The sequence below is a fragment of the Andrographis paniculata genome, unplaced genomic scaffold (genome assembly GCF_009805555.1).
Source record: "Andrographis paniculata isolate CXL003 unplaced genomic scaffold, ASM980555v1 Contig59END, whole genome shotgun sequence".
NCBI classification, from domain to species: Eukaryota; Viridiplantae; Streptophyta; class Magnoliopsida; order Lamiales; family Acanthaceae; genus Andrographis; species Andrographis paniculata.
Genome location: NW_026137594.1, coordinates 5,769,856 through 5,841,944, shown reverse-complemented (window position 1 = coordinate 5,841,944; position 72,089 = coordinate 5,769,856). Strand labels below are relative to the sequence as shown.

At 36.0% G+C, this 72,089-nt stretch overlaps 4 protein-coding genes and 1 long non-coding RNA gene across 9 annotated transcripts; 2 read left to right on the top strand and 3 right to left on the bottom strand.

The window, feature by feature from the left end:
* The first annotated feature begins 7,808 nt into the window (after nt 1-7,808).
* On the top strand, nt 7,809-12,137 carry LOC127258012 (sialyltransferase-like protein 1). 3 transcript variants are annotated; one of them, XM_051284647.1, is made up of 12 exons: nt 7,809-8,131; nt 8,248-8,327; nt 8,678-8,756; nt 8,856-8,933; nt 9,106-9,197; nt 9,321-9,522; nt 9,804-9,894; nt 10,625-10,683; nt 10,843-10,991; nt 11,071-11,152; nt 11,251-11,658; nt 11,767-12,137. In XM_051284647.1, exons 2-11 carry the CDS (start codon nt 8,296-8,298, stop codon nt 11,641-11,643), a joined length of 1,257 nt encoding a protein of 418 aa, XP_051140604.1. In that variant the 5' UTR covers nt 7,809-8,131; nt 8,248-8,295; the 3' UTR covers nt 11,644-11,658; nt 11,767-12,137. The 3 variants fall into 3 exon arrangements, with proteins under 3 accessions (XP_051140604.1, XP_051140603.1, XP_051140605.1); XM_051284646.1 differs by having other exon boundaries at nt 8,670-8,756; XM_051284648.1 differs by having other exon boundaries at nt 7,995-8,135.
* A 64-nt stretch (nt 12,138-12,201) lies between these two features.
* Nucleotides 12,202-16,770, bottom strand: LOC127258011 (aspartokinase 2, chloroplastic-like). Of its 3 annotated transcripts, XM_051284644.1 has the most exons (13): nt 16,656-16,770; nt 16,013-16,479; nt 15,832-15,914; nt 15,708-15,748; nt 14,978-15,132; nt 14,164-14,313; nt 13,941-14,036; nt 13,682-13,798; nt 13,420-13,539; nt 13,228-13,320; nt 12,981-13,103; nt 12,785-12,901; nt 12,202-12,676 (listed from the first exon to the last, which is right to left on the bottom strand). In XM_051284644.1, the coding sequence occupies exons 2-13, from the start codon at nt 16,388-16,390 to the stop codon at nt 12,452-12,454; spliced, it is 1,698 nt and encodes a 565-aa protein (XP_051140601.1). In that variant the 5' UTR covers nt 16,391-16,479; nt 16,656-16,770; the 3' UTR covers nt 12,202-12,451. The 3 variants fall into 3 exon arrangements, with proteins under 3 accessions (XP_051140601.1, XP_051140600.1, XP_051140602.1); XM_051284643.1 differs by having other exon boundaries at nt 16,013-16,764; XM_051284645.1 differs by having other exon boundaries at nt 12,987-13,103; nt 16,013-16,764.
* Nucleotides 16,771-25,133: 8,363 nt separating this feature from the next.
* Nucleotides 25,134-27,449, top strand: LOC127258485 (uncharacterized). The gene is made up of 6 exons (XM_051285335.1): nt 25,134-25,329; nt 25,723-26,290; nt 26,382-26,763; nt 26,820-27,019; nt 27,066-27,288; nt 27,435-27,449. The coding sequence occupies exons 1-6, from the start codon at nt 25,134-25,136 to the stop codon at nt 27,447-27,449; spliced, it is 1,584 nt and encodes a 527-aa protein (XP_051141292.1).
* Nucleotides 27,450-47,749: 20,300 nt separating this feature from the next.
* LOC127257778 (transcription factor SCREAM2-like) lies at nt 47,750-51,243 on the bottom strand. The gene is made up of 4 exons (XM_051284241.1): nt 50,058-51,243; nt 49,454-49,675; nt 48,745-48,909; nt 47,750-48,164 (listed from the first exon to the last, which is right to left on the bottom strand). The coding sequence occupies exons 1-4, from the start codon at nt 51,237-51,239 to the stop codon at nt 48,012-48,014; spliced, it is 1,722 nt and encodes a 573-aa protein (XP_051140198.1). The 5' UTR covers nt 51,240-51,243; the 3' UTR covers nt 47,750-48,011.
* An 11,683-nt stretch (nt 51,244-62,926) lies between these two features.
* On the bottom strand, nt 62,927-66,123 carry LOC127258424 (uncharacterized). The gene is made up of 5 exons (XR_007840309.1): nt 65,891-66,123; nt 64,517-64,594; nt 64,162-64,206; nt 63,298-63,436; nt 62,927-63,208 (listed from the first exon to the last, which is right to left on the bottom strand). It is a non-coding gene; the product is annotated as an uncharacterized LOC127258424 (long non-coding RNA).
* Nucleotides 66,124-72,089: the final 5,966 nt, after the last annotated feature.

Below are 72,089 nucleotides of genomic sequence, written 5' to 3'. Positions count from 1 at the left end.
AATAAAAAAAAAATGAGTATGATGTTTAGGTGAAAAAATAAAATTGAATGCAATATATTAAATAAAAAATAAGGTGGTTGTTAGGGTCCATGCTGATTTTGACAAGTCATTAGGAAATTGTCACAGAGCATAAAACATATTATCTAGGTAACACATTAACTTAAAACAATTAGCAAATTATTACAAATAAAATATCACATGTTAGTGTTATATAGAAACATTTATTGTGAATTATATTTTATGTTGAAATCAGCATATGTTGTGCTACGTACAATTATATAATGTTTATGCTATATATTGTATTAACATTTGTTTTGATGGATAAAATGACGATGAGATAAATACAAAATAATAATGACAAATCGATTAAATAATTGATAAAAAAAAGTGATGAAATAAATAGAAAAAATAATAAATAATTAATTATTATTTGCTAAGTAAATATAAAAAAAATTATAAATGAATAAAATTATTTATTATAAATATAGAAATTTAATAGAAAATTAAAAAAATAATAACATAAATTTGATAAACGGATAGAATATTATTTAGCAGTCGTTCATGTATAACACGGGATCTCCACTAGTATATTATAATTAATATAATTTAAAATATTTAATTAAAAATATTTTAAAATATAAAATTATACCACTTTCGTCCCGCTCTAAGGGGTCTCATTTACTTTTTGCGTGTTGATATTTGAATATTAATTATTATATCAAAACGTAGTACAAATTAAGAAAAAATTACAAAAATACTTCAATTAGTGTCTTATAATACTAATAGAAGGACATTTGTACAAAAAAAATTATACAAATATATAAAGATATTTTTAATGTTAAGTACAATGACACAAAATATAAATGTGACCCTTAGAGGCGGACGGAAAGAATAAAATTTAGATATATGTACAATATATAAATTAATATTCTAATTTTAATATTCGATATAATAAAAACTAAGATAAATAAATATTTAAAAATTTGAAGGATATAATATAATATAAGGGTACATAGATAATTAAATAAACAATATTTTTTTTAAAAAAAAATTCATTCCCTCCAAATTTCTCTAAATTGAAAAGAAAGAAAAAATTAATACAATTTTCCTCCCCTCCCTTATTCTTAAGGTATGTTTGGTTTGAGGGTTTAAGGAGAAGAGGGGAACAGAGGAGAGGAGATTATAAAATTTTATAGAAAATTGAACCAAATACACAAAAAATAAATAAATAAAATAGAATTATTTATGTTTCTTCCCCTCTTCTCCTAATCTCTCGAATCAAACAAACCTAAAATTTTGATTTACTTTGTTAATTAATGTCATTTTGATGATTAATTTTAGAATTAGCATTATATTGTAATTTCAACTCAAATGATATGATGTAGGAATTGAATTTTAAATATACAGAAACTAAAATTGAACTTTAAATGAAATGAAGTATTGAAGATTTTTTTTTTTATTTTTCCATTATTATTACTTTACTGCAAAAATGATTTTTTTGTTATTGTTGAACCCTAATATCAAGCCCTAGGTTTCAGCCCAGACCTTGAAATATCACGATAGAAATTAAGGCTAGGCCCAGTATAAGAGTGGCCGTGGTTGGTTGATCGGCCCATCTTCGGTTCGGCTTATACAGTCAATCTAAGAGGCCAAGTTAAGAGAAATTCAGATCATTATATTCGGGGCAGTGATATTCGACCCACAGTGGCCGAATCCAAGTGAATTCTGTCTGTTTCGGAATGGTTGATCAAAGGGTATCCGAACATTAGTGGTTTGGAGCTTGTGTTGTCCACGGTAACTACCTCTTCAAACTTATGGGCCACGAAGTGAGAATTTCCAGCAGTTGGCACACAATCTGTCTAACCAACCGGTGGAGGTTGAAAATAGTTCTAGGAATGTACAAATATGTAGATCACCAGTGATGGAAAAACATATTCAATCAGACATAAATTTCAAAGGCAATTCATTGGGTATCACCACTTATACTTTTCTTGTGTATTTTTTCTTGTTTGTCTCGTTACTAATAATGCATTTTTGAAATGCTTGGTACCAATAATGATACTACAATTTTGGATTATTCACCGTTGTTCAACAAGTACATAGACGGAACGGTGCCACCGATCGAATATGAGGTGAATGGGAGGAAATATAGCCTCATATACTATTTGATGGATTGTATATATCCAAAGTATGCAGTTTTCATGTAGGCAGTAGGAAATCCAGGTACTGCAAGAGAACGAACGTTTACTACATTGCAAGAAGCCTACTGCAAAGACATCGAAAGAGCATTCGGCGTACTCTAATAAAAATAGCGTATTTTGTCCATGCCCACTCGAATGCAACAAACAAGTGATCTTCTATGTGTAATAACTTGTGTATTATTTTGCACAATATGATTATCGTAGATGAGAATGGGCACAATCTTCCCATTCAGATACCGCCAACTGAAGAATATCAAAATCTACCTGAGCAGTAACAGTCAATTGAAGATGTTCATCTTTTATATCGTATTAGGATGGGTAGAGATTATAATCCTGAAACTAATGAAAGACTACATGATGATCTCATCAATCACCAGTGGATGAGATCGGGCGGCGAAAACATCTAGTGGTAGTGTGTTGTGACTTGTTCCTTTAGTTTTCCGGATCTCAATAATGAGAGAATTCTTATAAATATATATGTTACATATATTGCATTGAAAGACACCATGCATTGTATCTTTTTTTATGACTTCTATTTCAAAAGCAAACATTGTGTGGAGCTTGTATAGTAAGCTTGACCGTTGAAAATAAAGATTTAAAACTCTTCAAAATTTATATATTTACTATATAAACAATATACACTAATTAAATCCCAACTTTATAATTATATGTCTTCAAAAAAAAAATTAAAAAAATCTAGCATATTATATATAATCATATGCATAAACAAAACTATCCAGTGGCTTATTACTCATCATTTCTACTCTAATATATATACTTGATACACTATATATATATATCCAAATAGAGATCCCAATTTCATAATTAATTTTCTTGCCAAATCCCATACGATCAAAGATAAATTCACCATATTTGTACAACCATATTGGCTTTTGTGCAATGAAACATTGCATTAGTAAAAAAGTAGATAAAACCTTGATACCTTATTTCCTGAGTTAAATACAAGGCAAAAATATAAAATGGCATGCATATAGGAAGAATATGTGCGTTCTATTTTTAAGAGAACATTCCAATTCACTCATGTTGCTGAAAAATCGCTTCATACTAGCACTGTATCTACTACTTGTATTGGGCATGTGTGCTCTTGTAGAATTTATTTCGTCGATGAATTGAAGCGTTGCTCTCAACCCTGGGAAAGACAAGAATTGAGCAATGAAGAAATTCACAGTTTTTTGGAAATAAATTTAATCCATACATACTCGTGAGTGCATGCGTGTAATGTTTCATTTGTTTTTTCCACATTTCATATTGTCTCTGTTTAAAGAAGTATCCAAATTTTACTTATTCAGTTCCTCTAACTTTGCTTCAACCTCCATTAACCGCTCACTAATGTCAAAAACCTCTTTACAATATTTGTGTATTTATTGTTAATCTTTATTGAATGCTGAAGAGCTTATGAGACACAAATAGAGCAAATGTTAGTGTCACACCAATAAAGTTATTATTATATTAAAAATAGTATATTTTAAAATCACCTCTATTTTGTATAATTCAGATATGACCTTATACTCCTCTTCTCTTTTCAAATATCTTTTATGGTCTCCCTTCTCAAATTTTGACTATCTTTCATTGGTTGCATAATTGATCTTCACTAAACTGACAGTAATTGATCGAGCAATCGATCCCTGGGACTTCTCATGTTGTTATATGCATTGTTGCAATAAGAAAAGTTGAAAGGAAACCTAAAAAATATGATGGGCTCCAACCGCTCCCATAGTGTGACTGCGTCTGAAATCAGATGGCTAACCATTTAGTATATTGTGATCTAATTTTCATCTACAGATTCCCATGTCCTCCCGTGTTCTCTTATTTTCTAATTTACTAACTTCATAATTTTCTTCCATGAGTACAATTCGCAGATACGCTCCCATAACCATTGCTTCTTTTGCCCAACTCCAACTCGAGCATCCGTCGCCATGTTACACCATGTAGTTGTCAACTCTACATCCTGAGTCGGGCTCCAATTCTTAATTGCACATTGGTTTGCTTCAGTGGCCCTTTGATAACCAGCCTTTTTTTTATTTAAATATGGGGAATTAATTATGCAAATAGAGTAAAGTGTGCAATATTGTGTATGGTTAGATATCGATGAAAAAAATGAAGTTGTAGACCCTGAATCGCTTATTACAATTATTTATGCTCTTTTACCAGTGAATTTTCAGGTCAAATATAAGGATTTTAAGTCGCGAAATTTAATCAAGAAACTGAACTAGTGATATGCATCGGAAAAGATGTAAAGAGGCTCGCTTGCGCGCGAGCCGAAGAAAAAAATCACACTAAGGCAAAATTAAAGAAACGAGTAAAAGTGAGTGGCTGGGTGAGCGAAAGTGGAGGCGGTAAACGATGGAGGCAGCGAGAGCGGTAGATGAGCGGAAGTGAGCGGGTGAAAGGAGAGTGGTATACGTATACTAAGTGAGTAGTAGGGGGCGACCAGATAGTGTTGTGTGTGATCTGTGCGTTCCTTAATGACTAGAAGTTCATGGATGAAATGAGCGAATGACATTAGTGAATAAACGAAATTTATACATATATACACGTAAACGATAGAAGATGTGAATGCAATCAGTCAAACAGATTTACACAGAACTTGAATCACTGATACTTGACCTTAAGGGATCTACTACAAGACTTCAATGGTTCCCATAATTAAAACATTATAAGAAAGAAATGCTACTGTCACTAGACATTTCTATGACCTGATAGACAAGCGCCTATGCCCTTTTAATTATTCTAATTTCTGTCCCATTAGTAGCTTTACACTTTTGTTACCTCTCTTTAATAAGAATCGAATTCAGAGCAGTAGCTAAGCAGCTCGACAAGGCTCCCACGTACTTAACTACATTGAACTACCCAGAATCTGTTAATGAATATGACGTGAAACTAGGCTCGGATAATCAATTTTTCTCTGTTCTTTCTCAGCGACACAGAATTCCAAATTAATCATGCCAATACAAATATGAATAGAGGAAAAAATGAATATGAAGAAATCTTGATATTTCATTACTTACTACAGAAGACAGTAAAAATATACATAAAGAAAATAGTATGAAAGTAGTAAACAAAGCTGTAAACTTAAACTACAAACCAATAAAGTTCCCCATCTGGCCATTCCTACTGGAGAACTCTCTTATAGGGTTGGAGCTCCCGGAAAGCAGGAAGGCAAAAAGTATGAACACCTGTAGTTTTCGAAGTGTATACTCTGATATGATTTAATTTTTAAAAAGTTTTGTTAAGCGAAGAATATGCTATTATTTGGAGTTATCAAACCTCCTCAAACTAAACCTTTATTCATCCTTGAACAAACTCAATCGCGCGAATAAGGAGTTAACCCGTTCAAGGCAGTCTAGTATTGCATAAGATCAGTACAATGGTTGTGAACAGAGTGAATCTCAAATATGAGCAATTGATCCTTAAGCATTCCAAACTTGTCAATCTGATTTAACATGAGCGGAGTCGTCCAGGCATAATCAACTTTGTTCGCTCAGCGGGGACTATTTTTTTTTAATAGAGTAACCTTAAGCTGAAGGGTGTGGAAAATCATTTTTTTTTTCATCGCTCATTATATTTCGCGATGGGTCACAGAGTTTCAAACAAACATTGTGTCTGCTCGTGACCTTATTTGATTTTCAACGCACCTAGGCCTTTTCAGTCTCCTTGATAATAATAGGTCCTTTCCGTTTCGCTTACATTGCTTCTCAAACTATATTTAAGAACTTCCATTTTTAGTGTTTCATTTGAGCAAAGTCGATAGACAAAAGTTTGCTTGCCCTACTAAGTATGGAGAATTTGAAACGAAGGGGGCACTAACCTTTTCAAGTCATATCAACGGGTACTTGGTTTAACTCAATATTCACATTATTGAATAAGGTAAAGGAAAAATTACTAAGTTCGGCGCTCGCAAGTTGTCTAACCCTACTCTAAAACATATAATAGGTCTAACGCAATGATTATTAAAAGAATTTCAAACAACAACACATACTTGCAGTTAAAATAGGCACACAATATTGAAAGATTCGACTTGTTACCAAAAATTCATCGTGTCATTGATTAACAAAATTGTCTATACATGTCTTTCCATTCCTTTCCAAAATTATGTTCAAGATAGGACAAGGATCCTGAATCATTTCTCGTTGGGCTCCGAGGATCCACTTTCTATCTGAAGAAGATGCTTGACAAGTTGCCGCACTAGTTTCTCCAGTCGCTGCTGGCTTCAGGCTGAGTCAAGCTGTTGTTCCATTAGAATCACATTCTACTGGGTGGCAGCTGCAAAAGCCTTTAATATGTCGCTTTGTCCTTTTTCTAGGCTCTCTAGCGCCCTACCCAGGTTTGTAGCCTAGTCTTCTAGCCTTCCAACACGCAACTCTAGTGAGGCTAGCACTTAGCTCTCGGAAGCCAAGTGGCTGGCCAGGTTCTTGGCATGGTTATCGATCATTGATTGCGTTAGGACATACTGGCTCAGCAGTGCTGCATCGAGGTCATCCAATCATCTTTCAATTGATTTGAACTCCGCGCGAAGGCAGATGCGCTTGCCAGAAAAAATGAGCAGAATGAAAAAAATACACAAGCATTAGGATTAGGACATAAATCAGGTGCATAAATTCAATTTTCAGCACCATGTTGAAATTAATTCCAACCCTTTGATTTTGGCGATGATAATTGGATGAAGATGAGATGATTCATTGTGTTAGTGGCGGCGATGATGGTGGTGCAATTGGTCTGGTAGTTGTGTGGCAGAAGTGAATTGGGTGGGGGTGGATGTGGTGATGGAACAACAAGATCCGGTGGTGATGCAATTGGTCTGGTAGTTGTATGGTAACAACGAAGTGAATTGGGTAGGGGTGGTTGTGGCGGATGTGGTGGCGAAACAACAAGGTCTGGTGATGGTGGGAGCGACATGAGTTGAAGTGTGGAGATAAAGGTCAGTGGGGTAGAGGTGGAGTGGAGTTAAAGATGGTGGTGGGGGCCTGGGGAGGGAGTGGTGGTAGTGAAGACAGAGGTGACGACATAAATTTCAGAATTTGAGAAGACATCAACATGTGCTGAAAATTGAATTTTAGCCCCTGATCCATGTCCTTAGGATTTATGACAGAGAAACAGAGGTTTGGAAAGAGAAGGGAGGTGAATTGTCTGAAAATTTTTTATTTATTTATTTTTATATATGATATAAAATTATTTTTCTCAATAAAACTATTAAAAGTAATTTCATCCCAAGTATATTCCGACCTTGATGGCGTATCAGCATCGGCAACGGTGAAATCTCCTCCCTCTTCCACATGACCGTCATGTAAACAAAAATTAAAAAAATCTTTTAGGAGAGATGCCCGGTGCATTTTTCTATTTCTTTTTTTAATTTTTAATTTTTATATATTTATTATAAGATATTTTATATTTATATATTATAAAATTTTATTCTATATATATTAATATATTTATTCATAAAATTTAATCTTAAAAATAAATAATTTTGCTATAAATATAAATATATAGACATCTTTTTGTTGAGTCCAAGGGAAAAATATATATGAGATTAGAAAAGAGAGTATAGAATAAAATATGAAGATATATTTGATGATGTTGGAAATGGCCACACACTTGAGCTGCACGAACGGGTCTATTTTCTTTCCCCGTTGCAATTGCTCTTAGCAGCAGCAGCAGCCACTCCATAATTATTTTTCTTGATTTCATTCATTCGTACACACATATTTCGCTGTGGAAAGCAAGCAAGCAAGCTAATTTAGCTTGATCGCGGCAGTTATCGGGTGGAACTGATCCCACAAGCCTCGTCATGAGAACCCTCAGAAAGACGCCCCCGTCCTTGAGGAGACCCGCCCTCCTCCACCTCCTCTGCGCCGCCGCCATTTTATCCCTCTTCTTTTTCGCCTTCCAGTCGTCTTTCCCCGCCGGCACCGGTAGGTTGTATCCTTGCTTCTCCGATTTCACGCCCTAGCCCTCGTCCTCGCCGTCCTATCATTCTATTGTTTCTTGTATTATATATTATTAACGCGATTCCCGATCTCTTTATCAGGCTACCAGCGCACAGGAAAATTTAACCGGCTGGATCTTCGAACTCTTTATGATTTCCAGTCAACTCTTCAAAAATGCGTGGTCAGTTCGCATATTGCCTTCTACTAAATTCATCTCCGTTGTCTACTTAAGATCCGCATTGGCTGCCCGCGCTCCTCCTTAATTTTCGCGTCTCCTCCTGTTTAGGCATGCTTTTTATTATCTAGCCTTTATGGCAGTTTATAAATTTGTTCGATATATCTTAGGAATGTTGATCCCGAAAAGCATTGTATTTTCCCTTTTTTTTCTCTTCTGGTTTTCGCTTTGTTTACTACTACCGATATTTTTACGAGATTTGGATCCATGAATCCGCATTGAGGTTTTCTTTGCTTTTGTTTCTGTTGTTATTGCCAGTGCTAACTGAGGCAGCGATGTTGCTTGTAGGCAAGCAGGGGCCTTGGGCTCTCTGCTGACATTATAGATCACTGTAACTTGGTCCTCAAGTTTCCAGAAGGGACTAACAGCACCTGGGTTGGTCTTTCTGTACACTAAATTAGTTTCAAGGAAGTCATTTTTAAGCCCTTGATGCCTTGAATGCTATTTACTGATGTTCTGGATATCTGTTTGCAGTACAATGAACAATTTAAAATCTTCGAGCCTCTGGAATACAAGTATGATGTCTGTGAAGCAATATTATTATGGGAACAGGTTCTATAGCTGTACTTTTATGCCTTCTTTATTCCCAAGGATAAATTAATTTTCATGTTATAATTTGCACTTGAAGATTAGTTTATCCTTAATAGTAAAGAAGGCCTTAAAGTAGTCTTTCTTTTTTTTTTTTGCTTGTGCATTAATTAATGAGAAATTATCTGAAATGCAGTACCGCAATATGACTACAGTCTTGACTAGAGAGTATTTAGATGCACGGCCAGATGGGTGGCTGGATTATGCAGCAAAGAGGATAGCACAGTTGTGAGTTTGCAGCCTTATTTTTGGTGCATGCTGTATGCTGTCTTCGGGTGTTCAATTTAAAAAATTAACTGCAGTTTGAAATTTTATCTAAGTCTATTTCCTCTTATTCTCTTATCGTTGTAGAGGAGCAGATAAATGCTACAACAGGACTCTTTGTGAGGAACATCTTAATGTGCTCCTACCTGCAAAGCCACCCTTTCATCCTCGCATGTTTCAAACTTGTGCTGTTGTTGGAAATTCGGGGGATCTTCTGAAGACAGAATTTGGAAAGGAAATCGACGGGCATGATGCAGTTATAAGAGACAATGAGGCTCCTGTTAATGAGGTAAAAAGCAACTTGTTGGACATTCATCTTCCTAGAATTTTCTTATTATATTTGCTTTGTATCACTGGCTTGATGCCTAATGGAGGAGCTTTGGTTTGAGAAGTTCAATGTTGATATATATATATATTGTTATTTGAAAAATTGTTTTAAAGTGCAATTTGAAGTTTTTTATACCAATTATAATTATATCTGTAGTCTCATCATCTTGATGTAGATTCTGAAATTTGGGCTCTCATTTATTATTAGTTATTATTATTATTATTTATTTTCTTCTTGTATAGAAATATGCCAAGTATGTTGGTTTGAAGAGAGACTTTCGCCTTGTGGTTAGGGGTGCTGCTCGTAACATGATCAAGATTCTCAATGGATCAGGTAACTCAACAATTTTTTTTTTTGTTAAATCACAGGAATTATTTGTACTACTGATCGATTTCATATCTACTTACATATGGTTTTTCCTTTTTGTTCCATGAGCATCCTCCATCAAACCTGATATTAGTGCTAGATGTATGGAGATTCACAGCTCTATCAACTTGGCTAGAATGCGTTTTGACATACCAGTTTCTGAACAGTTAGTCTTATTCTATATGCTAGTGAAAACTTTTAGGCATCTGTGTATATACATGTCAATTTTGATATCTATTTTATCTAGATTTTCTCAATCAACAGAGATCCTTCTTGGAGGAAGTCAGAAGAGCTAAAATTATGGTTAACTTTTTAGTAAGATTATATCCCCCAAAATGCAGTTCTATCAAACAGAACAATTTCGTCTAATATCTCATCTTTCATAGATATTATACAGGTGAAGATATTAAATTCTTTATCTGCCTTTGAATTTAGTGTCAAATATATATATATATATATCTAATGTGTTCACTTGAAAAAATAAAAGTTTTGTGTATCCTATTATGTAGATGTTTGTAGCAATGAAATAATCAGATGGAATACACACAAGTATTTGCTTACGCATAAGATATTTAACTAAATAAAAGAATACCATATACACATCCGAATCATAAACAGACATTTTGAAAGAATCTAGTTTTCTCGGCATCATTAGTTGAAAAACCTACCTATTCTTATTTTAGTTATTTTATTGCAGATGATGAAGTGCTTATTATCAAAAGTCTCACCCACAGGGATTTCAATGCAATGATAGAGGTAAAATTGCGGGGCAATTATTAACTATAGTATTCTTGTTTTGTTTGTTGAATAATTTTAGCCTTGAGTTTTAAATGTCAAATTGAGGAATTTTAAATATGTATTTTGTTATTTCTCCTGGAATTAAATTCTTAATGAGTTCTCATCCAACAAATGCAGAGGATTCCAAATCCAGTTTATCTCTTTCAAGGTATCGTACTTCGTAGGGGGGCCAAAGGCACTGGAATGAAATCAATAGAGCTGGCACTTTCCATGTGTGAGAATATTGACATCTATGGTTTCACTGTTGATCCTGGATATACTGAGTGGTTTGTTCAAAACACTTCTAAATTTAAGTGTCTTAATTAGAGGTCTTCTATGTTATTTCACGACTTACCGTTGATTCAGGACCCGTTACTTCTCAACACCTAGGAAAGGACACAATCCACTTCAAGGAAGGGCATACTACCAGCTTTTAGAATGCCTTGGTGTACGTATGCACTTTTGTTGTTCTTTGGTTTGGTGTCAGTTGTCTAATGTTACTAGGGAGTTTGTGGCTTATTGTTTAAAATGAAATCACCTCACCAGGTTATTAGGATACATTCTCCAATGAGAGCTGAAAGAAAGCAAGATTGGTCAGATATTCCAAGTCGAGAAACAATAAGCAGAGCTCACTCTGCTGCTGTACGCTTGAAAAACAATGCTTCTGGGGAAGAGGGTGATTTGGGACAATTCCGTAACTGCAAGGTATGGGGACAATCAGGACCATATGGAAGTGGGCCAATATCAGGTTCACCCCGAATGAGCAATGTTAGGAAGCATTCAAACTACAGCAAATGGGAAGTTGTGCCTTTTGAGAAATTAAGAAAAGAAGCACAGGATCATTATGTTCAGATGGAGGGTGTGGCATTATACAAAATGGACGGCAATAGATTGGATGATCTGGTCTGTGTGAGGCATTCAGAAAAATCTCAAATGTGATGATATGAAACCTGAGTGAGTTAAAATCGTGCCTTGCTATTTGGTAAATACTGTATGCATGTTGTCACGTCCCATACCATCGACATATTTTACACGATGTTGTTGGTGTTACTTGGAAAACAGATTGTGATGGTGTGAAGAAGAGAAGAGGTCGAGGTAGATGGCATTGGCAGCAGAAGACACATCACACATTATGAATGTTGAGGGGAAACTTGTTTACTGTACAGACTGGACTCGATTGTGCGGCCCTGGTCCTGATCATAAATACAATGAATGAACGATGCAGGGGAGGCGAGCTTGATTGTGATTTGGTATGATCCTTGTTGGAGTTTTAAAACATGTGGATGCATTGAAGAATTTCCTCTGGTGGTGGTGGTGGTGGTGAATTATTATCTATTATGAGCAGTAGTATGTTACTATATATTATGATATTGTTAATGCAGTGGCCTTTCTTTTCTCTGCCTGCCTGCTGGCATGGCATAATCATTCCAAGACATGGTTGGCTAATTGAATTGTAACAAAGAAGAAGAAAACAAGGATTAAAAGTTAAATTAAAGATGAAATTGGTTTTGTAGTAGAAATGAGGTGGAAGTGGATAATATTGATAGTAGTGTTGTGTAGTGTTGTTGGAGGGAGGGAGGAGATGGATGAATGGCAACTACTAGTGTTTGTCACTCAAGTCAAGAAAGAAAGAGTCATAACTGTTTCACTAAGCAAGAGTGATGGTGGGATTAGGCAAAGGTAGGTTTCCTAACAACAAATTAAATAACAATATAATAATCATAATACTATCTATCTATCTATCTGTCTATCTTACCTGTGTAGGATTGGGATTGGGATTGGGATTGGGATTGGGATGTGAGATCTCCAAGAAGGATCCGATCCGATCTGTGTGGTGAAAGAAGGCAGAATGAAGAGTCCGCACGCACTCCTCCGCTTCGTTGTCATTTACTACCAACGATATGTTCACTTTGGATGCTCCTTGTGATATCATTTGCACATTTACCCCCTTTCTCCGCAGCACCTGGAAAGCCTGCATGCACAAACATTATCTTATATTAGCATGCCATACAGCATACCACAGCTCAGCTCAAACATCATCTTATATTAGCATGCCATACAGCTCAGCTCGCAACCTAACCTTTTCTAGTATCAATGACGACCTCTCCACATTCCCAATCAGAGAGATTATAGATCTATTTTGGAGAAGATTCACCACTGCTATTTTCTCAAGTTCTTTCCTCACATGCTCCAATTCCTGCACTCACAACAACAACATAATCAACCATCTTTCCATTCATCCATCCAAACAGGATATCCACATCTATCTCTCTTACTCTTGCCTGTTGGATCAGCTCTCTGCTTCCAAGCTTTGAAGGGTCTAATGTCAACGAAATACTGACCTCGCTGGTTGCCACAACATCCACAGATATGCATAGATCTTCAAATATCGAGAAAACCTGATAATAATAACAACAATAATAATCATCATCATCATCATATCCAAGTGGAGATACATCGAAATCTAGCAGTGGCAACAGCTAGCAAGGAGGGGGAGGAGGAGCTTGATTCGAATGGCCACACCTTTGCGAGAAAACCAAATTGCCCAAGCATTCGGGTGCTAACGATATCCAACATTGTGACATTTCGCTTGAGGACAATGCTAGTAAGAACAGCCTGGTTGGATGGATAGAGAATCTAGTATTAAGAATACTGCTACATCTACTAGTGTCAGTCAGATAATTTCCAATGACCTGATCTTTTGTTGATGCTCACCTCCCTCATGTCTCTTGTTTGGGTAATAAGAGTTCCTGGAGCTTTGGGATTATAGGAGTTCTTCACTCGAACAGGTATGTCACCCTCTCTAGCAGGTCTCATGGACTGGGGGTGGAGCACCTACTCAATTAAAAACAATCAATCTGATGACGAATAGGTGATTATGGGCCTGCAGACCTATGCTTTTACATTCTCTTATGTTATGTTATGTATGACTCGTCCAGGGCTATGTAGAAATATTCTTAGAAACATGAAACCATACCTGAGCACCAAAGTAGGCCAGTTCAGCTGCCTCATCAAAAGTTAGATAAGGCACTGGCTTTGCTTGAGGGTAAATGTGAGGATCACAGGTCAAGACACCATCCACATCCTTCCAAACCTACACAAGATAATATATCGTTAAATTATGCCAACCACCAGCAAAAGTACATCATGTGAGAATTGGAGTTAAAAAATGCAAATAAGAAGTAGAATGATTCATGGAGACTCTATTTAACAGTGGAAGGGTGATTTTTAGTTACCTGAATTTCTCTCAACCCCAGTGCTCTACCAATTGTTGTGGCAGTCAAATCGCTACCACCACGTCCCAGTGTAGTGACTGCACAGCTTTTCCAACCCTACAGTTGTAAGCAGCTTAGCCCACAGTATAATTATATCTATTATATAGTCTATGAAATCATACACAAGGACAACAGTGAACCAGTCCAGTCGAGGAAATCAGAAAGGAATAAATAAAGATCTAACCTTCCCAAGGAATCCAGTCACAATAGGGATTGCAGGATTAGTAATCCAATCATTGACCAATCTCTTTGCAACAGTTGGATAAGTTGCTTCCAAAATATCCGCATTTGTAAAATCATCAGTGGTTATGAAACCTATGTCAAATGCATCATACTGCCAAAATGCAAAAGTGATTTGTAATAATTGCTGGTGATTAACCAATTCGGCAGAAGGAAAACAAGATCCCATGAGTTCACTAACAAAATGATGGGTTCTACTTTTATGTTATTAAGATAGATATATTGCACAATAAGATCAATGCCATACAAAACACATCTTCTTATTAAATATTGGTATGGACTAGCTAGGAAGCTGTTCGGCACCTAACTAACACAATTCAAAGGGCCCATTGAACCTTAAAAAGAAATGAAGAACCGTGTCTTAAAATGCATGAGGATTATTCCATGATCGCACTTAGATGTGCCCTAGAACTACATCTAAAGCATTTGTATAAGATCCTTCAAATATTATAAACTGAACCATTCAAAAGTTTAAGGGCCATCAAACTAAGGATTAAAGAACAATAGTTATATGAGATATAGTTGTACGCGAAAGAACCACTCATGATTTCTACCTCAAACTAAAGACATACAACAGGACCTCAGATCCAAGAATTGCTGGGAGCCACATTTTAATAAGAAGTTATTGAGCACAGGAGATCACTCTTCTATTTCATCTAAAATGAGTTCTGTCTATTTGGTGAAACTGCAAAGTAGATAGCATGCAGTGTATACTGTATAAAAATAGGAGCATGTAGAGTGGATGATAAAAGACATACTTGGCGAGCTTTGGCACCAATTTTATTCAAGTACGCGGCAAAAATCCGAGTGGACATACACTCTCCAAAGGAGACTAGGTAGTCCTTGGTTCTAGGAGTTAGTTCTTTCATCATAGCAATTCCATGCAGAAGATGCTCCAACTCCAACAGGTGCTCTGCACAAGTTTTACCCATAAGGTTATGTGTCCACAGGACATAGGCCAGTTTGATCACGAATGACTACAGATATAAAGTTTAATTTCTTTCATGAATGACTAGACTAGACAATACACAGATTGTATAAAATTTAGCAGTGACAACACAGGGGAAGAGTAAAACTGCAACAAATTCCACCTACACACCTGAAGTGCGGGCTTTAAACATCATCATCATCATCATCTATAATTCTTAAAAAGCAGACCCCTATGATTTATTTATAGACAACAGTACACTTTCCAAATCAAACACCTATTTTTCATTTTTTATATTATACTAAAAATCAATTTTACATTCAAAATATCGTATCAAATCATCGATATATATTTATATCACATCATACACCTATCTCAATTCAAATTTTTTACTATTCAAATCCCAATCCAAAATCCAAACTCTCGAACAAACACACCTTTAGTAGACAATTGAATTGATCAGAGTAATTTAAGAATTAAGATAAGAATTAAGACGCAAACTGGTACCGGTTATTTGATGTGATAGAGCAGATTATGAACATAGTCAGAAGATAACTTACTTGAAATGACAGACCTTTCCACTCCAAGAGTGTCGGCAGTCCTGATACAGCAGCAAAACAGAGATCATTCAAAATTCTATCTTCCACGAAAAAGGAGAAGAAGAGGAATGGGTATTGGAATTACCTGACATGCAAATCTTTGATGAAGGTCAATTCTTCAAGATCGGGCACACCTGAAACACCGCAACAAACTGCCTTCTCTCCAGCCTGGAACAGGCAAGTCCAAATATTGTCAAGGGAACTGAACTGTTATATGATCAGAATAAATAATGTAAGCGAGACGAAAAATCCATCAAAAGAAGTACCAACAAGAGTTTGTTGGTTGTTTTCCCCATAGCAGAAAGCACAACGACTGGCTTCTCGTCTGGAAAGCTGAGAATAAGATCAGCTACTTGTTTCATTCTATCTGCGGACGCAACAGATGAACCGCCAAACTTCATAACGCATGTCAAATCCTTGCCAATTTGTTCAGGAGCATGACATTGGGCATCGTGCTTTTCAAGCACGCCGGCCTTGGCACTGGCAGTCGCAAAACTGGTTTTGAGGGATGGAGAAATAGAATGAAGGGGAAGGGGAGAGGGAAATGGGAGTTGATGAAGATTGTGTCTAAAGCACGGAACTTTCTTGGAGCTAGACATATATGAACTGGTGAGTCCACGTAAATGGAATGCGGCGGCTGCCATGGATGGATGTCAAGATGACGATTACAGATGTGAGATTTGTTCGAATGCCTATGTCGCCTCCTATTGAGTTGTTCCTCCCTGTCCTGACCCTGTACCTCCAAAGGCCAGAGGTAAGATCAGAAGGAAGGCGGGAAGGGCAATGAAGCAAACAAAGTGTAAGTTCGTATTTGATTGATTCGATTGGATTCGGTTCGATAGGGAATGTAAGTGCGTGGCCAACCCAAATCCAAACTTAAGTCTGCACTAGCGAATAACAAAACAAAACCTGTGTTTGTTGTTTCTAGCTTTTCGTCGCCGTTGTTGTATAATGAGAAAGGAGTTGCGGCGGCTGCGGCTGCGGCTGCGGCTGCGGCTGCTCTTCGCTGAAGCCCACAATCAAACCTTCATTTATATAGTAATACAAATACATAGCAATTGCAATTGCTATTGCTATTCCACTTTACAACCTGGCCGTCAACTCAAAAGGGTGTGCTTTTTAATTTATTTTTTTGTAGCAAAAAAAAAATTGTTTTTGATTTCATTACATATTATAATTATTAATTTTGATACTATTGAATTTTATTTTACTTTTTATTAATTTTGATTTCATTTAAATTAAAAATTTTCAATTTTAATTTAATGATAATATGCAGAAAAACACAGTAATAAATATAGTCATATTGGTTTTAGCACAAAGCATTTGACTATTGGGAGACAAATTAATAAAAAAAATTAATAAAATTAAAATTAATAATTATGATATATAGTCAGACTATTTTTTTTTTTCAATTTTTTACTATGCTCATGTTGGACTCCAAATCCAAATGACTTAAAGCCGAAGGTAACGACTTCCATCTGTGGAGCTTCCACGGAGCAAAAAGGTATAACTTTCACAAGTCTTTGGACAACAAGCTCCATCAACCTGGGTTGAAAACTTCGTAACATTAATGGAAGACCCCGGCACCTATATGCCATGTCTGGAAGGTTCTATTGGTTAAAACCAAAGAAATAAAAAGGAGGATTAATGTAACTCAAGGCTGTTGGGGACATGTCCCCGTAGACCGGCTAGGAGTACGATGGAAGCAAGCCTGGGTAAGTTGCAGGTCTAATCCAGGGGCAATGAAAGAAATTTAGAGCGAATGGAACCCGGTCTAGAAACAACGGAAGATGTTCAAAGCGAATGGAACCCAGTCCAGAGATGATGAAAGCAGTTGGGAGCTGATGGAAGGAAGTTACCTCGCGGTTGAGAGAGGTGGATGAATGATGGGAATTGCCCATTTCTTGGAAGAGGTGGTTATGCTAGCGTAGGATAGATGTCCGCGGGCAGTGGGTTCATCTCTTGTAAGCGATTCATCCATTGGTTCACAAGGATAGATGTCCGCTTCTTCTACTTCAAAATTCACTATGAACCGACGAGCGGAGCATCTTTAATTTCATGAATGAACAACAAAAATTATTATTATTATTATTATTTATTTATGCAGTTATTATTATTATTACTAATATTATTTATTTATTATTATTATATATAGAAAAGAAATAACACAGGGAAGCGGCAAAGGCCTAGGCGCTGCTGCAGATTTTTTTTTTGAAAGATAAATGTCGTGCATGTTTGATCCTCGAAGGATATCGCACTCTCGAAACCTACCAAGCATACCGCCGATGGATTAAATGTTCAAAATAAAATAAAATTCAATATTAAAATTAAATTAGCATTAACTCAATATTTTCCAATTACAACAAAGATACTAGGCTTATTCCCCTGCAACGGCGCCAAAATTTGATCGAAGAATTTCAGAGAGTTTTTAAAATATCTTTTAAAATAAAAAAATATATATATGTATAAAATGAAAATAGTGTCATGCGTGTTCGTATAGTAACTCCAAAATTTTTCGTCAAAAATAAAAATCTCTTTAACCGGTGAGTGTCCGGGTCGAACTAAGGGAATATGCGAATATCCTATATTTAATTAGAAAAAGTGCAATGAGTTAATGCAATCGAAGAAACTGAAAAAATAAATTGCAAAAATTAAATCTAATTTAAAAGCGATAAAATATATGTATCTCGAAAAGGATGAAGCGAGGCGTTTGTGTCTGACCTTTGCGTTCCTTAATGGCTAGATTTCCATGGATGAAATGAGCGGGATGACGATGGCGTGATAGCGAAAAATATATGTATAATTGCGGGGCGGTTCGGAGGAATGAACGTGATCGCATTTGCTCGCTTAAGCTGATTATCGACTCAGTTGGTACTCGACCTTAGCGGATTTACAATGAGGCTTCAGCGACACCCGGCGAAGAACATTATAAGCAAGAAACTCTACTGTCACTAGAGATTTCTGTGACCCAATAGACCACCGTCTATGCCCCATGAATTATTCTTCCAACCGTTCCGCTAGTGGCTCTACCCCTCTGATACCTCTCTTTGATCGGAATCGAATTCAGAACAACAACTAAGCAGGTCGACAAGGCTCCCGTGTACTTAGCTACGTTGAACTACCCAGAATCTGCTTTTGGCACGAAACAGGGCTGAAATAGTTGATTCTTCTATCGCCCTTTCGCAACCTTGTCGAAATCCAACTTGAACAATTCAAATCGAATATGGAATTTTTGGGTGAAGGTGAGGTGGGGAAATATGATAGGAATTTTACTAGCTAAAATAATATGCAGGAATTAAAAGAAAAAGGGGGAGAAAATCGGTTTGCTCGCGACACAAAATCGAAAATCCCGTATTATTAAACTAGATAAAAATATGAGAGAAAAGAAATTGAGAAAATGAAGTGTATGAAATTTGTATTATTGTGTATATATGGTGTGTATATGTATATGTATGGTGTATATATATATGGTACAATTAGAGGAGATATTTATAGGGGAAAAGCTTCTAGAAGCTTGGCGGTTACAACCGCCAATAAATAATTACTTCTAAAAATAATTACTAACTACCTCTAAAAATAACCATAAATAACTAACTTTAAAAATAACTACTAATATAACTACTAATATAACTACTAATAACTACCTATTTTCTAGAAGGTTCTAGAATAAAAAAAGTACACAAAATAGCCAAAAATTGGCTAAAAAGTAGTGCAGGAATTTAATTAAGGGAGTTGGGAGAGTGTAGTAAATGCAGGAGCTGAGGGTGCAGGAGACATAAATGCAGAGGAATTCTGTGCAGGAAATTATTGTGGCGGCGCAGTAAATGCACCGCTGACCAGCGACAATAAATGCAACGAGAATTAATGCAACCGCCGCTTATGGAGTCCGCGCCAGCCGCCGCTCAAATTCCGCACCAGCCGCCGCTTCGCTCACTTCCACGCATAGTCTTCCGCTCCGCTCACATTTCCGTGTCAGCCGCCGCTTGCCTTCCGTGCTCATAAATACAGCCACCGCTCGTCTTCTGCACTCGCGCACTCCTATGCAGCCGTCGCTTGCCTTCCGCGCTCGCGCACTCCTATGCAGCCGTCGCTTGTTTCCGTGCTCATAAATACACCCGCCGCTCGCCTACTGCGCTCGCTTGCGTTCCGCGCTCGCGCACTCCTATGCAGCCGTCGGTTGCCTTCCGTGTTCGCTTGCCTTCCGCGCTCGCGCACTCCTATGCAGCCGTCGCTTGCCTTCCGTGTCAGCCGTCGCTTGTTTCCGTGCAGCGGTTGACTTTGACTTTCGCGCGTTGACTTTTCTGCATTGACCGCTGATTTTTGTTGATTTTTGCACCGGTGACTTTTTTTTCGCTTCTAAACCCAGTTTTTTGCTTTTTAAGGCCAGTTTTGGATTCCCATATCAGTTTTCAAGTATTATTTCACCTATATAAATAATAAATACCTTATAAATATTTATTTAAATAGATAATACTTATTAAATAAAATTAATTTAGCCAAAACTAAATACTTAAATAGCACATGAATAATGCCTACAAATATCATTTAAGGAACACATCAATTAATTTAATTTATAAACCAAAATAATTATAAATTACACTTAAAACTAATAAATTAATATTATACAAACAAGATGAAATAAATACAATTATTAGAGTAAATTAACATAAATAATACCAAATTCGACATAAATGAATAATTAATTAAATAAATATAAGCTATAAAATATGACAAAATCAAGAGTTATCAGCTGGCGTAGGATTAAGATTAGGAAAAAACACATCACACACACGCACAACAAGATCAAATCGTCTATTTTTCTATTTTTCTTTCATGTTCTAGTTTTGTTTATGCAATTTAATTCAAGTTACTGCTTTTTGCAATTTATTTTAATTGCTTTCCATAGATTATCGTAGTTTAGTTTGATTAATTACGTAAGATCTCGATTACCCGACGACGGATTGGCTCTTTGGAGTACTTTCGGAACCCATACCGACGAAATCGACGAACTATTTTGGAACTTACAAATTTCAGGTTCCAAAAATTGGCACACCTGGTGGGACCAAGTCGGGTTCGTGTATATAACTTCGTAGTGGTAAGGTGATCAGCATGGAAAATCAGAATCAGAGTGCATGTCTGAATATCGGTGCAGGAAACGCTGGAATTGGAGCATCAGTTCACCCCAGTGGAAGCCGCACCCCAGGGCTAAAGAGAGAAGAAGAATCATCATCGACTAAAACGATGGTAGATATGGTACGCAGAGAAGTAAATCAATGTATTCAGGCTGGAATTGGGGATATACGAAATCACTAGGCAATTGGCTGACGTGATCCGGCCAACTGTGAGGAATGAAGCGTTTCAGAATTCTAGAATTTCAGGAAATACATATAGAGGTCCGAGAGGAATAGCTCCATCTGGTGGAGGGATTCCATCCCTTCCAGGGACTGTCGGTTCCAGCTTAGGTCGTGGAAACGTTGGATCGCCCATGGGGGCCGACGAGTGGAGCAGGATTGCAGTTTGACAATGTAATGATTCTCCCACGCCCGCAAGGAGGCCAGAGCAGTGGAGGCTTTGGCCCTCAGATGGTAGAAGGATCGGATGTCGCAGGAAGCGGTGTTTACGGAGCCCATCCAGGGACAACATTGCCGGGGCAGTTCACAGATCATCCTACCTGGAACGCACCTCCACAGCCGTGGGTTCAACAGACCCCATATGCCGCTGTCCCTCAGGAAGGAATGACTGGCCAACCTTGGGGACCAGGAGGGCAGCCGTTGATTCCTAATCAGCAGGATGCCAGGCCATTGATAGATACAGATATTCTAGTAGAAAGTATATGAAGGGCTTTCCTACGAATGAAATTTGAAGAGCGACCGGTGTATCAAAGACCTTATCCAACTGGCGCAAGTGAGATGATGTCGTTGCCTGTTCGAAATAAAACGCCAGATTTTACATTGTTCTCAGGCAAAGATGGGAGGTCAACGATAGAGCATATTGGAAAATTTACAGCTTAGTGCGGAGACTTATGAGGAAATGACTGGTATCGTTCAATTATTTTCTTTATCTCTAATGGGTACTGCATTTTCGTGGTATACGTCATTGGCTCCAGGTACTGTGCAGTCTTGGTCAGATTTGGATAGGCTTTTCCATGACCATTTTTATGCGCCACTGGTGGAGACTACAATATCCCATCTGGTAGCTGTAAAACAGGGGTATGATGAGCCAGTGGCACAGTTTTTGGAAAGATTTCGACAAACTAAGACATGGTGCACAATGCAAATTCCTGAACAACAAGCAACTGCGATGACAGTAGATAACATGCGATCAAATCTTCGAGATCGGTTAGGAGTCTAAGATTTCTAGGATTTTTCACATTTAAGTGCACTGACAATGAGAGCAGAAAAGCTCATCCGAGAGAGACGGGATGCTGCAGTTGGAAGGTGGAAGAAAGATGGAAAAGCCGATGAGGATTGTTGTGAGAAACAAGATGTGTTGGCCACTGAGTTGTTGATGGGAAAAACTTATTCTTGTTCGGCATTAAAGCCTACAAAGGGTAAGGAGATCGGAGGTGTGAAATATATCTTCGATGTGTCTAAAGTCAAACAGATATTTGATCATCTGTTGAAGGATAAGAAAATAAAACTCCGGAATGGGCAGCGAATGCCGTCACAAGAAGAACTGAAAGGAAAAGTGTACTGCAAGTGGCATGGGAGCTATACACATGCTACCACCAATTTTACGTACTTACGAAATACAATCCAGAAGGCCTTAGATGAGGCAAATTGAAGTTAGCAGAAAAGAGTTTGCAAGTGGACGTAAATCCGTTTCCCGCTCCGTCCATTAACACCATGTCCACAAAAGGTCCTAAGAGACAACACAAAGGGAAACAACCGGTTCGGAAACCGGTTCATGAATGACTCGGACCTAGGATACCACAACGAGGTTCAATCTTTGATAGCTGTCTGTAGGAAAAAAGCCTAATGGAAATGGTGGAGGTAAGAAACCTAGAGTCGTAGAGCGGATCCCTAATTTGAAAGTGATGATTCCAAATGCCAGGGAAGTTCAGGAACGCGATAACGTGATGACTAAAGACAAAACTCCAGGCTCAAATATCAAGCCGGATGCCACTGTGGCTGAGGTGAAAGTCGCTAGCAGAAAGCGAGTTTGGACTATTACATCCACCGATCAGATTACAATTACTCCAAAAATGACGGGGAAGCCTCCATCAGCAGTAGATTCGGAGAAGTGGACAGTCAATGTGCCAGAGGCAAATTCCAGGAGGGCAATGGGTGACCTCATGCATTCCCATAAAAGAAGGGCACAAAGGAAACGATTACAGGCTAGGATGGGAGTTAAAGGTATTTAGCTAAATCAGAATAGTGCGGGGGCAACGGATAAGAAAATTGAATAAGAGGTTCATAAAACAATGAATCAGGACAAGAAACCCTTAAAGTTGAGGAACAGAAGGAAAGACCTCGGAAAAATTAAGAGTTGCAACATCGCTTGATTTTTTCTATGCCGAGCGCCGGACCCGCTCCAAATTGGCAACGCCGATGGGTGCCGAAATTACACAGCCGAAGGAGCTTGATGCTAAAGTTGGCCAATTATCGGTCGTTGGGTTGTTACCGGCTGAGTTCAAAGCTCCAGAAGGGGAGCAGAATTACGAGGGAGTGATCGTAGATGAAGAACCAGCTACGGAATGGAATGATGTAGTGACAACGGTCATATTTCATCAAATTGGGTCCGGGCAGAATAAACATATGAAGCCCTTGTACATTTGAGCTTTGATGGAAGGACGACCTGTGGGTAGAGTACTGATAGATGGCAGCGTATTTGCTAACGTGATGTCGTTACGTACATTTAGAAAATTAGGAAAGACGAGGGATGATTTAATACCAACCTTAGTACGAGCCACAGATTTTATGGGAAATTTGTACAAGCCGGCGGGAATTGCTACTGTTGAGGTGCAAGTTGGCACAAAAAAGCTGCCCTCAGTGTTTGTGATAATAGACAGTCGCCCGTCATACGCAGCATTGTTGGGGCGGGATTGGATTCACGCTTGTGAGTGTATCCCGTCGACTTTACACTAGAAGTTGCTGTTTTGGGATGGTGCCAAGGTTCAAGAAGTAGAAGCAGAGAAAGATCCATTCGCAACGGAGGTCACAACTGTAGATGCGAGTTTCTACTATTCAAAGATGATTCCACTGTCAGAAGTGATCGCCTCCATTCCTAACGAAGGAAATTATGAATGTGTATTTAGTGATAAGCAGTTCAGGGTTCAACCGAGAGCCGATGCACGACCTATGAATGAAGAAGATTATGATGAATTTTGAATGTGACGAAATTCAATGTGAGCCGTCCAGAGCAGGCTCCATTGCGAGTTTAGAGCCGTTCAGAGCAGGTTTCATAGAAAGTAGTGAGCTACTCAGAACGGGCTCTATTGTGAGTTCGGAGCCGCCATCCAGAGCTGGCTCCTCGGAAAACCTTGAGCCGTCGGAAATAGGCTCTGTTACGCAACATCCAGAGCCGGCTAGAGCAGACCCCGTAGAGGGTTCAGAATTGCTTAGAGGAAATTGCATTGGCAGTTCGGAATCATCCAGGGAAATCGCCGGTGAAGTAGAATTACCATCACTTGTGCACAAAAAATATCCAGCATTCCAGGCTCAAGACCTGCTGGAGGATGTTGATTTGAGTACCGATGGAATTTCACGAATCAACAAGGTTAGTGCATTGTTAACATCGGAAGATCGGGCCGCCTTGGTAACACTTATAAAGAATACCGGGATTGTTTTTCTTGGGATTTTGATGAAATGCTAGGCTTGGCTTGAGAGCTCGTGGAACATCAATTGCCCATAAAAGTCGGATATAAACCCCACAAGCAGCCAACACGAAGGTTTAATCCAAATGTGTACCCAAAGATCAAGGAAGAAATTCAGTGGCTCTTGGGGGCAGGATTCATCCGGACTTTTCGATATCCGAAATGGGTGGCCAATGTTGTTCCTGCACTTAAGAAAAATGGAAAATTGCGGCTATGCGTCGATTACCGCAATCTGAATTTGGCAACACCCAAAGATGAATACGTTATGCCTATCGCCGATATATTAGTGGACACAGCCGCCATGAATAGGAGTATGTTGTGTATGGATGGGTATTCCGGCTATAACCAGGTTTTCATAGTCGATGAGGATGTTGCAAAAGCAGAATTCCGATGCCCAAGGGCCCTTTGAGTATATGAATGGGTGGTGATGCCGTTTGGGTTGAAGAATGTTGGAGCGACTTACCAGCGAGCAATGATACCATATTTCACGATTTAATTGGACAGTCGGTGGAAGTTTACATCGATGACATAGTGGTGAAATCCAAGAGTTTTTTTGGAACTATCATTTGAAGATGAATCCAGCGAAGTGCGCATTCAGAGTGGTCTCCAGAAACCTTTTGGGATTCATGGTGCATAATAAGGGTATCGAGATGGATAGTAACAAAACGAAAGCTATCATCAATGCCCGAGCGCCTGAGAATCTGAAACAGCTCCAAGGATTCCTTGGACAAGTGAACTTTTTGCGAAGATTTGTTTCGAATGTTGCAGGCAAGTTTAAAGCTTTTTCTACATTACTCAAATTGCAAAAAACAGAGGAATTTGTGTGGAAGCTCCCGATTGCTTATATGTTTCGGCCACTGAGAATACGGTTGATTGCTTACTGGCGCAGGAGGCTCCCGATAGAAGCGAGCGTGCCATTTTTTTACCTTAGTAAGGTAATGAATGATGCGGAGACAAGGTACACTCTTATGAAAAAATTATGTTTCGCCTTATTTTACGCTTGCACGAAACTTGAATATTATTTGGCCCCGAGGGAGACAAAAGTGGTGTGTCATGTCGATATTTTGAGATATTTATTAAGCAGGCCAGCTTTAAGAGGGAGGCAAGCGAAATGAGCTGTAAAACTGGCCGTATTTGATCTACGATATGTGCCAATTAAAGCTGTTAAAGGGCAGATCGTTGCTAATTTTTTGGCAGATCATCCGAGCTCGGTATCTGACCAAGCGGATGATCGTATGGAAGCTGTTATTAGTCCGATACCATGGATCTTGAAGTTTGATGGTTCTAGCATGCAGACCAATGTTGGAGCTAGGGTCTTTATCGAGAGCCCATGGGGAAAAAAGTGGACCGTTGCTAGACCATTGGCCCTTGGATTTACTAATAATCAAGCAGAGTATGAAGCCTTATTAGTTGGACTGAGGATTCTCCTTAAAAAAGGAGCTAAGGCGATCAGAGTTCAAGGCGATTCACAATTGATTCTGAAGCAAATTACCGGTGAGTTCCAATGCAAAGATGAAATTTTGAGAAGCCTTCGAATTGAGGCAGTTACTATGTTGCAGAATTTTGACAACGCAATTGTGGAATTCATACCTCGAGCTGAAAACGAAGTAGCTAATGATTTAGCTCAAGAAGCCTCTGGGTATAAGTCATCCGCCATAGGAAATTTCAAGTCAAGGCGAGTATGTCTGTGCCCAGTGAAAGTGGGGGATTGGCGTATGGAGCTAAGAAAGTATTTGAAACAACCAACCGGTGATATTCCTGAAAAGTTACGGAAATAAGCTCTAAAATATACTTTGATTTATGGAGATTTTTTTTCGCAGAGCCGCCGATGGAATGCTATTGAAATGCGTAGATACTCAAGAAGCCATGAAGGTGATGGGTGAAGTGCATGAAGGGGTTTGCGGAGCACACAGATCCGGGTTAGTCATGAGATGGATGATCCGACGATATGGGTATTTTTGGCCATTAATGACAGAAGACTTCATCAAATATGCTCAAGGATGTGAAGCGTGTCAGCAACATGGTCCTTTGATCCGAATTTCAGTGGAAGAAATGCATGCGGTCGTGAAACCATGGCCATTCTGGGGATGGGTGATGGATATCATCGGAAAGATCCATCTGCTATCCTCTAAGAGACACTCGTTCATATTGGTGGCCACGGATTATTTTACAAAGTGGATAGAAGTTGTACCATTGGCCAACGTAACATATCAAGAAGTGATCAAGTTCCTTAAGGAACACATTATTCACTGGTATAGAATCCCACAGACGATTACCTCCGATCAAGGTACTGTTTTTACAGCGATAGAGTTGCCGCCTTCGCTGCACAATACGGGATTGCTCTTTTGCATTCATCCCCATATTACGCACAAGTGAATGGGCAGGCTGAAGCAGCCAACAAGGTCTTAATTGGGGAATTAAAAAGGCCGTGGAAGATAACCCGAGAAGATGACACGAAGTGTTAGTGGAGTTTTTATGGGGTTGTGGGCAATACCGAAATAAAGCTACTGGTTGCACTCCATTCCAACTGGTCTATGGGCAAAAAATGATATTGCCATTGGAAATCATGGTGCCATCGTTACGAGTGTTGAAGTAGAATTCATTCAGTCCCGAGCAGTACGATACAACTATGTACAGAGGCTGGAAGATGTACATGAGGATCGGATGATGGCGTTGGAGAATATCAGAGCGAATAAAGTGAAAGTAGCACGAGCTTACAACAAAAAGGTACGTCAGCGAGCATTCCAAGAAGGAGATTTGGTATGGAAGACAGTGTTATCCGAATGATGCAAAAATAATACGTTTGAGAAATGGTCTCCTACGTGGGAAGGTCCATATCAAGTGAGTAAAGTGTTGGCTAATGGTGCCTATAGATTGATGAATATTGATGGAATGGAACATAGAAATGTCATCAATGCTAAGCACCTTAAGGGATACATGTCGCCACTTGAGTTCAGATAAAGAAATGAAATGGACAAGTGAAAGCAGGCCTTGTTTAGGCCGCTAGATACAAAGCAAAATGAAAGTAGGCTATTAAGCCGCTAATGTGCAAAATGAAAGCAGACTATTAAGCCGCTAATGTGCAAACTGAAATGAAATGGAAGTGAGTTATCTTAAGTAGCTAAATAAGTAGGAAATCATAAAATCCAGATGAAACTGAGGATAGCATGGAGAAAGATGAATGGTTCCAAAAGTTAAGGTACGGTGGTAGGAGTATCCTTTGCATCTGGGTCCACATTTGGCTCGGAGCTACCAGCACATGGCGCTGTTTCCATGGGAACTGGATCCGCCGGAGTCGGGATCGGCTCTTCCAGAGATGGAGTCGTTCCATCAGGACCTGGCGCTGCTTCCATGGGAATTGGATCCAATGGAGTTGGGATCGGATCCTCCAGAGACGGAGCGGTTCCATCAGGGCTTGGCGTTGCTTCCATAGGAACTGGATCCGTTGGAGTTGAAATCAGATTTTTTGGAGCCGAAGCCGTTCCATCAGGACCTGACACTGCTTCCACGGGGACTGAATCTAACGGAGTCGCAATCGGATCTTCCAGAGCTGGAGCTGTTCTATTAGAAACTAGCGCCGCTTTCATTGGAGTTGAAATTTCCGGAATCGGGACTACTCCACCAATGACTGGAACTACATCTGTAGAAGTTAGGCCTTCTGAGGGTAAGGCCTTCCCGCATGAGCTTGAAACTACACCCGCGAGAGCTGAGCCCTCTGGGACCGATGCTGCCCCATCAGAGATCGGAATTTTCGAAGTTGAAGGCGGGTCAGAAATGCTGTGGTCTGCTGCCACTTCTAACGCTAACATCAAGTCTCTTACAACATGAGCAATAGATGCTTGGACGTCGGAAACGGTCTGAAGTGGAAGTTCAGATTTGGAAACCATCGGAGTGTCTGCCACCGGGACAGAAGGTGGTGCATCCCGCGCACGTTCATTGTCAGGGTCTTGAGATGGTGAAGAGATAACGTTCGCTGAAGGCATGCAGACTGCCTACAAAGAGGCCAGGGTCCCCTATTCCGACTTTAGTTCCTTCAAGGTCGCCTCCCCGTTGGTGGCATTGAACTCATACAGAACTTTCTTCTGCGACAAAGCGGCTAGGGGGCATCTAGGCGCTGGGACCTCCGATATAAATCAACCTACATTCGGCGTTTCTCTGCCAATAGCCGTTCTAACTCCGAAATTTTAGGACTTAATTAGGTGAGCCAAGCTTGGAGATGAGCCACTTCGGCTTGCTTTTCTAATTGCTCAGTGCGAGAAGCTTCAAGCTGATTTGAAGCACTGAAAGCTTCATCCTCAGTGTGCGAATATTCATCCTGCAAAGACTGCTTCTATTTCCTTAATGTTCCCAACTGATCCAAGTGCATCCTTCCGAAGTCCCAGTTCTCTTCTTCCATCCCGCGGCGTTGAGCGAAGGCGTTTACTTTGGAAGATAAGCTGATCCATTGCATGCGAGTAGACTCAGGAAGGTTTGCGTAGGAAGGGGATTCCGCTAAATTTAGCAAAGCCAACTGGATGGAACTCAAGGTTTCAGGATCTCCCGGGGACGCTTCCAAGCAGATGGTGATGAATTGTTTATCCACACCCTTGGGGAATTGACTCGAAAGTGCCAAAGTAGATGTTTCATCCCGATGCCCAATGAAATAGTCCCGAATACGCTCCGGACTGATATTCAAGTCGGAAGTAGCACAATCTGCACGAGGTGGGGCAGGAGTGTGGTTTGGAAGCGGAAGAGGAGTCCCTGACGTCCTCGAAGGTACATGCTGGTAAAAGATGTTCACAATTAACATTCTAATGGGAATGTGAAGAGGAATGCAGTTTGGGTGATGGAAATACCTTGGATAGCGAAGCTTTAGGTGGATGAACCTTCGAATAAGGATTCACCATAGTGTGAGCTGTAGTCCTTGTCGTCGGGGTTGCATCAACACCTTTGTGCATTTTCTTAGTAGGCTGGATACAATGATACATACGAATGAGAAAATTATGAAGTATTCGTGGAAGAAGTACATGGAGATGAGTATGAACCTGGGTGTTGGAGAGATAATTGCACGGCGCTTCTCAGAAGGTTTAGGGGCAGCAGCTTTGGCCTTAGCATGCCGAGTTGATCTACGTACCGGGAAGGAATCCATCACTGCGAACACAAACAGAGTCAGGTGAATATTTTTAGTAAGAAAAACTCAAGGAGAAGATGAAAGTTTACCTTCTATGATCTCAAGAGCCGCATTTTCAACCTCCTCAGTGGCAATATCAGCTGTTTCACTCTGGTGGTCGGAATCGGTATCAATGAAACGGCGTAGCCATGAAGCCGGAGGTTTAGCAAAAAGGACATCCTTTAAGAATTCCCACCAACCTGCAAACGCCGAATCGGTGGAGGGCCTGGTTTCGAAGACAGGAAGGGGTGAATCCTCAATGGCTGCATTCAAGCCCCGATACATATCAAGATCTTCGGAGGTTCTTTTCCACTGGAGGAAAGGGCCCCTGACAATGGAAGCCGTACATCGGAATCGCCTGTTGGAGTCCGAACTGGAAAGCATACAACTGTGGGAAGTATCCCTCCACTCCAACTGGTAAAGAACGAGACATAGGCTTTAAACCCAACAATAAGAGCCTTGCGGTTAAAAATTTGTTCTATGATGAAGTGATGGAAGACCAGTCAGGGGAACCATCCTCCTTTACTGGCGGGGCTTTAGAAAACCAATCAGGCCCATGAGATCGCTCCGACAAAGGGAAAAATCGTGTGTCCTCACAGTTACTCGATGACAAGAAGTTAGCGATTTGAAATGCGTTATGGGAGCACTCAAACTCAGCTAAAAACACACCGATATGTTCCTCGTTCGGAATTTGGAACGGCCACGGTATGTCAAACAGCTCGGGAAACATATAAGCAGCCCAGAGTTGAAGAAACCACAAAGGTCCCCTCTGGGTGGATACACGCTCCTCATGACCTAGGCGGGTATGAAGATCGTTAAGGGTTCTATACAAATGTCCTAAGAAGAAATGAGCAAGCGCCAAATAGTCACCCTCCATCATCGACAATACTAAGGGTTCGTATTCCCTAACAAAATTCCTACCAGCTGCGCATATAAAGAAGCGATTCACCCAGAGCATTAAAAAGTCCTATGGTCATCTAGCAAACTGGCTTTTGAGTTCGGCGCCCCATACTTCTCGTATAGTAAGGTGCTCGAACTAGACTTTGAATAGTCTATACCAAAATCGACAGCAAAATCCATTCACCGCTGGACACTAAAACCCTAGGAGTACGAAAAGAAGATCGGAGTTGGGATGAGAAACCTGTGTGCTGACTGTAATCATGTCATCAATCCCCGAAGCTTCCCAATGAGTGTCGACTGAGCCACCGAGGGTCGCCGTCCATTCCTTGAAGGTCGCGCTGTCGGGATATCGGGTTAAAACCCTACCTTGTTGAAGAGCCAACGAATAAAAAGGTTTCGCGATTAACAGGGGAGATACCCCATCACTGGCGATGATTTACTGGAGTCCCTCTCTTTGGAGATCCATCTCGGCCGACGGCTTTAACGTCAACGAATCACCATCAATGGACAGTCGCAAAGGTCCCTCAGCCAGCATCGAATAGCGGATCGGACCTAGGACTTCCGCCGTTGGCAAGGGCTCTTCCACACCACCGAAAGGATAAGCTATCGGAGAAACCATACGAATCGACACCTGCACTCACCAACCAGAACGGAAAATTCAAAGGAAAATGAGAGAAAAACGAGGGGGAAGAGAGTGGAAAGGAGAAGTGCTGAGATAAACCCCCAAAAAGCCCTTAAGTGTCTTTTCTTTCAAGGGACGCGGGAATCGAAGAGTGTAGTCGTCACATCAAGGTTGAAAGGCTTTATGCGATAAATCAAAATGGGTTGAATTTTCTAGTAAGGCCCATGGGTGTGAGCTCCATACGAAGGAAATTCCATAAAAGAGTAAAGCTCTACACGGTTCGCATTTTATCCCTTTTTTGAGGAGCGCAATTGTTGGACCCCAAGTCCAAATGACTCAAAGCTGAAGGTAATGACTTCTATCAGACTGCGGAGCTTCCACGGAGCAAGAGGGTATAACTTCCACAAGCCTTTGGACAACAAGCTCCATCGACCCTGGGTTGGCAACTTCGTAACATTAATGGAAGACCTCGGCACCTACATGCCCTATATAGAAGGTTCTGTGGGTTAAAACCAAATAAAGAAGAAGAAGGATTCCGTGTAACTACAGGCTGTTGGGGACATATCCCCATAGACCAGCTAGGAGTATGATGGAAGCAAACCATGGTAAGTTGTAGGTCTAATCCAGGGGCAATGAAAGAAATTTAGAGCGAATGGAACCCGGTCCAGAAACAACGGAAGATGTTGAAAGTGAATGGAACCCGGTCCAGAGATGATGGAAACAGTTGGAAGCTGATGGAAGGAAGTTACCTGGCGGTTGAGAGAGGTAGACGAATAATGGGAACTGCCCCTTTCTATGGAAGAGGTGGTTATGCTAGCGTAGGATTAAGATTAGGAAAAAACACATCACACACACGCACAACATGATCAAATCGTCAATTTTTCTATTTTTCTTTCATGTTCTAGTTTTGTTTATCAAATTTAATTCAAGTTACTGCTTTTTGCAATCTATTTTACTTGCTTTCCTAAGATTATCGTAGTTTAGTTCTATTAATCATGTAAGATCTCGATTACCCGACGACGGATTGGCTCTTTGGAGTACTTTCGGAACCCACACCGACGAAATCGATGAACTATTTTGGAACTTTTGAATTTCAGGTTCCAACAATCCAAAAGTGTGTTTACTGCCTAGATTCATCAAAACAATATTTCATATAGTCTATAAAAGATTCGTTAGAAAATCTTCACCTCATACAAAGAAGAAAATAATGTTGCAATTTTTTCTTGCGAATCAAGTTATGGTACTCAAATATGGGCTGTTTTTGACCTGTTTTTGACTCCTAACAACTACAAGGTAATATTATCGTAGTGTTTGATAATCGGTTAATCGATGACATTTAATTTATAAATTAAATTCCTAATTTTTAAAACTGATTATTTGGTGACTTGAAATGAATATGGGCTGAAAATTGTTATAAATAATGTGGCTTAGGCATATGACTGCCGTTAACCATAGGCGCATGCGACTTGCCCGAACCATATAATTTGGTTTTGGGAATAGTCTTGAGCTTTTTGTGTATGTTAGACTTGACGAAGTCTATTATAATCTAACAAAAGAGAGTTTTAGCGAGTGAGAATCATAAAAAAATATTTATGGTGACTTTTTTTAAAACAAAAAATTATAAATTATATACGAAGTTTTGTAAGATCATATTTTAGTATAAATTTTTGTAAAAAATTAAATACTAGAATGATAAATTAAAAATAATTTTTGTAAAACTGAAATAATATAATATAAATAATTATAAAAATTAAATAGTAAAAAAGAATAAAAAATAAAAAAATATATATTGGAACATCATTTCTCTCTACTTATCTGAATATAAGAGAAAAATAAAAACAGAGAAATGGAAATGATTTATTTCTCAACTTCCATTTCTTTGACTCAAACAAACAAGAGAAATGAAAACATTTCCATTTCTCTGTTCCCAATTCCCTGTACCAAACACACCCTTATAGTAACTACCCCACGGTGGTTTATGTCTATGTAAGGCCCTTCAAAGTTCTTTCGGATATACAAAAAAAATATTAACTCTCTAATTCTCTCTTGAAGGTTTTTCTTTATTCCTTTCGGCAAGTTTTTTTATCGATATTTGCATTCGGCCTATCCATTTTCTTCCTTTTTCCAGCCTCCTGACATGGTATTAGTTCGCCTCATTTTAGTTCGTCGGAGCTCCGAAATATTTGGTGCCACCTATTTCGGAGACGAACATCGTTTTATCTTTAGGAACGTTGCGCCACGAACCGGAGGCACTACTGGGGCGTATTCATTTTTACGGAAAGATGTTCTACCTCGACTTGACGTGATCATCGAACTATTTCGATAAATTGATTTTTGAAATATCGAATTTATTTTGATAAATTGATTATCGAATTTATTTTGGTAAAATTATTGTGATATCGAATTTATTTTGATAATTATATTTTTGCAATATAATATTATTATATTTTCTAACAATTGTAAAAATGAATATTTTGTAGATATATTGCAAAAATATGGCGGAGAATGATCACGAAAGCGACATCATGAATACTGCCGGAAATCCGATCGTGTCATCGGCCGGAGTCGACCTCCCAGAATTGTCGACTGAGGATGCTGTGAATAACACAGTGCCAAGTGCTGCTATAGCTGGGATTCCTGGTGCCGGCCCCATACCGGCGTACACTGGACAAACTGCCGTGTTCGCAGGCTTTGCTCCCGGAGGTTTCGGAGGATTCCCCAAATTTGTGGCTGCACCCTCTGCAACTTTTGCAGTGCAAAATACAATGATTGCGGCCCAGACAGCAATTCCGGGATATGCCCCGCGAATAATGCCCCAGGTGCTGGTTCTCCAACCGTTCACAGGGGTGGACTTCAAACAATCGCAGGAGAAGATGTTGTTTTATTTAACATCCGTAGGGTTCGCATTGTTCATACTACATGATGGCGCAACCGAACCAGATCCAAATGCTGATATCAGATGCATGCCAACTACGCGTCATGGGCTCATGGTGATTACATGACACGCAACACCATACTGGGTAGTCTTTGTAGCTCTTTATACTATGTTTATTGTAAAATAAAAACTGCTAGAGGGTTGTGGGAAGCCCTGGAGAAAAAATACAAGTCCAAAATTGCTGGGTCAAAAATGTTTTTCGTGGCCCGGTTCATGGATTACAAAATGGTAGATAGTCGGTTTGTTGTTGAACAGGTGGAAGAATTTCAAAATATCATCCATTCTATTGTCGACGAGGACATGGAGCTGCTAGAGAAATTCATCATGAGTGTGATGATAGAAAAACTTCCCCCGAGTTGGAGCAATTTCAAGCACGAGCTAAAGCATGAGCTGAAGCAGGTAGGGCTTGAAGACCTGATAGTCCGAATTCGTATCGAAGAGGACAACAAGAAACAACACAAAACTAAAGGCGCAGAGCTCGCCAAAGCTAACTTGGTCAGAGAGCCTTCAAAGAAACGTGCTCGTCCAACTCAAGAAAATAAGGGGAAAGGTATGTCTCACTTCAAACCTTCTGGTAATTGCTTTAATTGTGGAAAAGCAGGTAACACAGTGAAGGACTGCAAACTACCTAGAAAGAAGAAGCCTAATAATAGTTCCCATGTAGTCGAGACGTCCCACAGGACTGATCGTGATCTCAACAATAATGATCTTGTAGATGTTGTGTATGAGACCAATCACGTTGAAAATTCGAGGGCATGGTTCATTGATACCAGTGCCACTTTCCATGTCTGTTCCGACAAGGCGAGTTTCTCGAGTTACAAAGAATCTGAAGGAGGAAAATTACACATGGGCCACCATGCCTCTTCCGAAGTCAAAGGAGTGGGAACAGTGGTGCTGAAAATGACCTCCGGGAAAGAATTGACCCTGAAGGATATTCTACACGTGCCAGACATCCGCAAGAACCTCATCTCGGGATCGCTACTAGTTAGACATGGTTTTAAATTAGTCTTCACAGCAGATAAATTTATTTTATCAAAAAATAAGATGTTCTTAGCTAGAGGGTATCTTTCCAATTGAATGTTTAAACTAAATGTAATGACAGTGCGCCTAGCACCTAATAATAATAATGTTTCTTCTTCCTCGTATTTGATTGAGTGTTTGATTTATAGCATTGTAGATTAGGACATATTAATCTAAATTCTATAAAAAGATTAGTAAATATTAATTTACTAGATATTAAAAAGTAAACAGTACTCAAGTTGTATGAAGTTTAAAAAAGAAAATAAAAATTGAAGCCATTGAATTTAATTCACACTGATGTGTGTGATTTTTGTGCAAATTTGAGGTGAAAAAATATGTATATGCATATTTATCACCTTACGATTACACGAGATATTGCTATCTTTACCCGTTAAAAGGAAAAAGAGAAGCAATAATAATAATAAGGCATCAAATCATCATAAATGTCTTATTATAATTGTAGGAATGTTTTAGAGAGGTATGTGTTTGATTTGCTTTCTAATGTCTTATTGCTCGTATATATATAGGGTAAAAATTGGTGAGGTGAATTTTTGTTGGAGGGAAAATTGGCATATTCGTAGTGAAATTTTGGAGGGAAAGCACTTTTGAAGAAAAAAAATTGGTGGAAAAAGGTTGATGTGAAGCGATGAAGGCTGTGCGGAAAGCGATGACAGCCGCACGAAAAACAATAGCAGCTGCACGGAAATTTGAGCGAAGCGGAATTCTATCTCCATTAATCTGTGAGCGGCGGCTGCATTTATGAGCGTGGAAGGCCATGCATGGAAGTGAGCGAAGCGACGGCTGGCGTGGAATCTAAGCGACGGCTAAACGGAAAGCGAGCGGCGGCCGCGCGGAATTTATGAGCGGCGGCTGCATTTATTCTCGCTGCAATTATTGCCTGCATTTACTGTTCCGCACCCCTCAGCTCCTGCATTTATTTCTGCACTCTCCCAGCTCCCGTATTTAATTCCTGCATCATTACATAGCCAATTTTTGGCTATTTTTGTGTAATTTTTATTCTAAAACCTTCTAAAATAATAGGTAGTTATTAGTAGTTATATTAATAGCTATTTTTAGAGGTAGTTAGTAGCTATTTTTATAGTTAATAGCTATTTTTAAAAGTAGTTATTTATGGGCGGTTGTAACTGCCAAGCTTCTAGAAGTTTTTCCCCCTATAAATACCCCCTCTAATTGTACCATATATACACCATATATACATAATCATACACTCCATTTATTTTCCTTCATATTTTCATCTAGTTTAATAATACAAGATTTTCGGTTTTGTGTCGCGAGCAAACTGATTTTCTCCTCATTTTCTTTTAATTATAGCATATTATTTTAGCTAGTAAATTCCTATCATATTTCTCCACCTTACCTTCACCTAAAAATTCTATGTTCGATTTGAATTGTTCAAGTTGGATTTCGACAAGGTTGCGGAAGAGCGATAGAAGAATCGACTATTTCTGTTTTGCGTCACAAACAGAGTCCGGGTAGTTCAACGTAGCTAAGTACGCAGGAGCCTTTTCGACCTGCTTAGTTGCTGTTCTGAATTAGATTCCGATTAAATAGAGGTATCAGAGGAGTATAGTCACTAGCGGAACGGTTGGAAGAATAATTCATAGGGCATAGGCGGTGGTCTATTGGGTCATAGAAATTTTTAGTGAAAGTAGAGTTTCTTGCTTATAATGTTCTTCGCCGGGTGTCGCTGAAGCCTCGTTGTAAATCCCCTAAGGTCAAGTGCCAACTGAGTCGAGAATCGGCTTAAACAAGCATATGCGATCACGCTCATTCCTCCGAGCCGCCCCGCAAATATACATACATATTTTGCTATTACGCCATCGTCATCCCACTCATTTCATCCATAGAAATCTAGCCATTAATGAACGCGAAAGTCAGACACAAATGCCTCGCTTCATCCTTTTTTAGATAAGTATATTTTATTGCTTTTTAGTTAGATTTAATTTTTGCAATTTATCTTTTCAGTTTCTTCGATTGCATTAACTCATTGCACTTTTTTTCTATTTAAATATAGGATATTCACATATTCCTGAGTTCGACCCGGACACTCACCGGTTAAAGAGATTTTTTATTTTTGACGAAGTTTTTGAAGTTACTACACGAACACGTACAAAACTATTTTCATTTGATACATATATCATTGTTTTTGTATCTTAAAAGATATTATATTTTTAAATCTTCCAAAAAATCTTCAATCACCATCCAAGAATGAATAGAGGTTAAGTGGATTGATAGACTACTTATGTCAACAATGTGCACATTTCTTTTCGGGAGCCCTACTGAAAGAATTCTAGAGTTAAGCGTGCCTATCCTAGAGTAATTTGAGGATGGGTGACCCCTTGGAAGTCTTCCATGGTGCATGAGTGAGAACAAAAGCGTCTTGGAAGGACTCGTACTGAACTGTGGGGCTAGTCTACAATCCTAACACGCCCAACTTAGCGTGGCTTGCGAGCCGGGGTGTCATAGTTGGTATCAAACCCGATCTACGACAGCCTGCAGTCGTTGAGACTGGTGCTGAAAGAACTCTAGAGTTAAGCGTGCTAAAAGGTCGTGTTGACCTGTGGGGCTAGTCTACGATCCCGACACGCTTGACTTAGCGTAGCTTGCAGGCCAGGGTATTACAAACAGGTCACGGTATCACAAAACAACAATACCCGGGGTGTCATAGTTGGTATCAAACCCGACGTACAACAGCCTGCAGTCGTTGAGACTGGTGCTGAAAGAACTCTAGAGTTAAGCGTGCTAAAAGGTCGTGTTGACCTGTGGGGCTAGTCTACGATCCCGACACGCTTGACTTAGCGTAGCTTGCAGGCCAAGGTATTACAAACAAGTCACGGTATCACAAAACAACAATACCCGGGGTGTCATAGTTGGTATCAAACCCGACCTACAACAGCCTGCAGTCGTTGAGACTGGTGCTGAAAGAACTCTAGAGTTAAGCGTGCTAAAAGGTCGTGTTGACCTGTGGGGCTAGTCTACGATCCCGACACGCTTGACTTAGCGTAGCTTGCAGGCCAGGGTATTACAAACAGGTCACGGTATCACAAAACAACAATACACAGATGGGTTTAAGCGAAGCAAATAAGAGCTCATACAAGTGCTATAAAACACACCAAAATACAAGGTTAAAGTTTTCCTTACAAGCATTTGATATTTTCGGTGCATTGAAAATGCACCATTTCAGAGAATGCCAAATACAGTTCATATTGATGAGATATAGTTCTATATGTCCAAAGCTAGCCTCGATTTTACTTGACCATGTTAGAAAATGATCCATATAGATTATGCAAAACCAAAAAATTTATTTCAAAGATTATGTTTATGCGCACAGTATCCCGGCCCATATGGGACAATGATGAGACATTACTGTTTGATGGAAAAATTGGGATTTTTTTTCATTCACTAAGAAGGTCCCAACAATGAGGTCAAGCATAAATCGAATGACTGGTACTTTGGAAACAAAACCAATATAATCTGTAACAAAGGAGGTTATAAAAAATTGTTTAATTAATCAGGTTAGCCATAATTTACATCTACGTATATATTAAATGTAAGAAAATTGTTCATGGATGTTTTCTACTATCTCCTTTAGAGTAAAAGACCCAATGTTTTTTCATGATTGATGTTGTATGTCATTTGATCGATATTTACAGCTTCTAACATGACAAGAAATATGATTAATGTTATGGCAGGTCATCCAAGCAATCAAAGAAAAATGGTCAACCAATTTTTTAAAAAATATATTCATCAAACAAGACAATGCAAAACCACATTTAAATAGGGATGATCTAGATTTTCTACATGCAGCAACACCTGATGGTTTCGATATTATCCTTACTCAACAACTAGCTATTCTCCATATATGAATGTGAATGATTTAGGATAGTTTCGAGCAATTCAAACTTTACAAACCGAGAAAGGATGCAAGAATGTCAATGAGCTTGTAAATACAGTCTTAACAAACTATGATCAATTGACACCAAAAAATCTCAACAAGGTATTCTTAAGTTTACAAGGTTGTATGATTGAAGTAATAAAACTTAAGGGAGAAAATACTTAAAAGCTTCCACATTTGAGAATAGACAATTTATTAGAATTGAAAATCTCCAAATCAACTCAATGTTCCTATGAGATTAGTTCATGAATGCATGCAATATCTTATTGAAAATGGAGAAGTGGAGAGAACTGAAAGACTTATGAGTCACTTAGCTTATTAAGAATAGGAATATGTTTTTAAAAAATATTTTGTGAATGTTTATACTTTAGTAAACCTGTAAGAAAAACTTAAATGCAAGTTCACAGTATAAACTTTTTGAATGATTGTAGTAAAAATATTTTGATGTTTTTCTTTTGAAAATGATTATATGATATTTAGTTGTAAATAACAGATGTATTTATTTGTTTGATGAAATGCAATGGGAAAAATGTTGTTTCACCGGACATTAGCTCAACATGAAACTTAACAAGTTGATATAAATTTTGAAACATATTTACTATGAGTATATGTCATAAATTGGAGGCAAATTCATACCAAAACTGTTCGCATAGAGATCATCACATTCATGATTCAATTTCCAGCACAAAATAGTGACAAATACACAAATTCGACCAATAAAAAAACATGTTTTCAACACACCGCAAGACACATAAGAGCATGAATGAATTTCGAGCACATAACATTGACCAATTATCCAAATCCAACAATAACATTTGGTATTTTCGAGCACATAGCAAAACATAGAAAAATTTCATCAGGAAATTTCACAAACACTTTAACACCGAAAAAGAAACACATATTTGCTCAACCAGTGTTAGAGTAGATCTCACCAACGCCGTCATTACGACGTGAATGCAGGATAACCCGGAATAGGGAAGGGGTCAGAATTCATCTTTATCATGCTCATCTTCAAAATCAGGGACGAACCCTAAATTCGCCCAAATATCATCATTTTCTTTTACACATGAAGCTCCTCCTTCAAATCCGGCGTCCTTTTTTGGCAAGAAAAAAGAACACCGAGATGTTGTTGGTGCCCCCCTAAGAACTCACTTGAGAAATTGAAATTCAAACCCAAATCGAAAGGCTCCTCCGTGTCAGGAAGCCATCTACCGTCACCTGCACTCGTGGCAAGCTACTCCCCCCAGAAACGCCATAAATCATTGCCTTCGTGAACTCAGAGTGAAGGGGGAGAACAACCGTGACTATCTACGCCACAGATTTTATTTTTCCCGCGTCGAGCTGCACTCCCCCCCCCCCCCACTCCCAATCGCCATCGGAAGGCTATACCACAACAAAAGAAAACCCACAGTTAGGGTATCGAGAGATGGAGGTTCTTTTAGGGTTTTAGAGAAGTGACAACAACAGGGAAAAAGAGAGCACCGATAAACACGGCGACACGACGCACTGCGGGGGAGGGCCACTGGGTGTTTCTTTGGCTGACGGTGGATTTCCATGGTGAAAAGAATCAAAAGAACTGAGAGAGGAAGAAGATGGTTTGAGAAAATGAGAGTGAATTGACGATGGAGGTGGATAAATTAGGAAAAAGAAAAGTGAGAATGAATTAGGATTTTGTTTTTGGGAAATGGGTAAGTGTATTTTATTTAATTATAATTAGAATAATTAAAAATGTAAAAAATAAAGTGCCGTTAGAGTAACTAATTACTTACTAAAAATGGAATGAGAGAAATTATATAGGACGTCCTAAATGGCAAAAGTGGACAAATTTTATGGAATAGATGAAATATATTTTATTGAGATATAATACTAAAAATATTTAAACATATATTGTAATTTTTTTAATCATATATATTAATTCTTATTTTTAAAATACCAACAATACTACTCATATAAAAAATAATAAAATAGTATCATAACTTATTATTATTATCTTACTAATATACACTATCTAAATAACCGTGCTTGAACAAACAACTTATTTATTCCATAATAATAGAGGGAGTAATACATAGCACGGAGTATGGATTAACTAATAGGGGCCTCCGAATATCAAAATCAATATTGGATGGGGTGTGAGTGAGATTTTCATTAGACAAACTATCTCTAACTCATAACTCTATTTTTGCAAGAGTTACTGTACATTTCTCTATTTTGCAAGAATTATAGTAAAATAAAAAAAAATAAGATTTTGAGTGGACGGAAGAAGTAGAAAAAATCACCCACTCGGACGAGAGGGTGCCTTCTCGGATGAGAGAAATTTTGGTTCATCTTTCTCATATGAGAAAATGACAACGATAAAAATAAAAAATTAATAAAAATATAGTAAAGTATATAAAAAATAGTAAAAAAAAATAAAGATAATAAAATTATAGATGGATAAAATTATTTATTACAAATAAGTTATAAATAAATTTAATGGACAATAAAAAAAATAGTAAGGTAATTTTGACTAGCGTATAGAATATTATATATAGTATATGTAATAATAAAATACTCCCTAATAAAATACTCCTCAGTCCTGAAATCATATCAACTTATTGTATATACAAGAATTTAGGAGATGTGGAATTATTTTGATTAGCGAATAGAATATTTTATATAATATATGCAATAATAAGATAGTCCATATATTCCCAATATCATGTCAGAGTTACTGTAGATACTAAAATTTAAGAAATATATTATTCTTCAATAATTAAGAATGTATTGATAATATTTATTAAAATATAATAAAAATAATTAAAAATTAAAATTACATTAACCAATTAGTCAAATAAAAATTTTAAAAAATTATAAATTATAAAATTTAAAATGTATAATTTTTTTTTTATTTTTCAAAAAATGACATAAATATAAATGAAAAATATCACATTATATGAGATAAATGAATAAAAAAAAAAACTGCACACAATACTACTAGTGGCAACGGCGGACATAGCATAGTATAGCATAAACAATTAATTATAGGGGAGTATCAAGTATGTATGTAATTATTGCATTAACACTTAAAAGTGGTATGCTTTTGTCCCTTGTTGGTAGTTTTGGGGAGAGTGGAATTGTGTATTATTATGTCAAAAACAAACACAATAAACCCTACACACTACTTATACTTACAAGGATAGTTTTGTCATTATATATATAATAATAATATATATAATATATATACTCACATCCCCTCAAACTTAAGGTGGGGTTGTAGACATCAACTTGAGTTTGCGTAATAGAATATGAAAACGACCCGGAAGAAGAGATTTGGTGAAAAGATCCGCCGGTTGATCTGCACAAGAGGTCGGACGTAACAAAACAGTCTTGGCAACTACATGTTGCCTTACAAAATGACAATCGATTTCAATGTGCTTCGTCCGTTCGTGAAAGACATCATTGTGCACAATTTGTATGGCACTCTGACTGTCGCAATGAAGAGTAGTAGATAGGGACTGAGGGGCACCAAGATCAGAAAATAACCAACGAAGACATAGAAGTTCTAATGTAGTATCAGTGATAGCGTGATACTCGGACTCGACACTAGACTTAGAGATGATTGTCTGTTTCTTGCTCCGCCAAGAAAGTAAGGAGTCACCAAAAAAAGAAACAAAAACGGTAGTAGATCGACGATCGGTGGGATCACCTGCCCAATCTGCATCAGAGTAGCCCGCAAGAACCAAGGATGAATGAGCCAAAAAGTGAAGACCATAAAGAAGTGTGCCTTTAACATAGCGAAGAATATGGAGCACTGCTGAGTAATGTGCAGTCCGCGGAGCAGCCATAAACTGACTGACAATATGCACGGCATGGGCTATGTCAGGACGAGATACGATGAAATAGATCAAAGAGCCGACCAACTGACCATAAAGAGTTGGATGGTCAAGAAGAGAACCATCTTGGGAGGTGAGGTGACTGTTCGTCTCACGAGGGGTGGAAGTGATCTTGCTATCAGTCAGGCCAACATAAGAGTTAAGATCAGACGCATACTTGTCCTGAGATAAGAAGAAGCCATCAGAAGTGTTAGAGATCTCAAGGCCCAAGAAATAGCTAAGGTGACCAAGACATTTCATCTCGAAGTGCTGACAGAGGTAGACTTGCAAATCAGAAATACCCGAGATATCATCGCTAGTGACAATCATGTCGTCAACATACAATAACAGAATAATAATCGAAAAAGAGCTCCGGTAAATAAAAAGAGTTGATTCATGAGCACTAGAAGAGAAACCATACTGAGTAAGAGCATAACTGAATTTGGAAAACCAAGCGCGAAGTGTGTGTTTCAAACCATAGAGAGCCCCACGGAATTTACATACCTTTCCAGAAGTCTTAATACTTGGAGGGGGACTCATGTAGACATCCTCAGTCAAATCACCATGCAAGAAGGCATTTTGGACATCCAACTGAAGAAGAGATCACTGACGAACAACAACAATCGTAAGTAAGCACCGAATAGTAGTAAGACGAGCGACCGAAATGAAGGTTTCCTCATAGTCAATACCATACTTATGATAGTACCCCTTTGCTACAACACGACCTTTGTAGCGCTCAATCGAACCGTCGGAGTGGGTTTTACTTTTTTAGACCCACTTGCACCCAATAGGACGTTTGCCCTCCGGTAGAGGTACAAGATCCCAAGTGTTTATTTTCTTAAGAGCCTGTAGTTCATCTGACATAGCTTGCCGCCAGAAAGGGTCAATATTCGCCTCCCGAAAAGACCTAGGTTCATGGTGAGACAATATGATAGAATAATAGTGATAATTAAGGAGATGAGTCGAGTAGAACGGCGGATAGTGGTAGTAGGGACAGCGGGAGAAGGCTCGTGCACCGGTTCAAGGGTCACAGACGGGTCTACTGAAAGAGATGAGGGCGGCATGATTGGATCAGAAGCAGTAGATGTGAACCCAGTACTTGCAGAACTAGGAAAAAAGGGAGAGAGATCATGGGTGAGTAACAAAGAGTTAAAGTGAGATGAGACATTGAATTTGGACACCGATGAGAAGCGCACGAACCGTATCAAGAATATGACGATGTTTATGTTCCTCTCGACCATTTTCTTGTGACGTGTATGGATGAGACCATTGGATACAAGTACCCTGAGTAGAAAGAAAACTGAGAAACACAGAGTCATTGTATTATAAAGCATTATCAGTCCGTAATGTGAGGATAGTACAGGAGAACTGAGTATGTATCATTTTGGCAAAAGATATATAAATAGATGTAATTTCAGATCTCTATTTTAAAAAGTAAATCCAGGTGAACCGAGAAAAATCATCAACAAAAATCACAAAATATTTGTACCCATTCATAGATGCTACCAGTGAAGGCCCCCAAATATCCGAGTGAATCAAAGAAAAAGGTTATCAACAATAGAAAGATTTTGAGAAAAGGGAAGAGCGGACTGTTTGACAAGCTTACAGTGCATACAATCAAAAGATTCAAGACGTACAAGACCTAAGACACCAGTACTGACAAGAGAACGTAACTTTTGTGTAAACACATGACTTAACCGAATATGTCATTGATAACTAGAAGAAGATGATGAAACTGCGGCGGAAAGAGACGGAGAAGATGAAGTCTGAAGGTGACTGAGCTCAAATAATTGACCCGTCTTGCACCCCGTCCCAAGAAGCTGACCCGTCTGCGAATCCTGAACTTGCACACTAGAAGACGAAAAGATAACGGTAAGACCCTGTCAACTAATTAACCAATAGAAATAAGATTTAAAACTAACTGAGGAATACAATACATATCAGTAAATGATAAGAACGGAGATGAAATATGACTTGTGTGAGTTATGTGCATATGTGAACCGTTGGCGGTATGTATGGGAGGTAAGCTCTTAGTAGGAGTAGAGGAACACATAAAGTTGGTATTATAAGTCATATGGTTACAACATACAGAGTCACAATACCAGCGGGTGTTACATGAGGGTGTATGAAGATCAGATTTAGCAGAAAAAACCTGGGTGAGAAGCTTGTGGATGTCATGAAGAGTGGGAAACGAAGCCACAACATATTGCAGGACATTTGTAACAGCAACTACATCAGAGGAGCTACCAATCTAAGAAGAAGAACAAGTACATCGGGGACAATTTTGGATGACATGTCCTCGAAGATGGCAATAGTGACACTTGAATCGGGGCACTGGGTAAAGGGATGATCAGCATTCTTGCATCGACGACATTTATCGGACTGAGTCTGACGATGAACGAAACCCCGCCGAATAGAAGACTGAGATGAGACGGCCAAAGCAAAGTCCATTATAGGAGATTGAGTAAGTTTGAGGCGAGTCTCCTCAAACATAATATCCTTCATGGAAGCATCCAATGAAGGAAGAGGATGACGATGAAGTAATGAGGCACGAACAGGCTCATATTCCGGGCGGAGCTTCAAGCTGAATGAGCCGAAGGTGATTAGGCTCAATGGTCTCCTGATCGATGCGATCCCAAAGAGGTTGGGTGGCCGAGAAGAAGTCATTAAGACTGCCCCGGTTCATGTCATTTCGTACAAAGAACTAAGAAGTTTATAGTAATGAGCAAGACTGGTAGCCTGAAATCGCGACTTCAAATAATCTCACGCTTGTTAAGCAGTGTCAATACGGCGGAGCTGAATCTAAATAACCTGAGTAAAAGTATTCTGAAACCAAGTAAGAATCTGATGATTTTTGCTATCCCAATCTTCCAACTGCTCCTGATAGGTAGAAGTATCCCGCGAAGATAGAGGATTATCGGGAGTAACTACAGGTTTGATAGGTGCTGTAAAATCTCCTGTAACAAGCCGCCACAATTTTCTGCCAATAAAAAAACTCTTCATAGAATCGGTCTAAAAGTCATAATTATCACCCGTCAAAACTATGGCAATAGGCAAAGAAACATCCATCCACTCCATAGAGAAACACTCCGGGACCAAATAAATAAAATAGATTTATTTTGCCCTAAATCAAATCTCGAGATTATGCCGAAACTGAAATTTGATCACATGAAGATGACGGAAAGAAGAGCAGGATGTCGGACCCCGGAGGTGGCGGCCAGAGGTGGCCGAACGGAGGTGGACAGAGCAATAGGTGGCAAGGAGATTTCCGGCAGCAGAAGGCGGAATGCGCCGGCGACAGCCACAAGATTCAGGCCACCGGCCGAAATCGACGACGCGGAGACGACAGCGGTGGCGATTGGCGACGGCTGGACGGCGGCGAATCGAGCTCCAGCGCCTTGCGACCGGAATGGCTGCGACGGCCGGGAACTGCTGCATGCGCCGGCGACGGCTTCAAAACTCCGGGCACCGCCCAGTCTTGTCCCTGCGACAGCGGCGTCAACTGGCGGCGGCGGAAGGGCAGGGCGACATGCGTGGTTGCTCTGATACCATGTTGGTAGTTTTAGGGGAATGGAATTGTGTATTATTATTTAAAAACAAACACAATAAATCCTAGGCACTACTTATACTTACAAGGTACTTTTGTCATTTTATATATACACAATAATAATAATATATAGTAGTATAATATATATATATATTACTCTCTTCCTTTCATATTAGATGTCTGAGTCACTCTAAACACGAATTTTGAAGAATAAGTATAATTAGTAGATAATTAAAAATATATTAGTAAAAATAATTATTTTATAATATAAATAATTATAAATTAAAATTAAAATAACTCATTAGTTTAACTAAAATTAAAAAGAAATTTAAATTAAAAAATTTAAAATAAAACTAAAATAAAGAAAATGACATGGAATATGGGACGAAGAGAAACGAGAATGCCAACGTGGAAAGGAAGGAGTATGTACTAACACCCCTCTTCTCTACCACTACAATTGTCAGCAAGAGAGAGAGTAGTTTAAGGACACCCGCAACTTCCATCCAAAAGATCTCACTTTGTCTTCCACATCAATACCCGTAAACAAATTTTTTTTTAAAAAAAATTAAAAAATCTATTGGGTATCTCTGAGATGCTCAAACCGGATCAGGCGGTTAAGTCAGGATTTACTTGCCACTAAGATTAGTACTTGCCGATGAAAACTGCCGATTAAAAACGACAAAGAAAGTCCAAGAGAGTTCATTCCGAAGAATGGAAGGAAGACGGATCCCTTTCTTTAAACAGCTGTCCAGACTGAATCTATTCTTTGTTCTATATATGATACTGCTCTGCCCTGCCTTGCTTGATTCACAGAACTCTGAATAGGCATCAGAGGATAGATCGACGCGGTAGCTGACGAATCTTCCACTGGTAGATGGACAAGCGTGTGGACCGATGGACTTAGCAGCCTTGATCGTTACAAAGGGCGATGCTACAACATTGAGCCCGTTCCTGGCGAAAGAGATCAATATATCTATTATGTAGCTTACCTTTTTAAAGAAGGTTCTGTTACCAACATGTTTACTTTTTTTTATATATAATTATTATAATATATATTTTATATTTATATTATATAAAATTTTATTCTCTATCCAATGTTATATTGAAATATAATTTAAAAAAATTTAATTTTAAAAATAAATAATTTTGATATAAATATAAATAATTTTTTTGGTTGAACTGGAAAAAAAAAAAAAAGTGAATAAAATAAAATAAAATAATATTGAAGAGATACTTTGATGGATATCTTTGTTGCAAGTTGCTAAGTATAAGTATATTATAGTATAGTATAGTATAATCAAAATGCTCTCAGTATCCCCATGCTCATTCTCCTAAGAATTCATCTATCTTCAATTCTTAGTTAGGTAGTAAGCAAAAGGGTCCTGTGATCCTATCCATCCCTTCTCCTTTCTCGTCACAAGTGACAACACAACTTCAGCTACCGCTACCATGCATATATATATATATATATATAATGAATGAATATCATCAATCAATCAATCAATCACTAGTTTGTTGGAGGATATCCAGAATCGAAGAAACTGCTGCCTGGCTGAGCTGCTGCTGCTTCCAGAAGCACCGCTTTGATCTCTTCTGCCAACATCGCTTCATCATCCTCCCCCACTCCTTCCCTTTCCCTTTCCCTTTCCCTTTCCATGCACTGCATTCATTGTTGCCCACCGTCCATATCCATAAAATGCATCACCATCATCAACAGTATAATCATAATAAGACCAATAATATAATCAAACTTGAACAATTTTTATTTATTTATTCATTCATTCATTCTATTTAGTTTGTTTTTTTATTCTGAGATCACCCAATCAATTAATTAATCTGCCATAAATACATGCCGGTAATAGACAACCCAGCCTACAAATTGGTGCATATAGATACATACATGCATATATATATGCGGTATGCCATACCACCTAGCTGAGCACGCCCATGCATGCATACATTTTAATTTACTGCTATACTCTTCCAGTGGCTTCTTCTTCTTCACCCTCATCATCTAATTTTAATATTAACTTCCAGTTTACACACTAAGTTCGCTATTGTCATGTAGCTTAAGCGTATCACATTAGTCATTGAAACCAGGCACCCAACTAGCTACCTACTAGTACTACATATATATTATTGAGAGATATAACATATATATTTAGGAGAGGAGAGGACGAAAACATTGAAGTAAGTTCACTTGGGGTGGGATGCATGGTTTAAAAAGTAGTAAGTATTACCACATCCAGAGCAAAGCCATTGAAACAACTGATGACTGCTTGCTGAATGTCCAGTCCAAGGCTGTCCAGGGCCCTCATGGTGGAGACCGGCAGACCCTCCGCAGCTCTGCACCCACAAAACATATGTATATTCACCACCCTCCCTTCTCTCAGTCTTACCTCCACCTACATATATCACCAACACACACAAATTAATAATAAAATCTTTTTGCCAACATTAATTCACACCACAAGGCATACATCATGCATATTGCTTCAATTCAATTCAAAATCACAGAGGAGGCGCCTAATTAAATTGGTCGCACCTCAACTAATTAATATCAATTCATACAACAAGAAGAATCCAACATACTTACTATATCGTATTATTATCAGTATAAACTAACACCAACTTGTAGGTTTATGTTCAACAACAATCCTAATTAGCTAATTAATTAATTAGATGATGCCTTGGAAGTTGTCTTTTCTTTATATCCATGTTTGGGACTTGCACTTTGTTAAATCTAGCTCCTTAGCTTCCACACAAGTCCTCTGTTGGAATTTCAGACAGCTAGCTATTTACATTTAGTGTAAGAGAATGTTTGCTCATTTCATGGTCTCATCATCTACACCAGTCCACAACTACTCAACAGTTGATGAGCAACAGATTAATCATTCAACACATGCATCCACAACACATAAGACAAGATGATGAAATGATGATATATACCCTTGCAGACTTGTTATTGGGGCTTGATGTTGTTGAGCTGGAAGGGAGCTCTTCCTTTGCGAGATAAGAGAGAGCAGGGGAGTGATGGAGGCTGCAGCTTGTTTGAGAAGGAGGAGGAGGGGGAGTTTCAAGTTCAATTTCATTTTCATGGAGATCATTGATGCGTTGCAACAACTCTTTTAGATAATCTATGGCATCCCCAAGTATTGAAGCTCTGTCCATCTGGAGAATTACAAGAGTAGATGATTAATTATGCATGAGTCACAACTCCAAATCAGCCACCAAACAACAACCATTACTACTATTGCCTAGAAATGAATTTGATTAACACACACACACACACACATATATATATATATTTAATATTCTTGAAGTGAGTATAGTGTCTCTGGGATAACATAAATCAATCCCTCTGCAGCTTCAGATTCACTGATTCAATATTAATAAATGAACAGCACTGAGCCGATGGAGGGAGTTACTCAAATTAAGCAAAACAAGTACCCCCACCGCTTAAATTAATGAAAACACAGAAAAATGCAATTAGAAGGAAGGTAGAATCAAATCAGCATCAGGGCCATAAACACAGACAGACAGCAAATGGCACCTTGCTGATTTTGGGCACGACAGATCTTAGCAGGTAAAGGCTGTCGTTGAGCTTCTTTCTCCTTCGCCTCTCTGCCATTAGATTTTTGGCAGGCATCCCCTTTCTCTTCCCTTTGCTGGTGCTGATATTTGGGTTCGAGTTTATGTCTCCACCATCTTCGTCAGCGAGACCCTCTCCCTCCCCTAATTTATCGTCGTCTGAATCGTAATTTAGAGTATCCCCCCCGACTTCGTCGTCATCTTCATATATATTCCTCTCTCTCTCTCTCCCCCTCTCCCTCTTGCTTCTGAATCCTCCCATTCCCATTCCCAACGGCAACGTATCATCCAAACTCGTTAAGCAGGCGTCGCCAAGAGTGCCCAAACTCTGCTGCGAGGCTGCACCCTTCTGAAACAGGGTGGGCGGGGGAGGTGCGCCGACCGGCGGCAGTCCTTGAAGTGGTTTCCTGTTAGTGTTACTGCGAGGAAACAGGGAGCACGGACCCAAGGCATGAGAACTGCAGGTAGTTGGAATTCCACCAACAGTGGCAGCGGGAGCGGCAGGGGCAGGGTAACCATCTTCAGAGAAGGGAAGCAGCATCCGAGTGGGGAGCTCGGAGTTGAGTTGGAACTGAGAAATAAGGGCATCAAAACTCATTAGAATGTTGGGAGGACTGGATTGTTGGAGAGGAGGAGGGGGAGGGACGAAAGCGGGGTCGCCGGCCAGATCGAAGAAGTCATTGTCGAAATTGTTGTTGATTTGGCGAAGTAGCATGGAACTGGGGGAGGGGGAGGGGGAGAGGAAAGAAGACGGCAGGTGAAGGTTGGAGAAGGCCTGGAAGGAGGAGTCGTCAAAGTGATTAACCAGGATGTTGCTGCTGCTGCTGAATTCAGGGTAATAAAAGGGCGGCGGATAGGTGGCAACATTGTTCCTAGTATTGTCATTGTTGTTACCACCATGATAATGATAATGATAATGATTGGTGGGGTTGGGGTTGGGGTCAAGCATGGAGATGGAGGTGAAGGAATAGGTGCTGCTGGGGAGAGAAGGGGGCACTTGATGATCTGACCATGGAACTGGAACTAGAACCGGAACTGGAACTGGGATGGCCGGGGAGGAGGTGGAGGAGGAGGATAAGGATTCATCAGCTAATTCAGTGCTGTTGTCGTCGTCCAGTGCAGTGGGAGTGAACGGGGGGAGCATTCTCTTCTCCTCTTCTCTTTCTCTTTCTCTTTCTCTTTCTTTATAAATAATAATAATAATAATAATAAAGCAAAATTATCCGTAACTCCCATGTGGTTTCGAAATTCTGAGTAAATTTTTCATCTATTTTAAAAATTCTATGACGCCCCTTATATTCTAAAAAATATTGCATGAAACCACTTTGTGATTTCGAAACTCGGCATAAATCCTATTTTATTTTAAAAAATTGTATGACGCTCACTTGTACTTTAAAAAATATTGCATAAAACCCTTTCATGCAAAACATATAGATAGGAAATCATCTTCTTATCACACGAGGAAAGTTTCATGGTGGTGGGTTTCATGCAACGTGTTTTAAAGTATAAGAGGGTATCATATAATTTTTAAAATACAAGAGATTTTACTACGCTGAATTTTGAAATCATTGTGCAATTATAAGCAATTTTACCTATTATGGAAAGGAAAGGGAGAAGGAAAAGGGCAAGGGCTGGTGGGCAGAGACAAAAAGAACGAACGCACGGATGTTAAAATTAAAACCCTAAACCCTAAACCACTTCGATGCCAAATTTTTTGGTTTGGGTATTTTGGGTTTGTCAAAGATCGGTCTATCAGAACTCGAATTAAAAAAAATTCATGTCGGATCAAGTTTTGAATTGACTTGATAATTAGAAATGTGAAAATCAGATCGGATTTCGAATTGATCTGAATTATTTATTATTATTAATAATTTAATTATAATATATATTATTTTAAATATAAAATAAATAAAAGAGAAAAAATTAATTTTGGTTTCAATATAATCAAAATTTATCAATTTTGGTCCAAATATATATATAAAAAAAACTTATCAATTTTAGTCTAATTATAAACATTTTCAATCAATTTTGGTCTCATTATAAACAATTTCAATCAATTTTGATCTCTTTTGGTTGAAATTATTTATAACTTGACCAAAATTGATTGAAATTGTTTATAATTGGACTAAAATTGTAACCAAAATTAATATATTGAGACTAAAATTGATTTTTTCCCTAAATAAAAATGAATTCTTTTAGGTTAATTTTAAATGTTTTTTAGTTTTCGGATCTATTTCGTGTCGGATTTGTTCGAGTTTCGGGTGACTTGAAATTAAATCAGGTCAACCTGAACCAGACCTGAAAGAATTCGTGTTGTGTTTGGACCTAAGATCTCACATCACATTTCGAATTCGGGTCAAGTTCGGGTAGAGAGTTTATTTGCTATCTCATTGCTGAATCCGATACGAACACGACCCAAAAATACAAATTGACACCTCTAAACGATTGTGGCGGGGCCTGGTAAAAGACGGGTAGTGCCGCCAGGCCTGTGGAAGGGTGGGAAAGGAAATTGCTGTCAAGTAAAATTTCTTGTTGCTAATTGAAACTGTTACCTCCTTACGCGCGCTCATTTGATAATTAAAATTATGGTAAAATAGCAAAAAATTCCCATGTGGTTTTTAGAATTTGCTGAAAACTCCGCATGATCTTAAAATTTCATAAAATCTACTCATGATTTTCAAAATATTACACACTCGCTCCTCATTTCAAAATTGAACTAACGGTGTTAAATTTTTAATTGTTTGATCAAGTTTTATTTTATTTTTTATCATATATACATACACACACATTTACATAGATATACATACATACACAAACACACATATACACTGCTGCTCATCTACTTTCTTTTTCTTTCTTCTCCATATTTTTTCCACCTCCGTATCTTCTTTTTTTACACATAAAAACACATATATACATACATATTCTTCTTTTTTTACATCTTTTTTCTTTTTTTTTCTTCTCCGTTCTTTTTTTTTTCCACCTATGTTTCTTCCTTTTTTACACATAAACATACATAGATACATACGTATTCTTCCTTTTTCATCTCTTTTCTTCTTTCATTCCGTTGCCCGCCTCATTTTTTTCTTCTTTCTTTTTCTCCATTCTTTTTCACCTCTATTTTTTAAAGTTTCATTTTAATTTAGGAAATTGATTATAGATTTTGTTTGTTAAATTCATAGATCGAATGGCTAAATTGTAGAATCTAATTATTTTTGTACTCATTTGAATTCAATTAAAACCCTTATCATTTTGAATTTGGGGAGTTTGAAATTTAACCCAAATCTTAAATAACATGTCTATTTCATACATTGTTCGATTATGAATAAGGTTTTTATTGCGTATGAAGTTTCTGATTTTCAAGTTGAATTTAGGTTGCAGCAATTCAAGTCTCATGATGTGCTTTAAATTTAATTTAAATTTTTGCTCAAATTTTTCTATTACGTAAATTGGGGTGAGCTAGAACGGAATAATAAAAAAAGGGAAAGAAGAGAAGAGAGAAGGGGAATGAGAAATGGAAGGGGAAGAGGAAGGGGAATGGGAGAAAAGTGTATGTAATAAAGTCAGAGGTCATTTTAGTAACTTTATAGAGTAATTTACCACTTTATGGATCAAAAATCGCATTTGAAATGCGTGAGAGATACTCTCCGTTAAGCCATAACAAAGGGGGATTTTTCTGCAACTTTTACAAATTAAAAGTAAGTTTTTTTAAGTTTTAGAACCAAAGGGATTTTCAAAAAATTCAACAAACCACATGGGCGTTTTATACTATTTTGCCTAAAGTTATTAATTATATAATGTAGTAGCGGCGACCTGACCCGTGTTATAATACGAATATTGGATCATATTTTTTTTTTCTATATCTAAATTTATAAAAAAAATTTAATTTCATAAAAATATATTTTTATTTTCAGTAGAAAATTATTTTATACTCTCTCCGTCCCCAATCTATCTATCCATTTGCTTTTTGCACGGAGTTTTATAAATATTAGTATTATATTGGGATAAAGTAGAAATAAAGGTAAAAAGACTAAATTAACCCTATTAGTATTGTATGATATAAATGTAACGGCATTTGTGTAATATATTGTAAATTAGAAGGGTACTTGTAATGTTAGGTAGATAGTACAATTACTAAAAAAAGGAAACGGATACTTTGTTATGAGACGGACCAAAATGAAAAAATGGATAGATTGTTAAGGGACAGAGGGAGTAATTTTTATTATAAAAAATAAAAAAATAACAATTATTATTTATTTTTATTAGAATTTGTATCCAAATATTTGAATATAAATTGATTTGACGGTTGTATATTACTTTTAATTTTATTTTTGTATTTTACGTTGTATATATTTTAATAAATATTTTTTAAAAATAATTGATGTAGTTACTTAGATTGATAAATATGTATATGAAAAATAATATTTTAGTTGTTGAATTTTAAATTATTTTGTTATAAAAGAAATATTAATTGTGATTCGTATCATTTCTAATATATTTAATTTTAATTGTGTTTAAATTTTATTTTTTAACAATTTATATTTATAAAAAAAGTATAGTCATTTTAAATAAATAAATGTTTCATATTAAATTTTATGTTATTTTTATTTTATTTTTCTGTAATATATATATTTAAAACGGTAAATATGTTAAAAATGCGATAATCAAATAATAATAATAATATCTAAATTTTTTTATATTAACTATATTATTTCATCTATCTTCTAAAATTATATTTGTATTAAAAAAAATTATATGATTGTTAAGTAATGTTATATGTAAAAAAAAGAAAAAGAAAAAAAGAAAAACATTATATAAGCACATACACATAATATATATCTAATCAAAAAAATTAACGATTCAATGTGATATATCATTATTTATATTGAGTCTATTCACTTAATATTTTTAGATGAAGTTATTTTTTATATGGTATAAAAATTATGTTGGTAATATAAAAAATTATATTTTGTATTGAATGGTTATTTATTTATTTTTTTTTTATGAATGGATGATATATATTATATTAATGTGTATACATTTTTTTTAAAATAATATTTATGAAGAATTGTTCCATTGAAAAATGCTATTTTCATATTTTTTTAAAAAAACCTTCAAATTAAAAATACTAAACAAACATATTGCATAGTAAAATTTTCTTTTTAGTAAGTGTGAATCATATTATATATTAAAAATAAATTTAAATTTATAATTATCTATATTGATATTACTATAGAAAATTAAAATAAATGCACAAAATAATATTATTGAAGAAATATTTTTTCTGAAAAATATTATATTACATAGTATTTATTTTTATTGATCATATTTTTTTTTATTTAAAATATGACAAATAATACTTATTACTATATCATATTAATTAATTATCTAATTTAAAATTATATTCCACTCAAAATATTTTTATGTTTTCCTTTTAGTTTGTGTACTCCAATTTTCTATTTTTTTATAGTAAATTTATATTCCACATAAATATAGATTATTTTTATTTTATTATCATATAAATATTTTTACATAAAAAATTTAAAAAATAAAATTATTTTCACACACTTCTTACTACATATCAATAAAATATTAATACACACAAATTTTCGTACCTAATATAAATGAGAAGATTTTGCTAAAAACACTACTTTTAAAATATAAATACCAAATCACAATAAATAAATGATAGTAATAATGATAAAATATAATATTAATATAATAATATATTACATGGTAGGACCCACCAAATAATATTTTTAAAAAAATAAAAAATGAAACAAAAAGTCACTTGTTACAGACACATACATCATATAAATATAGTTTATACTATTGGTAGTGAATGCCTTTTTTATACATATGTATGCTAGCTATTTACGCGTAATATAGCGTTTGCAATTTGCACAAATAATTAAGTTGCGAACATAATTTTTTGATTATCCAATAAAGAAAATTTGTCTCGATAATGATATTGAATATTCATCACAAGCATTTGACGAGTATTGCATGACTTGAGGAATAACTGTTGAACATCATGTTCCTTATGTTTACACCCAAAATTGTTTGGCAGAATCCTTTATCAAAAGACTGCAAAGACTGAGTAGACAGGGGTTAAGTTAGAGAATAAGTTAATTTCCAGACCAATATTGATGAAATCCAAACTCTTCGTTTCTTGCTGGGGACATGCAATATTACATGCAACAAAACTTGTGCGATTAGACCGACAAGTTATCATAAATACTCCCCAACACAGTTAGTGTTTGGAAAAGAACCCAATATTTCTCATTTAAAGATTTTTGAATGCGCGGTTTACATGTCGATTGCACCACTTCAACATACAAAAATGGACCCCCTAACGTCGTTTGGGAATTTATGTCGGGTACGAATCACCGTCGCTAATTAAATATCCCGAACCAGTGACGGGTGATCTATCTACTGCACGATTCGCATATTGTTATTTTGACGAAACAAATTTTCCGACATTAGGGGAGAACAAAATCAACTAAAAAATAAAATTTCTTGGAAAATAGTTATAAATTTCCTGAATCCTCATTCACAACAGTGTTAATTAGAAGTACAACGAATTGTACATTTCCAACAGATTGCAAATCAGTTACCAGATGCATTTAATTACTCTAGCAGATTCACCAGGTCATATATTCCTACGGCAAATGCTCCGAAAAAATTAAATATCCCAGAAGGACAAATGAAAAGTGCCAATGAATCTTCTACGCGCCTGAAGCGTGGCAAACCTGTAGGTGCTAAAGATAAGAATCCCCGAAGGAAAAAGATATTGAGTAACCCATCTAACAACTTGTAGTTACAAGGTACAAATCCTTGAAGATGATGCTCCTGAAGAGCCTACCTTGAAAGAAAATGAAGTTATCGAGAATTCAATTAACTTCATCACCACAAAAAAAGTTGGAACATCAATGAAATAGTCATTGATAATGCTTTTGCATACAACATGACACTTGATATAAGGGAAAATGACGAGGATTCCGAACCAACATTAGTTGATGAATGTCGGAAAAGAAACGATTGACCAAAATGGAAAGATGCGATCCAGTCTGAACTAGACTCACCGGCCAAAAGAAATATCTTTGGACCTATAATTCAAACAATAGAAGGTGTTAAGCCAGTTGGGTGCAAATGGGTATTTGTGAGAAAAAGAAATGAAGACAACAAAATTGTCCGATACAAAGCGAGACTTGTAGCTAAGGATTCTCATAAAGACCTGAGATTGATTATGATGAGACATATTCCCTAGTTATGGGTGGTAACACATTTAGATACCTCGTAAGTCTAGCAATGCATGAAAAACTTGATATGCGCCTTATGAACGTAGTCAGTGCTTACTTGTATGGCTCACTGGAAAATGATATTTACATGAAAATCTCTGAAGGATATAACATGCCTGAAGCATGTAAATCGTATCCAAGAGAAAGTTATTACATCAAAGTACAAACGTCTTTGTATGGACTTAAACAGTCTGGACGCATGTGGTATAACCGTCTCACTGAGTGCTTAACCAAAGAAGGTTACACTAACGACTCAATATGTCCATTTGTTTTCATAAAAAAAGGGTCAAATTCGTGATCATTACAGTATATGTCGATGATCTCAATGTTATCGGAACTCCTGAAGAGCTCCAATCAACCGTGAAATATCTGAAAAGGGAATTTGAGATTAGAGAATTTGGAAACACAAAGTTCTGCATTGGTTTGCAAATTGAATATATGGATAATGGAATATTTATCCACCAAACCACCTATACCCAGAAGGTATTGAAGCGATTTTATATTGATAAAGCACATTCATTGAGTACCCCAATGATCGTCAGATCACTTGATCCTAACAATGATCCATTTAGACCAAAAGAAGATGATGAAGAGATACTTGGTCCTGAAGTACCATATCTCAGTGCAATAGGTGCACTCATGTACTTAGAAAATTGCACAAGACCAGATATTGCATTTGCAGTAAATTTATTGGCCAGATTCAGTTCATCTCCTACAAAACGACATTGTACTGGGGTTAAGCATGTTTTATGCCATCTTCAAGGGACAAGCGATTTTGGCCTATTTTACCCGAATGATTCTCGACACGAGTTATTAGGCTATGCTGATATTGGGTATTTGTCTAACCCGAATAAAGCAAAATCGCAAACCGGCTACATATTTACATGTGGCAATATTGTGATCTTATGGAGATCCACAAAACATACAATAATAGCCACATCATTAAATAATGCCGAAGTATTGGCTATTCATGAAGCCAGTTGAGAATGTGTTTGGTTGAGGTCAATGACCCATCATATTCGAAAGAATTGTGGGTTAATGTCTAAAAATGAAAATCCCCCAACAACTATAAATGAAAACAATGCATATTGCATTGCTCAGTTAAAGGGTGAATATATCAAAAGAGATAGAACCAAACATATTTCACCAAAATTCTTCTTTACCCATGACTTGCAAAAGAATGGTGAAATTGATGTGCAACAAATCCGATCATCTAATAGATTTATCAACCAAGGCCCTACCGAAAACAACATTCAACAAATTGGTGAAAGAAATTAGAATGCGTCGGCTTAAAGATCTCAAGTAAAGTCCAAATTATGGGGAGTAAATCAATACAAAAATGATGTACTTTTTTTCTTTCACTATGATTTTTTCCAGCATAATTTTTTTATAATAAGGTTTTAAAAAAGCACATTTGTCTAAAAGCATATAAGGGGGAATATTACAGACACATACAACAGTTTATAGTATTGGGTGTGAATGCCTTATCTATACATATGTACTTTTTTATTATTGGATAAATTTTTGGTTATCTCTCAACCTAGTATTCAAGGTCCTGTGCTCCTATTAATACTAGACATATTGTATTTGTTTTGAAATTGAAAGCAATCAAATTCATTCCATCACCGTATCGTCTCCTTCTCCCTCTAATACATATGCTTATAATATATATATATATAGATTACACTTCACAACATATATACCTACGTATTATATATACTCATATATTGTGTACTATAATATATATTTGTGTAGATACTCATATATTGTGTACTATAATATATATTTGTATACATATATCTACGCTAAATCTATTATATTAATATTTATACAAAATAGTGATTAACATACATAATTAATATTTTTATTTATTATTTTTATATTAATATTTACAATACTACTATATTTTTATTTGTTATTCCTGTATTAATATTTATAAATTAACATAACATATATATTAATTAATATAATAATATATATAAAGTTGTGGGCCCCACCAAAATAATTTTGAAAGAAATAAAAAATTACCCGTAGGATGCCCTCGAATATATATATATATATATATATTATAGATTAGATTAGATATTAGATTAGAATGCATGCATGTGTACGCTTCCTAAACCAATTAATCTAATCCATGCACATAGAATAGTATTCACTTACAGATGGGATTTGAAGGGCAAACTAATCATCGTGCTTATTCACATTAGTTATAGTAATTTTAGATTGAAGCTCACCCATTCATATGTATATATATGTATATATATATATATATATTAGGTGTTGTCGTGCTATGCACGGCGTGATTATAAATTTTATTAAATTGTTAAAATTAATTATTATAATCAAATATGTAATTTTTAATATGAAAATCATTTGAATAAATCAAAATATTTTACACTAATGTTATAAATATTGAAAATTGATAAATTTGATCAATTAAATATAGATATTACAAAAATGATGTATATATAATATTAGTGATATATAGTCATATTATAAAGTAAATTTATTAATATGTAACTGTTATTTTGATTTATTAATTAAAATTGTAATTTAATTACATTTTTTTTAAAAAAATTAAAATTATAATTTAGTTAAAAATCGTATTAGTAAAAGAAATTAAAATATTCTAATAAAAGTGAAGTCAAATTTCATTAACTTGTAACTGTTATTGCAATTTATTTTTTTAAATTATAATTTAATTACAAATTATTGGATCCTATATAATATTAGGAGAATATTATCTTTTTGACAAAAATAACATATATATTTTTTCAAAGAAATTAATATATTACACATATTCATTATTTTTATTTTATTTATACAATTTTCTATACCTCACATAAAAAATTATCTTTTCAAACAATTTCACAATACAAACACATTCTCAATTTTTATTCTTATTGTTTTTATACTTTTATTCTTTTATAATATTTATACTTTAATAATTTATATTTTAATAATAAAAATTTTGATTTGATAGTAATTTATATTAAAAATTTTGATTTGATACTTTAATAATTTGTATATCTATTATTTACTTGCAATTAAAATATAATAATTAAAAACTTATTTATTTTTTAAGTCAATAGTATATAGTTATAATCTATAAATCGGATTGAATGTAAATTTTGATTTCTTTAACGATTTATATTTATAATAAAAAGTTTAATTTGACAATAATGATTTTATTTATTTTTTCTAAATTTCTAATTAAATGGTAGATATAAGTAACAAAGTGTCAAAATAATATTTGTTTATTTTATTTTCAACAATTTATTTTTATTGTTCATTTAGAATAATATACTTATTTTATATTTTAAATATAAAATTAATTTTTAGTACTCCTTCCATCGAGTCGAAAAATATACATATTTCTATTTTGAGTTGTCCAATTATAAAGTAACAATTTCATTAAATACTACATTTTCTCGTAAATATCCTTATTTTATCATCATATCATTAATTTTACACTAAAAATTAAGGGCGAAATTATTTTATACTGCTTTTAATTCCTCATTTCCATTAACATACTATTATTTTTTAAAATCCTCTTCAAAAGTAAATGTATACTTATTAGGTAGATAAAGGGTGTATAATATAGAAAATAAAAAATAATTGTTTAATTTGATATTTTTTAAGAAAAAAATTAATAAATAGTAAAATTTTTGAAAAATTTCCCAAAAGAAACACCCTAAGTGTAAATTCTATTACATATCACAAATATTACAAAATTTATTTTTACAATAACTGTGACGTTATATCCGGAAAGGAACGAGTATTAAAATATAATATAATTTTTTTTCCAAAAATGTCAAAACATATATTTATTTTTATATAATATATTACAATTTATTTATTTTTTTTCACTTAAAACATCACTTTAATTTATTTATATCAAATATAATAATTATTTTAATTTAAAATTTGACACACACAAAAATCAAACAAATAATAATATAATATAATACCAAAATGATGTCACCCTTTATTTTTTGGTTTATATACCATCAATTTATAATAAACAATTTATCATTTTATAATTTTATTATTCTTATTTTCACAAAAATAATCAAATTGTCACTATTTTGTATTTGGGTGTGTTTATTTGGAGTTTGGATCTTAAGTGAGATTTGAATAGTAAAAAATTTGAATTGAATAGTTGTATAATGTTGATATAAATGAGTGTTGATATATTATTTTGAATTTAAAATTAATTTTCAGTATAATATGAAAAATATAAATAAATATTTAATTTAATATTTTTTGGAGAAAAAATTTAGTGAATAGGAAAATTTTGGGGAGCCTTCCAAACAAAGGCACCATTACTCTACTATTTTTTAATCAAATACTTTGATAAACAATATCCCTATTTTTAGTTTTTATATACCTTTAATATGAAAACATTATAATTTTTTTAATCGTCTACTAAACTTATATAATTTATTTATATTAAACAATTTTATCTTACTATAATTTTATTATACTTACTTTAAGCAATAATAATCAAATTATCACTATTTTTTTTACTTACTTTACTATTTCTTTTATTTTTTAAATAAATTTTCATAATATCCCCTATTATACAATTATTTTAATTCAAAATTTTTATTATTCAAATCTCAAACTTAAAATTCAAACTAAAAAACAAACAACTTTTTTTATATAAAAAAATACATAAAATAATTTTTTATTATCTCAAATCTAATATTCAAACTAAAAAAACAAAACCCTTTTTATATATATAAATACAATACATAAAATACTAAAAATATAAATGGATCTTACACCAAACAAATATTACTATATATTAAATTAAAAATTAATAAATTGAAGAGATTGTATTTGACTAATTAATTGCACCTAGCCGTATTTTAAAATTTTATTATTCAAATTTAAAATTTAAAAATCCAAAAAAAAAAAATATCTTTGTTATAAAAAATATATTAAATAAATTTTATTATTCAAATCTCAAATTTAAAATCCAAACTAAATAACAAACGCCTTTTTATATATATATATAAAATGCATTTAAAAAATTATAATAAAAATAGATCCCACACAAAACAAACACTACTAAAAAATGGCTATTTGTAGCGGCTTTAAAACCACTACAAATGGCCATTTTTCGTTATGAAAAGCTATTTGTAACAATTTTGTACCGGATTTTGGCCGGTGCATATACTCGAGTTACAAAAAGTCTATGTACCGACATTTTCCGTAACAAAAAGTGAACAGTCAACGGGCGTGAGAAATCTTTTTGTAACGGTTTTTGTAACGCTAACAATGTTTTTTGATTTGTTTGTAGCGGATGTTTCTCGTAATAAAAGAGTCGTTAAAATAAATGTTCATGCATTTGTAATGGCTTTTGTTACGGTATAATTTTTGTTACAATAAACTGATTGTCAGAAAAATATTTTAAACGACATTCATAATTTTCTGTACCGGTATTTGTAACGAACACAATTTCGCAACATAAAGAGTATCCTTAATTTTTTTTTAGTAATAAAAAAAATTAGTATCGGAACCGAAAAACATAACTAGTTCGCAATACAATCATTAGTAGCACCAAGTAAGCACTGTCTAGGAACATAACTAGTTCGCAATACAGCCAACATATACAATCCAAAGGCAAAGAATAGCAACAAACACACAAAAGGAAGCAACATATGCAAGTTCAACCTACGTAAAGGACTTAGTCAGTATCAATCCACAAACAAAAGTTATCATCATAGAATTACATGCAACGCTGCATCGCCCCACGCAGCATCAAAGTGAACATACACGGCAGTTATGCGTGACGAACGAGCTGCCAACATAGTGAAAAATTATATAAGAATTTACTTGCGAGTTGGTTAAGTTATAATCTAATAGAAAGTTATAAAAATGGTTACGTACATCCTTGAATGTCCAGTCGATTGGCTCGATGTGGACAAACTCACAGAGTGTTTGCACTTCAGCTATCGTTCGTGAATTAGCGCAGCCTCCGGAACGGTAGCAGCCGTGAAAAAAACCTTTACTATATTAATGGTATAACCTACGTACATATAAATAAAACATGTGCATATCATCGAAAATAAAATGCAACTCACAAAATTTTATTATCTTAAAGCGGATGATCGATACTGCAACATTAATAAATATACAAAACAATCATAAGCTAAGAAATAGTCACATGTGGCTTCAAATGCATACCGAGAAAGTATATAAAACTTAGTTCTGAGCAATATAAATTGATTATGCTCAAGTGCAAGACAAACATGTTCAAACAATACAGGTAAATACCAAGCCCCATAAATTTTGGGCAGACAAATTCCCACAAACAAAATAATGCAAAAGCAAACAATTCATTTTCAAGAATCCCAAAATAAATCCATGCAGTAGATTGGATTTTCATAATCAACCAACAAACTTAAAGACCCACAAATTAGAAACAGATGCATGTAGCTCCTTTCACTTGACCTAGCTCATGATATAAAAAAAGGTCATTATAATGATTACCCATTACACTCAATGTGAAGAAACTTATGAAATCATCAACACAAGCAATCCATAAAGTTAGTGAACAATTTCTACTGTACAAACCAATTGACAAATAATAAGTTGGACTTCAGCTAGCGATAAGTTCAGACATGACTATTGCAATAAATGAAGAAAAATCAATCTCCACAACTGAATTGTCAAAACACAAGCTTGATTACACTTTTGCTTTACTACCTATATGAAAGTAATATTTCCTAGTGATTTTGATAATTTTCATACCTGAAATAATGTCAATTATAGCCATACTGCCGTGACTAATCAAATCTGCAAGAAAAATTCTGCTAGGATTAATCCAGTATTGATGTCTGCATCCTTGTAGAAATCCAGTAATGATTATAGAATAAATTTTTGTTGGTATAAGTACTACTTTAATAGCGTGCCATGTAAATAATTTTCAGACCCTAACATAACTTATTTCAGGTTGGTTCTTAATACTAACATGCCTCAGCTTATATAACCACTGAAAATAGTAGTATTGAACTAAAAATATGAATATTAGCACTATTATTCGAATGTTCATATCATAAAAACTATACAAGTAATGTGATATACTATGGATGCATGAATAACTTACTATTATGCAGCAAGCTTGGATCGACGCTTAGACTTCTGCCTAAAAGTACGTTGTCCCTCAATGGCGGGTATCACACACCTATTCAATTTCAAAGACGCCTCATGTCATCTATAATGCATATGCGTAGATCAAAGAATTAGCATAACACTTTATAAAAGCAATAACGAGTAACAGAAAAAACACAAACAATATTATACATATCAGTGATGATGGTATATTTAGACTGGGCTTTTGGTAGTTGTTGTGCTTTATCAGCATAGAACATGAATTGCAGCAGAATGCACCACTATCTTCTTACACACACACACATATATATATATACATATATACAAAAGCTTCTAGAAGGTTTGGAGAAGAAAACAATTTATGTGGTGGCAGTTGGATTTAAATTTGGAGGTGGTCCCCAAATTACAAAATATTATTCAAAAATGACAAAATTACAAGATATTAGTATCATATTCAGTTTTAGTTTTAGTATCAGATTCAGTTTTATCAACAAAATTACAAAGTAATATTCAAAAGTTTGCCAAAGAATGTATGTTCAACAATTATGTCCAAAAGTATCAGATTCAGTTTCGCATCAAATCATTGTGCATATACTTCTTACATTCATTGTGCATATACTTCTTATTTTCATGATAATGTCAAGGGGACAATTCATTAAAAATATAAGAGAAGTCCATGATAAGTGACGATGAATAGTTTGACCAACTATAAAGCATTAGATAGTTGTTTGTCTACCGTAAGTGTGGTTGTTCGATCAATGCAACCTAAATAGTGTATAAAGTATTGAAGAAGCAAATTTATGAAAAAATTTCTCTAAATATTAAGCCAAATGTTGCCATCAAGTGTCTACGCCCCCAAACAAAACACAAATAGTATGCCACCTATACATAATTAAGAAACTTAATAAACCACTTGAAATGCAATATCGCTAGCATCCACAATATACACTTATCTGGCTCAAGCTTGGTTCTCCTATCCCTAATTCTACACATTCAAGAACATATTAAAATTAGAATTTCAAACAAAAAGAACAAGCATTTATTGAAGAAAACAATTAGCAAGCTAACAATAATAACATAACTAGTATGTTCGGTTTCGTATTAAAATTAGAATTTCATACTAGCTGTGCCTATTAATTTTAAAAAACACTAGTAAGTTTGGTTTCGCATTTACTTATTTTATAATTTTTGGACTAAATAGATATTAAAATTATTTTTATGAAAAATTATCAAAAACATCTAATAAATAAGCTTTTAGTTTACTGTAAATGGAGGAAACCAGCCCTAAATCTAACACTATGAACAAAATTTTAAAAAAATAAAAGCCTAACTAGTCAAAAAATACAAAAATAAACAAATTCAAACTTACGGGAAAAATTAGGGTTGGCATTTGAGGACATCGGCGGGCAGCGGCGGAGCGCGATCGACGGGTTGATGAAGGGTGCGGCGGAGCACGCTGGACGGCCGAGGAAGGTGATGTAGGAAGACGAAGAAGAAGAAGACGAAGACGCAAGAAGAAGAATGAAGAAGACGAAGAAGAAAGCATAGAAGAACATAGAAGAAAAAGAACAAAAAGAAAAATAAGAGGAAAATGGGGGGAGGGGGCTGCGACCATTAGGGTTATGCAATGGTAAAGTTGAATATTTAATTTCCTTTATATTTTTTAATTGTATATAGTAATTTTATTTTTTAAATAAATAATTATTTTAATTTGTATAGATTAATATATAAGTATAAGTATTATGTATGTATTATATATGATATATATCTTCTCTAAATATGATATATTATTTTAGATTTAGTTTGAAATTTAAAATAAAATTATTTTGTAGTTGTAACGAAACAATACCGCAACAAAAGGAAAAAGGTTGACCAAATCGAAAACACAATTTGTTACGGTAATAACTAGAACAAAAAATACCTTTTGTAACGAAAAAATTGTAGCGGATGCGATTTCGCTACAAATGGCCATTTTTTTAGTAGTGAAATATTACTATATATTAAATTGAAGAGATTGAATTTGACTAATTAATTGCACCTAGCGGTATATAGAAAACTACAGTCCATAGCTCGTGGGACCCACATGTATTTTTATTAAAAAAAAAACTTGCATAAAGACACGTGGCGAAATGGTTTCGTCTCCAAATATATATACATAAATAGATTAGTAGTATGTAAGGGATGGTTCAAACTTTCGCATATGATTCGTCCAATATGACTTTTCTTTTTGAGCTTAATTTGTATGTTTGCGAATTCCCAAATACAATATATATATATATTAGTGTTCGTGCGCGTTACGTCGTACGATCGAAAATTTTATTCCCTGAAAAAATTGTGTGTAAATATTTCATGCCACGGAGGTAAATTGTTGATTAAACTTGGGTGGTTCTATTATTATGATATTCAGAGCTGTGTAGATAGAGGCCCTTAGTAGGAATGACAAATATTACATGTTGAGACTTTAGGCGTGGAAATATTTGTAAGAGTCCATGTAGAGTTTGATTCCCTTCATTTAAGTAAAATTTGTTTTTTTTTCTTAGTGAATTGGAGTGTTCGATGAGTCGTTAATCCCCGTCAATTGATTTATCCTTGATTGTGTTGGAGAGCAGTGATGGAAAATTTTCATTGATAATGCACTTGACATATTTCCAATTCATATGTCCTATAACGATTTATATAAAAAAAAAACACATTATTAACATACCTAGATCCATCGAGTTCTTTGATGCGGAATTGAGAACTCGAACAGTTGGTATTACGGAATTCCTCAACTAAATCGTCTAATGGGTTATTCGTTAGTCTATTCCGATGGGGAGAATAGAGAACAATGATTGATTTAGTGTATTGGAGACTATAACTGAATGTCCTTATATAGTGATCAATAGACCATCCATAATCACCTAATTTATACGCTATTTGGTATAGGCTCAATTTATCTCATATCAATAAGGTAATAATTGACTTGTTCCATAATTAGATCATATAATTTAAGTCAATCAAATAAATAATTGATTGTTTCTATAATCAAATCTCGTAATATAAGTCAATCAAATAAATTATTGATAATTTCTACAATTAGATTACGTAATTTAAGTATATCCAATAAATCAGAATAGCTAATATAATCGTATATTATTATTTGCCCATATTTAGATAGGGAAATATATATTTTTCTAACAATCTCCCACTTTGGCAAATATTATTTCCTGAACAATTATATTATCGAATCTGTAGTTGCGCAACTGTATGTTATTCATTTTTCGACTACCTTTAACAATCTTATCCACCTCATGCACTAACAATAGAATCACCGAGGCAGTCACCACATTATAAATCATGGTTAAACCCCGGCAATCACCATATTAATACACTTAGTGATATATATGAAATATGATGAGCACCATGAAAATTTCATGCAATGTGATCAATATCATGTCTATTTCCAACTGGTCCAACTTTAGTGAGATCAATACATAATAACTTAAATTGAATTTAGAATAAAATAAATTCATCAACTTTATTATCGAGAAAACTGGACAATACAAATTGAAGGTTTTTCATATAGAACATAGACTCTCACTAACCTAGGGCAACATCAGAAGTAACACCAACGTGAGCAGTGTGTTCATGAAACACCTTAGATGTCAATGCCTTAGTTAGTGGATTAGCTAGCATATTATTCGTTCCTATGTGTTCAATAGAAATTTGTTTATTCTGAATTATCTCTTTAGCAACAAGAAACTTAATGTCAATAAACTTTGACTTAGTAGCACTTGAGTTGTTATTGGAGTAACGCACGACTGAGTTATTGTCACATAATAATATTGGACCAATTTTAACAAAAAACCTTCTTAAGTAATAATATTTTTCCCAAAAATCTTGAAAATGTATATCAAACAAAGACCAAGTTCAACCATAATTCTAATACGCTTTACATCGGCGATCCCAAAGACTTCCTTTTTATTAACCCTATTCTTTATGCATCGCTGATCCCAAATAACACACCATTTGAATAGCCAGTTAAATAGACTACATTATTATTGACCATTTGAATACCCACATATATAATTGTAGGCGTATTGCCTAACCTCTCATAACCTTATAAATCGTTAATAAACACATAGTAATTAGGTACTCATTTCAATTAACGCATTTCGTAGGATGTCACCCTGTACTGTCAAATTCGAAATGAGTGCATCAAACAAACCAAGTTTTTGTTTGGCGAAATACTCAACAGAGACAAAGTTCAGCAATTTCAATCAATAGCCGCTGGTAAGGCAAGGTTTCGATTTCGTCAAACATATAAGGCAAATAATTTGAAATCAATGTACTTTTACAAACATTTATAACATATTGCAGATACTACAGACGATGCAAGTTCAACGCAATTGAGTACAAAAGAAGAAAGTCCAAATGTTAGCAAAACATTGTTGACCCCAATACTTAATAATCTGAAAACCTCCACAGAGATTGGAGAGGGATCCACAATATGGACACATAATACTCCTATCTCCATTTACCTTTACATACAACAACAACTACAAATTAACCATAACTTACTCTATCCGCATATGCAGATTTTTATAGCAACTGCACGTAAAGAGCTTTTGCCGTTGCTAGAGGCTTATCACGATGATACCCTTGCTTAAATGCCAATCTCCGAGTCCATAAAAAAAATTCCTGCGAAGAAAAGTTGTACTCATCAGCCAAATGGAAAAAATGAGTTGAGGCAAAAGAACCTTTTGCTAATGTAGTTGTAAGAAGCGGGGGAAAAATTCACACTCCAGCTTGACAATTTTTGTAACATCTCTGAAATAGCCTCCCCTGTCATGACGTTTTTGTAAATAAGTGTGACTGTTACGTGCTGACTCACCTGCAGAAGTTATTAGGCCATTGGTCTTTTAACAAATAGAGTCAAACCTAGGCCTCCCCTTTTGATAAGGAAAGCTACATTCTAGGTCTTCCAAAACAGTGCAAATGCAATCAATCTTTTTTACAGCTTCCCAATAGAAAAATAACAACGGAAGGCACAATAAAATAACCAATGAACACCAACAACATGACCAATTGTTTTTTTGCAGCTAATGCCTCAACTGCACATGCGAGGGCTAGCCAACTAAGCCTTGCCTCCGAGAGTCCCTTTTTCTTAAAAAAATACTCATTTTTCACCTTGTACAAATTAGGATAACCGAAATGAGGATTTTCCTTGGACATTTGGGCTTTTTTCCTTAAAACTATCAATTTTTATTTTCAGCCTAACAAAATATTTACCGTAAAATAAAATTGACTATATTTATATGCTTATTATAACAAATACATTTTACAAATTGTTAAAATTGTTAAAAAGAATATTTCATTTAAAAGAGGTAAAGCTTTGCCTTGCAACTTAAGACACTATTTTTAAAACCAACAAAGAAATATCAATCAGGGTATAATGTATGTTAGGACTACGTTATGATACATTGTAGGTTAATAGGTGTTTCAGTTGGTTATTTGTTGTGTAATTGGCTGTTGGATTAATTTTGTTTTACTAAATATATAGATTTAGTGACCTAGTTATGTCGTAATCTTCTTGGTTTCTCAAAAGATAGGTCCATGTCCACATAGGAAACCATCATTGGTGATCTAAAGTAATATTGTGGCATTAGTATTGAATATACAAAAAAGCTATTACAAATATAGACAAAAATTGTGTTATTTTTAATAAATACAAACTTTATACAAAATTACATTGAAATTCAAATTTATGTGGGTCCAATTCTCTATTTTGATCATATGATTCTCTTCTCGAGTCGATTTATTTTCCGACTTGCATTTGGATGGCTTCTTTAATCCGAAAAGATTTGGTCTTCGGTTTAGCTTTGCCGGCTTTTGGAGGGCTTTGGTCTCCGTATGGGCGATTTTGATCATCGTCTTTGTATTTAATATTTTCTTTGGATGATCTGAGACTTTGATCTTTGATGAGGTGGATTTGGTGCTCCTAACGCTTTTTGGCGGCGTGTCCCTTTGACTTTTGAATCGAAGAAGAACATATTTGATTATTTGGTAAAGAACGCGATGAACATTTTGAAGCTTTGGGAGGAGCTTTGGAGGTTTTCCCTTGACTTTGACGGATTCTTCAATGGCTTTAGCGTTTTGATATTTCCTCCGGCTTGGGCATACAACGAAGAACATTACTTCATTGATCCATCAACCAATATTGGATCATTTGTCCAAATCGGTAACTTTTCGACGAAGAACGCTTCGAAGGACACGAAGAACACAAAGAACAATGCAGAGAGTAAAGAAAGATTTACCCTTGCGCGAGTCTTCAAATGAACTGCGGTGTGTCAAATGAATTGACCAAGAATCCTATTTATTGGGGAGGGGTGGCCTTAGCTTCCTTTTCGGATGATGCCACATGGAACGTCATGATAGGCCAATGGAAAGATTTTATAATCCTTCATTTTTCATATCGGATCCATTTTCCATTATTGAAGAATTTGATTGTGCGTCTTCCTTTTTGTCAAGATCTTTATATCATTTCAGTTCTCGAAAGATAATAATTTAAATACTTCTTTTATTAACGAGATTAATTTATTTTGCTGCCAAATTTATTATGACTCTATTTATGCACATCATATTTGTACGATATTTTTTATTTTAAACAGATTTTTGTATTAATTGATGGTATTTATTATACAAATATTAACATATGTACATAATTAAATATTACATATTTATTTTATCAAAATTTTATTTTCTTCTAATATATTATATTTAATTTAATTTAATTTAGGAATTTATTTTTTTAATGTCTACAACAAGAAATGGGAGTAATGCAGCTACTATCGGTTGTTCTCCTAGTTTAGGGTATTTGGGAAAAATGTGATAGCATTCTCCGAAGTTATTTAACATTAATAATATATATATATTTTTCATGCACAACACTACCCCCAAAATTCAATCTTGTTGTTTTGGTTTGTTTCTCTAATATGTTGAAAATTTTTCGTATTCAAGAGAATTAGACACTTTACAAAATGGTGCACTTTTTGTAAGTTAATGAGGATGCCCGAAAATTAAAAGTGGAGGTTTTTTGGATGACTAACTAAGATAAGTGATGGAGACGGCACAAGAGCTGCAAAAGTTGCTGGACGCATTGATTAGGATTGGCGGTTATGTCGAATGGATGTGGACGCTTAACTACAATCCATCAGGCGGTTAAGTATGCGGACTGAGGGTCAGAGGATATTTTATGCTCACGTGCCGTGTGGTGGAGACGTGTAAATTATTGTCATAACTGTGTAGGACGTTGTCATATGACGGGTGGAGGTCATGATGCCTTTCTGGGTATAATGATTTTCATCTACTTTTTTAGCATATTCTTGAGGCAGTTAAGTATGCGGACTGAGGGTCAGAGGATATTTTATGCTCACGTGCCGTGTGGTGGAGACGTGTAAATTATTATCATAACTGTGTAGGACGTTGTCATATGACGGGTGGAGGTCACGATGCCTTTCTGGGTGTAATGATTTTCATCTACTTTTTAAGCATATTCTTGTTATCCAAAATACAATAGGTCGGTGATA

What these genes read in the sequence shown, in the direction of transcription:
- LOC127258012 (XM_051284646.1), top strand. Translation starts at nt 8,008, where the DNA reads ATGAGAACCCTCAGAAAGACGCCCCCGTCCTTGAGGAGACCCGCCCTC. An exon ending in CAACTCTTCAAAAATGCGTG is followed by an intron (nt 8,328 to 8,669) that starts GTCAGTTCGCAT and finishes TGTTGCTTGTAG; the next exon opens with GCAAGCAGGGGCCTTGGGCT. An exon ending in CAATATTATTATGGGAACAG is followed by an intron (nt 8,934 to 9,105) that starts GTTCTATAGCTG and finishes TCTGAAATGCAG; the next exon opens with TACCGCAATATGACTACAGT.
- LOC127258011 (XM_051284644.1), bottom strand. Translation starts at nt 16,390, where the DNA reads ATGGCAGCCGCCGCATTCCATTTACGTGGACTCACCAGTTCATATATG. An exon ending in GGAAAGGTCTGTCATTTCAA is followed by an intron (nt 15,133 to 15,707) that starts GTAAGTTATCTT and finishes AAACTTGTGCAG; the next exon opens with AGCACCTGTTGGAGTTGGAG. An exon ending in TTGGTGCCAAAGCTCGCCAA is followed by an intron (nt 14,314 to 14,977) that starts GTATGTCTTTTA and finishes GCATTTTGGCAG; the next exon opens with TATGATGCATTTGACATAGG.
- LOC127258485 (XM_051285335.1), top strand. Translation starts at nt 25,134, where the DNA reads ATGAATCCAGCGAAGTGCGCATTCAGAGTGGTCTCCAGAAACCTTTTG. An exon ending in ATTTGTTTCGAATGTTGCAG is followed by an intron (nt 25,330 to 25,722) that starts GCAAGTTTAAAG and finishes TGCCAATTAAAG; the next exon opens with CTGTTAAAGGGCAGATCGTT. An exon ending in AAGTTGTACCATTGGCCAAC is followed by an intron (nt 26,764 to 26,819) that starts GTAACATATCAA and finishes TCACTGGTATAG; the next exon opens with AATCCCACAGACGATTACCT.
- LOC127257778 (XM_051284241.1), bottom strand. Translation starts at nt 51,239, where the DNA reads ATGCTCCCCCCGTTCACTCCCACTGCACTGGACGACGACAACAGCACT. An exon ending in CCAATAACAAGTCTGCAAGG is followed by an intron (nt 48,910 to 49,453) that starts GTATATATCATC and finishes TGATATATGTAG; the next exon opens with GTGGAGGTAAGACTGAGAGA. An exon ending in ATGGCTTTGCTCTGGATGTG is followed by an intron (nt 48,165 to 48,744) that starts GTAATACTTACT and finishes CAATGAATGCAG; the next exon opens with TGCATGGAAAGGGAAAGGGA.